General features: G+C 40.3%; 6 protein-coding genes across 13 annotated transcripts; 3 read left to right on the top strand and 3 right to left on the bottom strand.

The window, feature by feature from the left end:
* Positions 1-31,795: 31,795 nt before the first annotated feature.
* Positions 31,796-33,903, bottom strand: cenpx (centromere protein X). Its single transcript, XM_034088731.1, has 5 exons — positions 33,821-33,903; positions 32,834-32,885; positions 32,694-32,747; positions 32,530-32,618; positions 31,796-31,956 (listed from the first exon to the last, which is right to left on the bottom strand). The coding sequence occupies exons 1-5, from the start codon at positions 33,854-33,856 to the stop codon at positions 31,942-31,944; spliced, it is 246 nt and encodes an 81-aa protein (XP_033944622.1). The 5' UTR covers positions 33,857-33,903; the 3' UTR covers positions 31,796-31,941.
* A 240-nt stretch (positions 33,904-34,143) lies between these two features.
* On the bottom strand, positions 34,144-35,639 carry LOC117450772 (heterogeneous nuclear ribonucleoprotein A1). The gene is made up of 5 exons (XM_034088730.2): positions 35,560-35,639; positions 35,348-35,452; positions 35,145-35,240; positions 34,881-35,024; positions 34,144-34,715 (listed from the first exon to the last, which is right to left on the bottom strand). Exons 2-5 carry the CDS (start codon positions 35,426-35,428, stop codon positions 34,596-34,598), a joined length of 441 nt encoding a protein of 146 aa, XP_033944621.1. The 5' UTR covers positions 35,429-35,452; positions 35,560-35,639; the 3' UTR covers positions 34,144-34,595.
* Positions 35,564-44,975, bottom strand: LOC117450769 (transmembrane channel-like protein 6). Of its 7 annotated transcripts, none has more exons than XM_034088723.2 (18): positions 44,834-44,975; positions 44,031-44,293; positions 43,796-43,933; positions 43,624-43,723; positions 43,453-43,540; positions 43,122-43,379; positions 42,685-42,896; positions 42,466-42,610; positions 41,833-41,976; positions 39,682-39,836; positions 38,848-38,938; positions 38,406-38,680; positions 38,237-38,312; positions 38,009-38,142; positions 37,233-37,409; positions 37,044-37,122; positions 36,471-36,556; positions 35,564-35,624 (listed from the first exon to the last, which is right to left on the bottom strand). In XM_034088723.2, the coding sequence occupies exons 1-17, from the start codon at positions 44,887-44,889 to the stop codon at positions 36,476-36,478; spliced, it is 2,472 nt and encodes an 823-aa protein (XP_033944614.1). In that variant the 5' UTR covers positions 44,890-44,975; the 3' UTR covers positions 35,564-35,624; positions 36,471-36,475. The 7 variants fall into 7 exon arrangements, with proteins under 7 accessions (XP_033944614.1, XP_033944611.1, XP_033944613.1 ...); XM_034088720.2 differs by lacking the exon at positions 35,564-35,624 and adding an exon at positions 35,636-35,724; XM_034088722.2 differs by lacking the exon at positions 35,564-35,624 and adding an exon at positions 35,665-35,742.
* A 1,002-nt stretch (positions 44,976-45,977) lies between these two features.
* On the top strand, positions 45,978-49,801 carry syngr2a (synaptogyrin 2a). Its single transcript, XM_034089548.2, has 4 exons — positions 45,978-46,197; positions 47,432-47,669; positions 48,188-48,327; positions 48,468-49,801. Exons 1-4 carry the CDS (start codon positions 46,099-46,101, stop codon positions 48,666-48,668), a joined length of 678 nt encoding a protein of 225 aa, XP_033945439.1. The 5' UTR covers positions 45,978-46,098; the 3' UTR covers positions 48,669-49,801.
* Positions 49,802-50,970: 1,169 nt separating this feature from the next.
* Positions 50,971-59,189, top strand: cant1a (calcium activated nucleotidase 1a). Of its 2 annotated transcripts, none has more exons than XM_034088812.2 (4): positions 50,971-51,161; positions 56,664-57,332; positions 57,994-58,197; positions 58,285-59,189. In XM_034088812.2, exons 2-4 carry the CDS (start codon positions 56,687-56,689, stop codon positions 58,653-58,655), a joined length of 1,221 nt encoding a protein of 406 aa, XP_033944703.1. In that variant the 5' UTR covers positions 50,971-51,161; positions 56,664-56,686; the 3' UTR covers positions 58,656-59,189. The 2 variants fall into 2 exon arrangements, with proteins under 2 accessions (XP_033944703.1, XP_033944702.1); XM_034088811.2 differs by lacking the exon at positions 50,971-51,161 and adding an exon at positions 52,432-52,552.
* Positions 59,190-59,329: 140 nt separating this feature from the next.
* On the top strand, positions 59,330-63,321 carry LOC117450825 (galectin-3-binding protein A-like). Its single transcript, XM_034088810.2, has 6 exons — positions 59,330-59,478; positions 60,266-60,379; positions 60,592-60,798; positions 61,198-61,332; positions 61,677-61,968; positions 62,115-63,321. The coding sequence occupies exons 2-6, from the start codon at positions 60,289-60,291 to the stop codon at positions 63,148-63,150; spliced, it is 1,761 nt and encodes a 586-aa protein (XP_033944701.1). The 5' UTR covers positions 59,330-59,478; positions 60,266-60,288; the 3' UTR covers positions 63,151-63,321.
* Positions 63,322-70,002: the final 6,681 nt, after the last annotated feature.

The raw sequence follows: 70,002 nt of genomic DNA, 5'->3' as shown, positions 1-70,002 counted from the left end.
ATTCTATTTTATTTTTTAAAACATTGATGTAAATACATACACATATCGATTTGTTGTATAAATATTTCAAATCAAAACCTTTATTCACTAATAATTACCAAAAATCGTAGTTCTATCTCCTGTTATCAATGCATTCACATTGCCCGCCATGAACTTCCGGGGAACGATCCTCGTCTACATGAACCACGTGACGATAACCGTTTTTGGACTTCCGTTGTCGTAACTCTTCTATCTATATGGCGCTGGTTCAGGGGAATTGTAAACCATACAAAACAGATAATTACCTGTCCAAGAGAAAAAGAGCGACCACGGCGTCAGATTTGAACTCGGTGTGTTCCATCAGTAGTCGCCATCGTTGAAAAGCAACTCCGATATTGACTCTGGTTTGACTTCTCCTAGTTTCCACTTTCTTTTTGTTCTTAATTTGCTCTGTTACATTTTTTCTTTTGCGACCAGTAGACGATGTTGAACCTAACTCTGCCATGGTGAAAGTGGCCGCCTGTTGCTGGAGAGTCATTGAAGTACTGCTGCAATGCATGCACGCCCAATGACGGCACGAGATACATTTGTGCGTGCACAAGATGGAAGGCTGACCAATCCGTTTAGCCGCCCCGGCTAAATCGATTGGTTGTACTTTTTACAGTATTACGGGTTCCACAGATGAACTTTTTTTATGGATTTTTTTGTCAAAGCACTTAAAGTGAAATTCTGAGAAAAAAAGTCTAATTTGAGATTCATTGTGGGACATACAGTTTATGGACAACATGCTTCTGTAAATCATGTAACCGTATAATAAACATATAATATTCTTTGCAAGCTCTTGTGGGGCCACAGAAAATGAAGTCACGGGCCGGATTTGGCCCCCGGGCCTTGAGTTTGACACCCCTGACTTAAGATATTCATAGCTATCGGGATGTTAAGAGCATTCCATGGAATATAACAAAAAGTGTATCTCGAGCCGGTTTCTGAAACTTACCTATACACCACCTTTAAGTAGAATGATGCATTTGCTGACACAAATGCCCCCTCTTCAAAGTTAGCTGACCAGACCATAATTATTATATCTTTCCTCACTTTTTACAGATTGTGTCATGCATGCCTTCATACTGCTGAAGCCAGAGCTTCATTATGCTTTTAAGGCCTATTCCGGTCAAACTCGCACTGCGGTCACACACATCCAATTGTTCTCCTGACAGCTGTCTGTGCCTTTTATAATAGCTACTTGAAACAGAGGAAGTTTATTTTTCTTCTAAGCATTATTTTTACTGATTCATGTGTCTTTTTATGATGTTATTTCAGCTCCAAGCTGGTTTAGAAATAGTCTCAAAGTGCTATTCCCAAACATTTATGTACCTAGCATATAAACATTTGTATTGCTCAAGTGTAATTTTGTGGGCAGGAGTAGACAAAAAAGACATTACATATACATTTTTGGAATTGTAATAACCTCTGGGACAGACAGTTTGTTACCGTCTCATGTGGCTACAGGTCCCAGTTGCCCTCGCTCTCTGTGGTATGCGTGTCCAAGGGCTTGTTACTCTTTGAGGTCTTGGTTTGTGTAATGAATTGGTAATCTGTCTACACAGAGGATCATACACCCTCGAACCTGAAGTTCACTGTCAAGTGGCTCTGTTTATAAACTTCTTAGTGTCTCTAATAAAAATGGCTGTCACGTCCAACCCCCCCCCCCACACACACACCATGCTTGAGATCGTATGTCAGATATAATGATGTATTCTAGTGGCGTCCACCGTTCTCCTCTGTGGTGCCACCTCCAGGTTTGTATATGTTCAACCTGTCACTGACATTGAAACCTATGCTTGTGGCTCGGCTGCTGAGGGCCAAATGCAAATTGTATTCTAGTGCCAAACTGGCAGGGAAGCCAGAGAAGGTTGTTCTCTGCCTGACTCGGGTGTATTTGTGCAGTCATTATTTTAGGGGTGCTGAGGACTTTCCAGCTGTGGCAGTTTGCCTTGGGACCATCTGAAAAACAACATCAACATTTGCGTTACAAAGAGGGGACTGAAAACACGATCCACTCCGCAGTGTGTTTGAAATGTTAACTAAAGAAAACAAGCTGGCTAATGGTTTTGTATTTATATATTTTCTTTGGAGGCTTTGAAGTCTGAGCCCACATTGCATGTCAGCCCCAGGCAATGCTGGAAAGAAGCCTAACTGTGAATGTAAAGACACCCAAAGAAAAGCTTGATTTTTACACTGCGTCTGAGGACTTTTCACAGATTATACTAAATCCTGTGGTGACACGTTATTGGACATAATTCACCTCTCTTATTGTGTTGCCACACGGACCCTTTAGTGGGAACACCTGTAGCGTTATCACCCATTCCTGCTAGCTCGTCAAGCAGAGCAGTTGATGTGTTAACCTCTCTATGATTAATGGATAATAAAGATTGGAACTCTGTTCTGAATACACCGCCTCCTACTCCCTTTTCCTGGCACTACAATCCTTAATTTGTCAATCCCAAATCAAGTAAAAGATACGTTAATTTAATATGAAATAAATACAAAAGTAAAAGAAAGTTTGGGGCTCTCTGCTGGAACTGCTACCCCCGCGACCCGACCACGGATAAGCGGGAGAAGATGGATGGATGGATGGATAAATACAAAAGTGCTCATTTGTTGTACTGACCATTTTATTTACAATGATCTAGGCTTGTGGGTATATATGTTTTCAGTCCAAAGAACAAACATTTGAGGACCATTGAATGTTTAATTTAATCAACAATTTAACAAAAAAGGATACTGCTTTTGAAAAAACATTTGACTTCTCTGTTTTTCACTGTTTTGTTCCCCATAACAATATCAGTGTACCCCATATTCATGGTGTAATTACACCATAAATATTGAATAATTACAATATAGTTTGCCAACATTAATCAAAAGCATTAGTCAGTCTTATATTCCCTGATGTCTAAACTAAGTGGCCATCTTTAAACATTATTTCCAACCAGACACTTTTCTCCATCTTTTACAAGAAATGCTTCCTTTTATGCAATCAAGCCTAATTCATGACATCATCATTTACTCGTTAGTTCGTAACAACTTCCTACCAAATAAATACTTCTTGAAAACAACAAAATGGGTCAAACAGGAAACTATTTCTGAAAAAAAATGTTGTTAGCATTGTTTACAACATATGGACATCTGGAAACCTGCAGACAAAACCCATAATAGTTTGGAGCCACAATGTTCTGAAGAAGATTCGGTGCAGTCTAGTGTGTCAGTGTATGTGTTTTGTGTGCTTGGGTGTGTGGGCTGGGCTGGGGGGTTATTACTGCTTCTTGTTGGTTGCGGTGCAGTCCTGTGGGACATCTGTGGGTTGCGTGATGGGCTTTGTGGAACGGTGCTCTGTTAGCGGAGTTAAACAGGCACAGTCACGAGCTCACCCAGACGCCATGGGCACAAGCGGCCTTGTCTCTTTGAGGCTTCCTACACACGCACATATGCTGGCATACTATACACAAAATGACACTGTTACACAAACATAAAGCACATTCAGTTTTAACCACAGGCAAATATCCTGACAAGTGTTTAGGAGTAATTAATGCTTTGGAAAATCTTTAATTGGAGGACCTTTATCATTGATGTTCCCTCTATCCTTCCCAAGCTGGCCAAATATTAGTAAGCTGTGAATGAGTTATCCTGCAGTTGCCAGCATTGTTGGTCTTTATAGTCTTACCAGCACATGTTTGATACACCCTAACCACACCAGCACCCACCATTCATTTATCAGTGAAGTTTAAGGCCTGAACCGTCTATGAAAGCTTTTACAAAAACAGCCATAAGTTACAGCTAATGTGGAGCTCTCAAACTCTTAAATAGCTGCCTTTTTATGGTTGTTGATTTATTTAGTTTGAAGAGGGAGTGGGTGTCCGTGTTAGCGTTTTATCTCCTTCTTGCCCATAAACCTCTGTGGGGGTTAAGAACAGAACATCCATTACAACTACGAGACATGTTGTTCAAAGAGACACAAGATCCAGCATGAGATGTGTTATTTGGTTGGAGATTAAGTGTTATTGGCTGGTAAATGTTGTGTATCCGAGTGGTCACTGCACCGCTTTGTCTTGTTCTTTAGCTGGAACGATTTCATGTCAGACCCTGATACATGTATATTTTAAATGATTAAGTTAAGGATAAATTAAGGGAAGAGGAGGATAATGAAGACCAGAGTGTAAATGGGCCAGAGTGATGTTAAAAAGAGATTAAAATCTTGGGGAGATCAAACAGCCAGTCAATTGACTTTGATGTTGGTCTTCTTCGTTCTGAGTCATGGTTTCAGACATTTTATTAGTCTCCCAAGATGCTTAATCTCTTCTTGATACCACCTATATTCCAAATGAACAATAGGTTTATTAAAAATGACCGTAACTTCCCTTAAGTTTTGCTCAAAGCATGCGTATGAAATGATATAATTCCTTTGTCAACAACTTCACCTTAACAGAATCTGCATACCTCCAACTTATATCGTGGCTTCTTGAAAACTGTACTTTTTTAAGGACTCTGTGTGGATGGTGAGAAAGGGAAGTGACACTTATGTGGTGTGCTTTCAATGCATCCTAATCCATGCTGTTCTTTCTTGTTTTGTTTCCTTCGAGTTCTGATTTTTAGGAACAAACCAGTTTAGCCACACACACAGAGAAACCAGCATGGGAGGCCCGGCTGGCTTGGCAGGCAGGCTAAATCCATCAGAGCTTTCCGCCTTTTATGAGATTACATGAAAGCGCGCGAAATAACTACAAGCGTTTGATCATCGGAGAGCAAGCTGATTTACTACCGAACCCAACAAGGAAGGTTAGACCTGGCAGAGCATCACCCACGGACGCCTCAGAGAAAGATGAGAGTGAAACAACTCACCTCTCACTTTCGCCACAGTTTACTGCGATCGCTTCAGGTAGAGGTTTGGTGCCAGTACAACCACAGAGCTTCACCTTTACTGGGTGAACTAATGAGCTTAGGCAGAGGAAATCTTTAACCTGTATCAGACATCCATTCCTCAACAGAAAGGAATTAACAGAATATTGTCAAACTAAATGGAAACGTCTGTTTTTCATTCCTGGGCATTATGTCATGGGATCGCACTCCACATTTGAAGTTGTTTCACCTGAGCGCTGTGGGATACTTGACCACATGTTTGTGTGGTAAAGTACAAGTGTTATTTGTGTTTGCATTTGGAAACTTGGAGCGGTTTGTAAAGAAGCACCTGGCTAATTCACGGCGCCAGTTGTGAGTGCAGCGCAGCATTGTAACACTTTAGTAATAAAGGTCAACAAAGGCATTAAACCTTCATTCACATCAAATGCTGTTTCGTAAAACCATCAATGGCTTAGTAAGTCCACGAGGAAAAGCAACTAGACTGTGTTGCCATGCCGGAAAGCACTTTGAATTAATGTATTTGTTACGATGTGTGAAGCAGGAAGCAGGACCCAAATTCAGATTAATGTGACAAAAAATAGTTCCTTTATTACAAGGCTAACTATTAACAAACACAGAACAGAACACTCACCGCAGACCACGTCAATACACAAGACTAATCACACAAACAAGACACAGGTGAGGAGGGAGGAGAAAACACAGGGGCCACAGGTGAACACAATCGGGTAATCAGATACACCAGGGAAACTAACGACAGAGAACCACCGACAGATCTAAACAAGACAAAACACAACGCAGACAGATCTTAACAGTACCCCCCCCCCCTCAAAAGTCCAGCAGGGTGGGTGGAGGGGGACCAGAGGAGTTACCGGAGGAGGGACACAGAACTAATAATAATAAATAATAATTCCTTACATTTATTATAACGCTTTTTCCAGTGCTCAAAGCGCTTTACAAATACACATCACACACATATTTTACATACATGCAATGGTCACTGTGGACAATACCCACAGGAGCAAGTTCAGGTGAAGTGTCTTGCCCAAGGACACAACGGCTTTACAGACGCAGCAGCGGCGGGTTTCACCCCTTGATCTGATGATCATTGCACAGCACACTGCGCCACACCGTCCGCTTTTACAAGTACACATTAGTATCATACATGTACTGTGGACAATACCCACAGGAGCAACTCCGGGTGAAGTGTCTTGCCCAAGGACACAACGGCCTGACGCAGTGGCGGCAGGAGCGGTTTTTTTTTTTTTAATACTTTTTTTTATTGAGTCAGGCACAATGAGTTTACATTTATACAGTCAATATTTTTATTTATTTTTCCCCTTTCCCTCCCTCCCGGTCCTAGCTAGTAAAATAAATAACTAACTAAATAAATAAGATAGATACCTGTATAGGTAAAAGTAAAGTAATATAGAAGATAATATTAAAAGAAAATGTATAGATAAGGGAATAAAGAATAGTAACAGTAATACTTGTACCCATATACTCATATGTATACCCACATGTTCACATGCACATACACGTACCTACCTACATACATACATGTATACAAAGACAGAACAAAATAAAAAAAAGTAAATAAATAAAATAAAAAAAATTAATATAAAAAGAGACACAAGGAGAAAAAAAAAAAGAAAAAAAAAAAAAAAAACATACATTCGTAGTTCCCCCTCTTTCTCCTTAATGTAGTGTCTTAAGTTCAGCTATGTAGGCTATCATAGAGCCCCAGACAGATTCAAATAGTTTTGAGGAGCCCCTCAGGTTATATTTAATCTTCTCCAAGTTCAGGTACAACATTAGATCTTTAAGCCATTGAGATGCTTTAGGTGGTATAGAAGATTTCCATTCTAGGAGTATTCTTCTTCGTGCTAAAAGAGATGCAAAGGCTATACTGTCCTTAGTTTTCCTCTTCAACATTCGGTGGCCAGGTATTACTCCAAAAATGGCAGTTTCTGCACATGGTGTCAATACCACGTCCAAGGCCTCAGTAAGGTGATTGAAAATGCTTGTCCAGTATCCTTGTAGGCGAGGACAAGACCAAAACATATGAGTCATGTTTGCTGGTGACATGTGGCATCTGTTACAGGTGTCCGTAACATTTGGATATATTTTGGAGAGTTTAGAGTTGGTGTAATAGATACGGTGGACAACTTTTAGTTGTATAAGATTGAGCCTGGCACAGGACGTACTATTGTTCACTCTCGCTAATGCGCCATCCCAGACCTCATCATCTATGGCTTGGACTAGTTCCTCTTCCCAATGTTGTTTGATTTTACCAAGCGATGTTTCTGTGAGACGGGAGACGGAATTGTAAATTCTTGAAATCAGACCTTTTTCGATTGTTAAAGTGTCCAGAATTGAGTCAATTATTGAATCCGGAGGGATATTGGGGAATGAAGGGTTGTTTAGTTTAACCCAGTTTCGGACCTGGAAGTAGCGAAATAGATGAGTGCTTGGAAGGCAACATTTGTCAGAGAGTTGGCTAAAGCTACCGAAAACATTGTTAATGTAAAGGTCCCTTACTCTTATAAGACCTACTCTCTGCCACATAGAGAAGGCCCCATCAGTGTAAGGGGGGAGAAAGAGATGGTTGTTGCGAATGGGACTATGTATAGAGGAACCACAGAGTCCATGAGCCTTTCTGAATTGGGACCAAATTCTTAGGGTGGAAACAACAATCGGGTTATTCGAATATTGAGTTGGCCGGCTGGGTAATTTAGATGTAAGCAAAGCCAAGAGTGAGGTATTAGGACAGGATTTGGCTTCAAGCTCACACCAACTCAATGTTGGTTCCTTAGTCCATAGAATTATTTTGTGGATATTGGCTGCCCAATAGTAGTGTCTTATATTTGGAAGTGCTAATCCTCCTGTAGATCTATGCCTTTGTAAAAGCTCTTTCCTAATTCTAGGTGTCTTCCCTTGCCATAAAAAAGAGGAGATTAGTTTGTCTATTTTACGAAAAAGTGATTTTGGTAGGAAGACTGGCAGACATTGAAAGAGGTACAGAAAGCGAGGGAGGACGTTCATTTTGATACAGTTTACCCTCCCAGCAATAGTTAAATGTAAATTATTCCACCTTTCCAAATCATATTTGAGCTTGTCAATTAGTGGTGGGAAGTTATCTTTGTAAAGGTCTGAGAGTTTTCCACTTATATTCACGCCTAAATACTTAAAATTACTCCTAGACATCTTGAAGGTGAAGAGTCTATCGGGGATCTGAAGGGCCAGGTCATTTACGGGGAAACACTCACTCTTGGAAAAGTTTAGCTTGTACCCTGAGAAGGTTCCGAATCGGGTTAACAGATCTATTATCTGAGGAATGGTAGATATAGGGTTAGAAATGAACAATAGTAAATCGTCAGCGTATAACGAGAGTATGTGTTCAGAGCCATATCTGGTAATTCCTTGTGTAAAGCTGGACGATTTAAGCGCAATTGATAGTGGTTCGATTGCCATAGCGAATAGTAACGGGCTTAGAGGGCAACCCTGGCGAGTACCTCTACCTAGTGTAAAATATTGAGAACTTATCCCGTTAGTACTCACTGAAGCCTTGGGTGAAGAGTATAACAATGCTATCCATGAGACAAATTTGGATCCAAGGCTGAACCTCTTAAGGACCTCAAATAGAAAGCCCCACTCCACCCTGTCGAACGCTTTCTCTGCATCCAATGAGACCACCACCTCTGGTGTCTCCTTGGATGCAGGAGAGAGGAGGATGTTGAGAAGGCGACGGATGTTGGAGAAGGAGTATCGGCCTTTCATAAACCCAGTTTGGTCTAATGATATGATGTTTGGCGTGACTGATTCAAGGCGTATGGCTAGTATTTTAGCCAGGATCTTATAGTCCACATTCAGAAGGGAGATGGGGCGATAGGAGCTACATTCAGAATTATCCTTGCCTGGTTTTAATAATACAATTACTACCGCCTCAGTCAGAGTTTGTGGCAACTTTCCACGGTCCAGAGAGTCTTCAAACATTCTCAAAAGAAGGGGGGTCAATTTATCAATAAATTTTTATAAAACTCAATTGGATAACCGTCTGGGCCCGGGGACTTGCCACTCTGGATCAACCTGATCGAGTCAGCTATTTCACTAGGCTTTAGAGGTTGATCCAACTCACCCTCCTGAGCTGGTGTTATGGACGGAAATTCCAGATCATCCAAGAATTTAGTTCTGTCCGCATTTTCGACAGGGGCTTGTGAGGCGTATAGTCCGGAGTAAAAGGTTTTAAAGGTGTCGTTGATAACAGATGGGATTGTTGTGAGTTCACGAGTAGGGGTCCGTATTTGTTTAATTTGTTGAGAAACCGACTGGCTCTTAATTTGGTGTGCTAGGAGGCGACCCGCCTTCTCCCCATGTTCATACTGAAATCCACGCGATCTTAAGAGCAATTTCTCAGTCTCTTGCGTTGAAAGTAAATTGTAGTCCATCTGAAGATTTTGCCTTTCTTTATCTAGTTCAGGGGATGGACATGTTGAGAGTTGGCTATCTAGTTTAGCTATACTGCCTAAAAGTTCTAACTGTTTTTGCTTTTTCATTTTGTTTTGCCTTGCAGAGTAAGATATAATCTCTCCTCGGATCACAGCTTTTAACGTCTCCCACAAAAGAGATGGTGATATCCCATCAGACATATTGGTTATAAGGAAATCATCAATAGCTTTAGAGATTGTTTCACAGAATCGATCATCGTTTAATAGTGTACAATTCAGTCGCCAGGGGGGACGTGTCTTTTGTAACAGTGTGAATGAGAGGTCAAGTAACAATGGGGCGTGGTCGGATATCACTATGGGTGAGTATTCTATGTTTTTTACAGCGGGAAGAAAATAGTTATCGATAAAAAAATAATCGATTCTCGAGAATGTTTTGTGAACCAAGGAGTAGAAAGAAAACTGTTTCGCTTTGGGGTGGAGAGAACGCCATGGGTCCACACAACCTGTTTGACTCATAAATAGTGAGATGGCTTTAGCCATTTTAGAGGGGGAGTCCCGTTTTGGGCTAGATTTGTCTAAAAGCGGGTCCATTGTACAGTTGAGATCACCGCCCAAAATCAAATGGCGGGAGCTTAGGTCTGGTAATAATGATATCACTTTTCCCATGAATGCTTCATCATCCCAGTTGGGCGCATATAGATTGGCGAGAACAACATTGACATTATTGAGGGAACCAGAAACTATCACAAAGCGGCCTTGAGGATCCGCTATAACCTCAGTCGGGCTGAACTGTATTTTTTTATGCATCACAATAGCTGCGCCTCTTGCTCTACTACTGAAATTGGAATGAAAGGTTTGGCCAACCCATGATGCCTTTAACCTATGGTGGTCCTTAGTGGTCAGATGAGTTTCCTGTAGAAAGGCAATTTCCGTTTTAAGGTGTTTTAAGTGGGAAAAATTCTGCCTCTTTTAACCGGGGCATTCATGCCCTTAACATTCCAGGAGACAAGTCTTAGACATGCTTCACCATTTCCTGTTAAATTAACCATCATCAAAATATGAGCCTGAAGTACATGAAGAGGTAGTATGCAGCCTATTTAATGGAAAGCAGGAGAAACGAACAACAAAAATACAAAAAATAAATAAAAATAAACATATAGTAGGACCTAACACCCAAATTCTCCCCAAAAAAAGAAATGCTCTCAAAAAGGAGAGCCAAACACACATTCCCTTTCCTAAGCTTGTTCCTAAAACGAGAACGAGCAGCAGGACTCCAAAAAAATATGTCACTTCCGTATGACATTAACCTATAATCTAACTAATATTCCTGAGCGGACAGGGCTCCCAACTCTACAATTGGTCTGACATGCAGAGTAAACAGTCTAGTTTAGTTTATAGCCAATACAAAGTTAACCGCACAGGAGCGGGTTTTGAACTGGAGTTCCCCAGCACCCCCCTTGATCTGATGATCAGATGCACAGACCACTGCGCCACCCGTCCCAACTAGGGCCAACAGGGTGGGTGGAGGGGGTCTGGAGGACGGGCTTTGGCTGACAGCCGAGGGGCACAGCGGAGGACCCGGAAGGGGTCTCGGGCGGACAGCCCGGGGGCAAGGCAGAGCTTGAAAAGGGGTTTATGGAGGGGCGAAGGCAGTGGTAGGAAGAGTCAGGGGGGCGGGCCCGAGGGCGAGGACCGCGGCACTCAGGGGGCAGGGCTCGAGGGCGAAGACCGCGGCTCTCAGGGGGCCGGGCTCTCAGGGGGCCGGGCTCGAGGGCGAAGACCGCGGCTCTCAGGGGGCCGGGCTCGAGGGCGAGGACCGCGGCCGGGAAAGTCAGGGGGCCGGGCTCGAGGGCGAAGGCCGTGGCTCTCAGGGGGCCGGGATCGAGGGTGAAGACTGTGGCTCTCAGAGGGCCGGGCTCGAGGGCGAAGACCAGACAGCTCCGGAGACGGGCAGGAAGGCGCTGACGGGACAGCGCCGGAGGCCGGGCAGGACCCGGTGTCGGAGCTGATGGGACAGGCCTCGGCAGGATCCCCCACGGAAGAGGACCAGGACACGGGATTGGCAGGACCCCCGGCAGGAGAGCAGTCGGCGGGACCTCCAACGGGACAGGACATAGGGTTGGCAGGACCCCCGGCAGGAGAGTAGACGGCAGGACCTCCAACGAGACAGGACAAACACAGGGGCCACAGGTGAACACAAACGGGTAATCAGACACACCAGGGAAACTAACGACAGAAAACCACAGACAGATCTAGACAAGACAAAACACCAACACAGACAGATCTTAACAGTATTTATTCAATAGCAGGATGTTTTAACTCCTAATATCAACTGCTGTGTTTTTTTTCGATTATTTTGTGTAATATTTGTAAATCCGAAGCTGCATTGGTAATTGATTATGTTCAAATGTGGTTTAAATCAACACACTAATTGGGGTTTCAAATATTTTTGCCTTCCAATGCGTGTCCATAAGGATTGATGGCCTTTGATCAGCGGATGCCTCACAGAGATGGAGACAGACGGAAAACGACAGAGACCCACTAGAAAAACCACATTAGTCAATGGCATGCTTTACAAGAGACAAAATGTTGAACAAAAGAAAAAATAGGATAAAGGAAGTATTTGCTTCAAAGGTCTTACTGTAGTGTAATTTTCAAAAGGGCTGGGTTGCCTCCGTTCTGTAATTAAGTACTTCACATTGGGTTCGTCTGGAATTAAAAGTACTATTGCCACTTTTCAACATGGATGTTTTTATATGGCTATGTTTTTCTGTGGTGGAGGATGAAAGGGAGATGCCTTCCCTGTCTCCTGAAAAGTCTTTGCACTAGTGGAAAGTAGACAAGGAAGAGACTCTGCAGTGTTTGATCTTGTGTTTTTCCTGCCTTTCTCGTATTCAAACAGTCCACAGAGGTGGTTTCATTTTTATTGTGTGCCTGACACTGTGATGCTTTTGTTTTCTGTCTATAAACTCAGTCCAGATGACTAGATGATGCAGACAGTAAGGCAAGTGTCAGAAGTGTCTCCGCTTTTTTGAGAGAATTGCTTATTTACCTTGTTAGATACTTTTGAACCTTCTACATTCCATATCCAATTTAGTTTTTTTTAGATTTGTTCTCAACACACGTCTCCTTCATGGGTTTTGGATTGTCTGAAGTTTCAATCAGTGCAATGGCATTCTCTCTGGAGGAAACTGAAACAACAATCTTTTTCAAGTGTCCTAAGTGAAAATCTGATGACAGTAGTTGAGACTAGTGGACTGTAAAGCATTATCTGTGGTTACGTGGTTTCTTCCTCAAAGTACCGCTCCGGGGCAGCTCTCAGTTCAATCACAACCCCTGCTCTGCTTCCAAGACTATACTCTTGAAATGAGAATAATACACTGACGTCAAATGCGGGTGTTTTCTACAAAAAACTAAGCCAAAAATAATAATAAAACGCTGCTGATTATCATGGAATCTCTCATTCATTGGTGCCGACGTATTGCAGCTTCTCTGTTTTTCCTAAGTCTTTTTTTTGTGCGCCAGACTTTAAGTCGTCCTGATCAAGGATAGCATCCTTCAAAGGCACTTAAGAAGTATAATTAATAACAGAAATCAGCCATTTGAAATTACAGCAGAGGACACACAGGTCTCTTTGAAGCCATCAAATCTCTATGGATGACTTGTGGTCTTTAATTAACCAGGATTGAAGAAATTGGGTGGGGTCTGTCTACCATGAACCCACCGCCTACCACAGGCACCTCCACCCAACAAGACTAAAAGGAAAATGTATTCTTGATGCAGAACACTTTTCCTATTATCTGACTCCAAAACATAAACTTGAACTCAACCCTTGACAGTGAATCTTTCCTCTTGAAAAACACATGTCCTCATTCAGGCAGCCATGATGGATGGCATCTGATTAAAAACCAACATCAACAATGTTAACCAGCATCTGGCAGGCGACTGATGAAGCTTTCTCCTTGTCTTTTGCATAGCTATTATGTCAGTCAAAGCCCTGAGATGAACCACAAGCCTCAACCAGAATGTGTGGTGTTAGTGTCAGTGAACTTGATGTGGTGCAGTCGTTCACCTATCTCTCTCGACTCTATGGTTCATACCTCAGACGGCACAGCGCAGCTATCACATGCTTGTTTAAGCTCTGCCAGCTTTGTTTACGGCTCTCCCTTCCAGCTATGACATTCAAGAGGTCTGTCACTGAGCTAATTTTAGACCGGGCCTGTCATTATCAGGATAATTTGAGACTAAAGCTGTTCCAATTAGCCAGCATCCCAAACAATGACATACAGTATATTGAGGGAGCATGGCCTAACGTACATGTTTGAATTATCTTTTACTTGAGATGCTTCCATCAATCAACAACTACAAGACGATTCCATTCACAAGAAAGGACCACATCTGTCAAAAGTGGTGGGACAAAAACACATCTGTCCTTCCTCTCGCGCCTTCCTGTATTGGCCGTGCCATGGAAGTCTTGGTGAAAAGCATGTGGCCAGTCTCATGTTTCTCTCTACTCTCTGTGGGTGGTCCCATGGGGGGCTGTTTGATTATTCTGGGATAATCTTTTGATTACAATTCAATATGGCCCTCTTGAGAAGGAGATAGAGAGCCACTGGAATTGTGTTGGTCTGGTCTGTGAATGAAGTGATTTCATGAGCAAAAGCAGGCCTCCTCTCTGTCTTACCTTGAAGTCAAGAAGATTTTTCCATTTGTTTGATTAATTTACCAATTTTGGGTTTGACGTCTTCAGTGGACCTTTCCCAAATCAGTTGTTTTTGATAATCCCTTTCAAACGTCTTGGAGTGGAAATATGAAAATAACTCTGAAAGTGTATCCATAAAGCATATTTGGCAAGATTCTGACTTTCAGCTGTTCATTGCGCTTGACAGGTGCATCTGGGGAAAGTTTGGGCATTCAAGAAATAGGTGATTTACAAAAGAACAACGACACCAGAGCCAACCAGCTTAATGAAATACAGCCATGTACGCAAGTGTTAGCTCTTGATGACGCAATTATCTACCAAGGAAATTGGTGGAGAAAAAGAAAGTGGAGTTTAGCACATGTATCTTTTTAGTAGACTAATTCAACAAGATCAGTAGTCAATATTACTTTTACAACTTGGAGTGCTGCCCTTGGTATTACTTTAAAGCCATATCTGTCTCTGTCTGTTGCTACATACCGTCTATGTTTTCCTTGATGTTTGGTGAACAGGTGCACAAGGAATTTAGTTCTAACTGTAAAGATAAGGCTGCAGTTCCTCTAAAATCTAACATGCAAGGATGCAATTGAGAAAGTATCTGCATGCCCCCTGGGTTTTCAAACTATTTCCTTTTTTTTTTGTCCACCCGCCTCACTGTCCCTTTTGCTCTCTGTGCCCATAAAGGGACAATGGATAGCCTCCCCCATGTGACCTCATCTGTGTTTGATTTTTCTGCCTACTTGAAATTGGCCATGGGGTTAACATTGAGTCCTTTGATCAGCCCTGCCAGGAATTGGACTTGTTTATCTTGTTTATCTGATGATGGCCCCTTAATGGGGGGCATACATTTGGCAGGGACATGCCTTGATGTGGGCCTTGATAGCTGCAGGACACAGAGAGAAGAGAGGACCTGGACCCTGTAATGGTCGGAGGTGAAGGAAAGACGATTGCAGATGTGGCTCGAGGGCATCTGAACCTCGTCTCTCTCGGCCACTTATCTGACCCCGTACAGATGGCCCCTCGTCATCAAAAAGCACAGATAGCCCCCATCCCTACCCTTTTTAAACCTTGGCAGCTCCTTTCTGTAGCTTTATGAGATTGACAGTTATTAATCCACGAGCCAACTCAACAATAGCTTGCTTTTCTAGGAAGCCTCTTAAGTGCAGGAAATGGCACATAATCAACAAACTTCTCAAATGAAAAGTTACACCGTTCCCCTCTTTATTGACTTGCTGACGGATATGCAAGGAAACGGTGCGGGTAGAAGGCCCCATCCCAGCTCAACATTAGCCCCCTGAAATGAAAGCTTTCCTCTCCTGCACCACAGCTGGACTCCAGGGAGCCTGCACAGCCTGTTTATTTGTGCAACAATGTAATCAGGGGGTCTGTCGTTACGAGACCTAGCCTTTGCACCTTCTCGCTCCCCACCAGCCCAAACCTTTCTTCTGTTCCCATCAGCTACCCTCCCCTCCTTATACCATCTCTCTTTCACCACCCTCAATCTTTTTCTTTGAGCCTCATCATTATCCAAATCCTTTCCCTGACCCTTGTTGACCTTAGAATTGTTTGATGTGGTACTGGCAAGGAGAGATGAAATAAAGTTGAAAGTTTATTGTGTTAACGGGGAGATTTCCATGATTAGGGTTTTACAAATAAACTTTCCATATCTTTACCACAGAGATTGCCGAGTCCTCTGTGTTTTTGTGTGTTTCTCCATCCGTTTGTTAATCTACCATGATGCCCATTGATGTTTTTCGACACATGCACACTTTCTCCTGTTCCAATCAAACGGAAAAAGTGTGTAGTGCAGTAACATGCTAATAATTGAGTCTGTAATGTTGTGGTTTAAATCATGAGATTCCTGCAGTTAAAAGCAAAGCGTAAGTAAACAAGCTCGCACATGTGGCCACAATATTGCCGTTCTTCTGTCCAGAGAAGTTCTCTCCGTGGGAAAGGGAGGTTGTCCATACACTGAAAAAAAGTGGAGTGACATTTACTTAGAAAAACCTAGGTAACAATTTTCCACGCAGAAATTCTAAGTAAATTGAACAACCTATAAAAGTAGCATCTACTTACAGTTAGGAAGTGTTTGTTACTGAAGGGAATCAAGTAAACTACTGTCAAATTTCAGTTTTTGTAAGTACATTTTACTTATTTGATTTAAGATTACATTTGCATCTTATTACAAATCTCCAGTAAAAACTATTTAGCTTTTCAGGTTTTTTTTCTTGCTATTCTTACCTTTTATTTAATAAATATGTAGGTAATGTTTTAATATAATTTATTCTACATGTAAGATCAAATGCAATTACAAAACATAAAACAGTAGACACTTTTAAACAACACATTTATTTTTGTTCTGTTGTCTGCTACACACCATGATTAATCTGCAGTTTACAAGGATTTTAGAAGTACTGCACATACATCCGTTAAACTAAACAATCAGGCACAGAAACACATTGATATACTGTCACTCAGAGGTCGAAGGAGGATTTCTTAAGTACAAATATTCATACCACACTGTAAGAATACTCTATTACAATATTTTCCTTTGATTTGTAGTGGAGTATAAAGAGCAATGAAAAGAACATTCTCAAGTGAAGAACAAGTTCCTCAAATTCCACCACTGCTTTCAAGAGAGATCTTGAGGAAATTAAGTTCAAGAAAGATTTTTTAAAAACTACAGAAGCGGATTTCAACTTTGGTGTGTTACTTAAGTTCATTGCATGGATGATGCCCGTGAGCAGAAGGCAGGCGTTCACCAAACATTTACACTCATCAAGCACCGCCGATCCCTTGATGGAGATGGACACGTTGGGAGGTGTGACGTCTTCTTTTGCTGATAACTTTATTATCATATGCATTAGCTACAGGGTGGATATGCAATGAAAAACTTCAGTCCCAGGCTCCTCCAACAATGCAACATAAATATATATAGGACATAAAAGAAATACAAAATATATATAAAAATAGTGCAAGCTCAGGATACTATTAAGGGAATTTATATTAACTCTTATTTGTTAGGGTGAAAGTGACTACAAGTAAGGAAGCTCAGTTTATTAAATGTTTGCTTTGTTTCAAACAGGAAGTAAACTGGATTAAATCATTGGGTTCTACAGGACGAAACTAACATTTCTCCTGAAAAACCCATTTTGAATGAGAATATTAAACATTGAAATGTAGTCATTTAGAAAATATATATCAATATTATACAGTAAAATGTAATTCCAATGTACTTTATCTAATTGTTCACTTAAAAACAACTGGAGACTGAAGAGGTTTTTCACATACTGGCAAGATGTACTTACTTTTAGAGAATAGAGATATTCATGGGAATGGAAAAAATAAAGGAAAACTCCGTTTGGCGCCACACTGCTTCACTACCGAGCAGCATTTGAAAATTAGCGTGAACACCCATCTCAAGTAAAAAAAACTTTTCTGAACTACCAGTGCCCCATTGCAAAAAAATGTCATTCTAAACTGTGAATTTCGCCGCTGTTAACTAGTTTGAAGCAACTACTAAACCACTATTACATGTTGTGTGTGCCTCGTCCATGAAAGCAGGCTAAATTAGCTAGCATGCTAACTAGCTAAATTGCTAAGCTGAAAGACTGACGTTAGCTAACATTCGTTTGATATCCACGTTAAGCTGACAAGCTAACAGGGATGTACAGAGTTAATAAAGTACATAAATATACTTACATGACGATGGTCCATGTTTTCTTCTCTTCAACTGGAACCATCTGATTTTTTCAAATGTCTGTACTGTGTAGTGATGTGTCGGTCGCGAACGAGCCGGCTCAAAGAGCCGGCTCTTTTAAGGGAACGACGGGAGCCTGCTCGTGCCCGCGAACGAGCCGTTTTTTGTGACGTATCGGGCCTCCCTCATGTATTTGTCCGGTTGCCGTTGGCTCCCCTCCACATAGCAAGTCCTCGTCGTCCTCTCCATCTCCTCCAACAGATAATGTCCCTCCTGTCTGTTTTTCCTCTCCCGTTACTCCATCGCTATCAGAACCAGACGGCCTACTTGGCTCCAGCACTGCTGCCGCTCGGTACAGAACCTGGCTTCGGCATTTTTTGTAATAGCTGCTTGTCTCGAAACTCCTTTTCCCTCAACAATTTCCTTTTCCGAGCGCCACTCTCAAACTTTTTCTTCTCCGACATTTTCTCCGAAACAACCTTCATCTCTCACTCAATCACTCGCAATTTGAATAAGTCACATGTGAAACATATTCTCTTTCTGATTGGCTGTTAAGTCGTGCCCACTGACTGTTTCGGAGTCATCATTTTTGAGAAAAATCTCTGGAATCCATCGATCTGATTGATTAGCGGAGCAAATGATCAAAATAGTATGGAGGGAAGATATTTTCGTTTGGATTACTGGTCTGGGGGAAGCTCACGAGTGTGTGTGTGTGTGTATACGTGTGTGTTTGTGTATTTTTGCGTTTGTGTGTATTGTGTTTGTTTCCCGGGGAAAACATTCACGAGAAACACCGGCTGTTGTTGTGCCTGCTGTGACGTCAAGTTACTCCGTTCTCCGCTTGTAAGCTTCAAAGTTGTATTTATCATCTGAATTTGCCGAAACAAGTTTAATATAATGAAAGCCAAGACTTTGTTTATTTGAAATCAGATGAAAACAAACTGTAACGGACCCTGCCATGTTATCTATGATTACTATACGCCTTACATTCATAATTTCAGCGGGAGGGAGGGGGGGCGGCGCTGCGGAACAGCAGAGTGGCGGGGGAGAGCTGTCTTCTTCCCTTTACAAGCTTCAAAAATGTATTTATCGTGTGATTTTGGAAATAAAAGTTTCATATTCTGAAAGCCAAGACTTTGTTTATTTAAAATAAAAATAAAACACCTGAAATAAACATTTTTTTAAATTGTTTGTATTGGCCCCCGATCTCCGTAGGCCCCTGGGCTTCAGCCCAAGTCAGCCCGTGCATTAAGGCAGCCCTGCTGCTCCGTGCATGCATGCAGTGACATGTAATATCCAAGGATTAGAGACTGTTGGATGCTACTGTTTTGAACATTGCAATACATTTATTTGTATGTTATTTATTTATGATTATCCTTAGGCTCAGCAAAGATTTGATGTCAGCTGTTGCTGTCTTTTTTTCTATAGTTAATAGTTACTGAAATAGAGCCCTGCTGTTTTGTCAGGGCATTTTCTTTAAATATAATTTTAAAATGTTGATACAGCAGCCCCTTTTTTTAAATGTCTATGCTTAAGTTTTTATAGGTGTTGCTATCTGCTTTGTGTAGCGTGGTTCTACAAGCAAGTCAGTGCATTCATTGGGTGGTATCAGAGTTACAAGGGTCTGTAAATGCAATGAAAACAATCATTTATATTAAACATGTAATTTTTATACTTCAGTACAAAGGATGTATTGAATAATTTAAGTGATATATGTGTACACATATAAATCATTAGTCAAAACAGGGCTACATTTGATTTAATTATAAAAGGTGTAATATGTGGTAAACTGAAGAGCCGTTTGGGAGCAGAAAGAGCCGGCTCTTCTTGGTGAGCCGGAATTTCCATCACTAGTACTGTGCGTAAACTCCTCTGACGTCATCTGGGGCGTCGCCCACCTTTACTCACATTGCCCTGTACATTTCACATCTTTTCACAGGTTGTAGGTAAACCCATTACTTTAGTTAACATTTACTTGGTGCTATGATTTAAATGTACTTAACAACATGAAGATACAAAATGACTTGCAAATTCAAGTAACACATGAAACATAGCCCACGCGAGCCTCTGGGTTTTAGCCAAATACATAGAAATTGAAGGCCAACAAATGACAGAAAAATATGCATATTATTTAAAAGATAATGTATTTTCTAGTAGCCTTTTGTTATCAAAACATGTCCCTCTTGTAAAAGCAGCAGAAGTAGGTTACATTTATATGTTTATTTTCCATTCTGTTTTATGTGCCCATTTGATAAAAAAGTTTAAAGGTAATCAGGGACGCGGGAAGTCAGTCAAAGTTGGGGGTGCGCCGCGGGGGGATGCTAGTAGCGGCTCGCAGCGGCAAAACTGTGACGCACTTACACTGTAGGTGCGCCACGTTTGGGGGTGAGGGTGCTAGTGGAGCATCCATGAAGGTTATGGAATTAAAGAGTGTAAATTATTCAGGAACTGAGATTGTAGAGTTAATGCTTTAGATTCCATGCATGTTTACATCTTTCTAACTTGTTTGAGGTCTATAGCTCTTCCCGCTCTCTTACTCATAATGACTTCCAAGTTCCTCTGCAGTCTATGATGTCTCGAGTTTCCCTGTTTGTCTCAGAGACAGACAGGCGGGTTAGTTTTGGCTAGTCTGCCTTCTGAACAACAGCATCACCAGTCTGCGGCACTCTGCACAGAAGAAGCATCTTGTTTTTCCATTGGTGGTTTTTCCTAAGCCACAATGTTTGATGTAGGCTTCCCTTAATCACACAACATGCTCTCTAAACATGAACTACATTCATCTTCTGGACTCCCCCCCCCCTGGTTTGTCGCTGCTTTTGTTGGCTTATTGTGCAACAGAGTAGTGAGACAAGAGGAAGACAGTGGCCTTGATCTCAATGAAGTGATTTTGATCTGGCCAATCCAGCAATTAGGCTACTGAGGGAAGAGTGAACCTCTAATCCTGGATGGGACACACGTGTTCTTTGTAGTCCTAATGTCTCTCTTCCTCCTCTGTCCACATCACTATCTGATGGGATGCAGACTAGTAAGTATTAAACCAATGCCTCAGATGGAAGCCTACTATTAAGATAGAGATGCTGTGCTCTTTGAGGCTTAGGACTTTTAATTATAAGCTGTGGACCCGATGTAGTTGTGTTTCCTTCATTCTGCGGAATAGAGGCTTTGCTCTGCGCTAGCTGGAGACCTGGTGCCAGGCTCTGGAGTCAGCGTGTCACTGGCGAGTACTTTGTGGGTACGAGACAAGGCCTACTGACACTCTAAGCATGACTCTACAGGAGTCCCACATGGGGGCTGGGATAAAAGGCTTTTATCTTCCCTTCCCACTATCCTCATGGATCTGACTGACATAGCAGTAGTTGGAAGATAGAACAAAAATATCCAGACCGGTTGTTAACATATCAGCCGTTGTTAAAGCTTCAAGGGCATCCAGTGAGATCAAAGCAAAGCATTCAGTCCAAAAGTGTTACATTGTCTTGGACAACAATCCATCAAGCCTCCAATTCAGCTGTCAGTGAATGAGGAAGTGGTCATGAACGCCAACCCCTAATGGGCTTTGATGATCCAGCACAAAGAAAGTGTAATAATGGTCCCATACAATGTGTAATCTCATTTGTTTCCATTTGTTTATTATGGTCATTAAACAGAGAAAGACCAAACCCACACCTTTGTGTATTCAGTAAATGATGATGAATGTCTGACAAACGACTGCTACTAAGCACGTTGGTGTGTTTTGTTTCTTTTCTGAGCCTTTTCTTTCTCCATCCTTCCCTGTTTCTTTATTTCCTCCTGTACATAGCAGCCCTTTTTCCTTTGCCTCTCCGGGGTACTGTTGTGAATATCTCCCATCCCCTCCAGGACTTCTTTATTTTTCAGTTTTGTTTTTCAGGCACTCTGCATTTACACCCAGCAGCCCTTTGATGTTGTTGCCTGGGTGCTTGTGGACAAAAGAGCCTCCATCAGCTGGATTTAAGGATGGGGCGTTGGGGGTTAAGGAGGGGGGTAGGGGGGGGGGGGTGAATAAAGAATCAAAGTAACTGGGATGGGGTTGGAGGCGGAGGACTCCATGTGAAACTGTGAACCATGTACCCCTCTTAAATATGGGCCAGGAGTTCACAGTTGTCATTGCTTTTCTTTCTTTGGTTCTGTTCCCTTTTGTGCTACATGTCATTGTCTTCACATGTCTATTTGTGGCCATTTTGTCTTGCCTTTGTTGGCACTGTATGTTTTTCATTCTGCAAGTCGACCAATGGAGCAAAAAGGCCCATATTTTACTCTTTCAAGTCGGGTGATAAACAAAAACCACTAGTTGCTGATGCACCTACTGAAATTGTACTTTGATCATCGCTGCGTGGCCTTTAGGTATCACACTGTTCGGTGGCACCTTGCTCTGTGGCAGTGTGTTTAAAACGTCTTCCACTATGTGCTCTCTGGCCGCCTAGCCATGGGCTGCTGATGTCACTGTAGCCCCTCCCCCCCCCACCCCCACAGTGGGGGAGAGACAGTATGTGCTCCCTCAGCCCATCAAATCCCCGCAGGACCACTCTGGTCCACTGGAGGTGAATTCATGAAGCAGCCTTTGGTGGTGCCGACACAGCAGCCCTCTTTCAGCGAGGGCCTCATTAAACCTGACAACATCCCCTCAGCCCGGGCTTTATCCTTCAGCCAACTTAATGCTAAATTGCAATTAAAGGCATCACCAAGGTGCTGGTATTAATGCCTTTGTGGAGCCCAAAAGCTTTGCATGATAAAACTACAGCTGAACAGCCATTGAAAGTTTTCTTGGCTAATAGAGGAAACCCACACTTAAGCTTGGTCGCCCTGTGTAACCTTTAATCCACCATGTGAAAAGTAACAGTGTCAAAGCCTATATGTATAATATCTTTACAATAATAGAGTATCAAGAAAATGTGAAAGAAATCCATGAACAACAACAGAAACACATGTTTTCTTAGAATAAACCCAAAGATTCATCTGAATCTGCAGCTCCTTTTGCCGCCTACTTTACTGTTTTGGTTCAATCTCATCTCTCTACATCCCACCTTGTTCAGCCTGAGCTGGCAGCTGTTTTCAATGAAAAAATCTGTAAAAATACCAAACAGCAGACAGGCACATTTTGCAACTATAGTTGGTGAACAATGTAGCAGCTTAAAATTCAGATATTAGCCTCAGCAGTTAGCAGAGAGTTAGTAATGGATTGGTAGTCTGAAACATAACTCCATATGAATGACAATGCTGCTCTAAAACCGCCGGAGGTTTAAATAAACACCATTTGTGCATACAATTGTGCAATATAAACTCAATGTTAACCATGACAATATGTCAAAGTCGTGTTCACAACCTTTTCTCTTTTGGCGTGAGTTGCCAAAAAAGGTAAAGAGAATATCAAAGGATGTTTTCAGGAACTGTTGGAGATCTGTTTGTGATCTATACACACTTAAATTAAAACTCCTAGAATGGACCTCCTCATGTATGTCTTGGACAGTTTTAGTTGTTTTGCAAGGTGGAAAATGCAGGTAATGCCGACAGACTGATTGCAGCCAGGTTGTTTTCCACTATAATTAACGGATCAAATCATAATAATCTGTGTCACTTGTTTAACTCACTCCACATATACAGTGATCAGAGTCTGTTTAGATCACGTACCTGCTCTCTATGGATTACTTGTGGACATACATCTTCATTGTTATTTATTTGCTTGTGTGCAGTCACAAGCTGAGGGTACAGAGCATGGGCTCCACATGCCGGAGGGGCTCCCCTGTGTAAACCACCAGACTCAGGTTGCAAATGGATCCAATTAGGAATGGTCATAGCACAGATGAATGAAGACAGTGTAAACAGACTGTGAACGATCAATATGGATGCAACTGTAACATCTGCCGCACTAGCTTCACTAGAGAGTGATTAGGCCATATGTATACTGTAGGCAGCACGGGAAACAGAGCCACAGCTTATCTTATTGCACACAGGTTTAACACAGCTGGTTTGAGAGGACAATAAGAGATTTCAGGGAAAGACAAGGCACAGGCTGCCTTTTACAGTATTTGGTAGTCGCGTAGTGTTTTGTCAAAGCGAACTCCTCTGTGAATCCCGTCCAGCAGATTTTATCATCAGCTTTTGATTCAGAGAAAGTGCAGAAACTGAAGACAGTTTGCTAAGATTTAACTCACTCTCTCAAGACTTCAAACACACAGCGAAATAACAAAGGAAGTCTGGCAATCAAACATGGGTTTGTTTGTCTATCTCTATCATTACCACATTTTGAGGTTTGTGATTTTCATGTCTACAGCCATATAATATAGACTTAAGTAGTTTACTCAGCTGTGGATGTACAAACTCCACTTCCCCTCCCAGCGTCTGAGATACAATGAAGAAGAAAAAATGCTCTGATGACTGGTGTTTTTACATTGTTGCGGAGTATCTGACCTTCCTTTTCTCATGTGACAATATTTCTTCAAATAAGAAAGATAAAGGAAGGAGATAGGGCGCCGTCAGCATATACAAAGTGTCCTAACCTCAAAAGCAAAGTGTGTGTTACGTTCTGTCCTTCCTGTGCTTTCTCCACCTGGGTCAGCAGCTCAACACCCTGGGATACCCATTCATAAAATAGCCTGTGTGTAAACTTTTCCAATGACCTCAGTGGGATGGAAATGTATTTGATATTTGATATTAACACCTGTATTAAAAACTGAACTATTATTTTATCCGGCTGTTCCTCACAAGCAGTTTTTACAGTCAAAGTTAGCAACAAAATATTAGATAATTTATGAATTAATAGGGAGTGCTTGTATATTTAATCTATAGTATGGCAGTTTTGTTTAAAGGATTGATTTGTATACTTTTCATGTAATGTGCTATTTAGACATTATGGTGACTAAATAAGGAATTACTTAATTAAAAAACAAACAATAAATCAGTCAACAAGTAGTGGCATGGCTAGGGTTTTTGACAAACGTGCGTCACACAGCTGAGGGAATTTTGTATTTGACAACTTTGACACCACTACTCTGAACCTTGTCTCTGTTGAATGGAATTGTTCTTGGAAAGAGAGTAAAGAAAATCAGCAGCTGACTTTAGAGACATATTTCAGCCAAATTGTCAATCCTACTGCTCCTATGTATTTCTCTGCAGCTTTTTTGTGTGTGGATTATTTATGATTACTTTTCTTTTGTACATTTTAGTCTGTGTTCTGCTGTACCAATTGTAAATCAGTGTCCTCACCCCCACACAGCTCCACAGCTCAGCGATGTTGGTGTCAGTGCCAGGGGTGATAGCTCCCTGGTTAGCAGGATCAGTGGGTGGGGGGGAAATGGAAGAGGAACTAGAGGACACCTGGCCTTTTCTCTCTGGGCGCTCAGACATGTCATGGCTTTGCCTTTTGACCGAATCAGGATGCAGGATATTGCCCTCCCACTGATGAAGCTTTTCAGCCAGGATAGTGTATCAATACAACATCCAACAACACCCCCAGGATGTTGTTGTCTGGTCGCAGTAGACTGTCCTGCTTCAACCCTGTGAGTCATTCTGATGCTTTTATATTTAACGGATGATTAGCTTTAAACCCAAATTAGGATCCTTGCCCCCAGGGTAATTTAACACCCTAAAGTGATTGATTTAAACCGTGATGAGAAGCATGGAGCTCTGTTAAAACATTGCTTTTGTAAAGTAATGTCACCATATTAGGACTACCTGAAAACCTTTAGATAACGTGAGAGTTAAAGATCAATATTAGGAGATGAAATGGAGGAACGGTTTAGCCCTATAGTCAGACGTCAAAATGAGTCTCTCTTTTCTTTGCCTGCTTCATGTCTCTCATTCTCTTTGTGTTATAGGCTGAACGATTGAGTGCTTTAAGAACATAGCGGTGATTTGTTTTATGTACAGAAAAGTAAGAGCACCGGCGGCCCCTTTGAAGCCCCCTTCAAATGTATTGTTGTTTTTCCAGGAGAGGCGTTTTTTTTATTACGGCTCATGTGAGTGGATCTGCTCCTTTATTGTTTTTGGACAGGGGATTACATTTTATGTCTGGAAACAAGTATTAGAACATTTAAGGGAGAGAGTTTATAGGGATAACGTATTTGTCTTGAAAGGTCAGAGATCATCTTGTGCCGGCACCTTGTTCTTCTGTATTTGATTATTATAAATTGTCCCAAAGCCAACTGTCCCCTACAGCAGTAACCATACATCATCCAAGCTTCTCCTGTGTGATGTGAAGCTTTGTATTAACTCTATCCCTGTGTTGCTCCTCCAGGCCATTGGTTTCCAACAGCTCTGGTTTATTTCCAGTTTTATGTTAAGGCAAGCTGGTAAATCACCTCTGCTGGTCGCCCTGTTTTCATGCCAGAGAAACAAAGAACCCAAATTGGCTCTCACAGAATAAGAGACACCTTGCAGCGAGGCACCCTGCCGTGTCTCCTATTGACCCTGAGGTTTTACCCTCCCTCCAGCAGAAACAGGTGCCCTTCAAAGTCTGAGAGTGAGAAGCAGCATCGGTGCAACTCTCTTTTTTTTTTTTTTTAAATGAAACATTCATGTCAAAGATCAAATAAATTATAAAGGGCAGACCTTGAAATCTCAAAGGTTGTGGTTCAGGATTTGTTTGAAGTAAATCGCTGTCAAATAAATCGTACTAGTGGAGTTTGCTGCTAAAGATCTTGCATAATTCAAGCTGATTTCTTTAGATTAGAGGACCAAAAAAACTACATCAACTGATCAATCATGTTTGCTATCCTCCTGCATAACATTATTAAAGCCACTGGATCGAGTTAACAGCACGTAGTGTTGGAACTAGCTTCAAGGTTCAAGGTTCTTTATTTGTCATACGAACATAGCTACAGAGTAGTTATGTCGATGAAAATCTTAGGTCACAGGCTTCTCCAACAGTGCAACACAATAATACAGTGCAAGTACATATTAAAAAGTAAAACAATTTTTAAATAGTTTTAAAAACTGAAATAGTGCAATAAGAGTCTATATGCAAGCAGAATGATATATTAGATAAATACATACATAATTACTAAGTAGCAGATGAATGTTATGGATGTTGTTTCAACAGTTCAGGTGTTTAACAGTCTTATTGCCTGTGGGATGAAACTGTCTCTGAATGTGGTGGTTTTTGCATTGCACATTTGAATGATTGCTCCTGATGTTGAGCATGGTACAATGTTTACAATGTAAACATTCATTACATTAGCATGCTAACATAGTACATTTCTAACTACTGACGCTGATAGAATTGTCAATAGAAGTGCGAGAATTTAATCGATCCATTTTTGTGATTGTGATTGTGATTGGCAAGTTGAAAAAATGAAGGGACTAAAGTTTCTCCAAATATGAACGTTTGTACCAGACATCTTCGCATTCCATCCAATACTTTTAGAGACATCTCACTCAAAACTTTAAATGTGAACCTTATGGTGGCCATGGGGGAAATCAGGGGTAGGATTAACCCCTTTAGGAAACATTAATATTTATACAAAATGTACATAAGCAACCCATCTAGAATGTATCATCAATATCCAAATATGTCAATAAAATCCCAAAATATCAATCTTGTTCAAGAGGAAATGTCAAAAGATCATCTAAGTCGAAAGGATTTCTCCTCTGGTGACCATACATGTCTGTACACAATTCCATGCCAATCCATCCCTTAGTTGAAGAGATATTTTGGTCTGGATCAAAGTTGTGAGCCGACCTATAGTACAAGTGGAGTGATGAGTCCCATACCTGTAGCAGAGTGTGAGCCAATCCCTTTGCTTTGAACCTGTATCACAAGGGATTACCGTTTAGATTTGCACAACACAGCAGACAGGAAGCTGTTAAAGACGAAGACCAACACTGCATCCTGACCTCTGACCCCTACATCCTGACCTCTCCTTCAATCTGACATGAGCCCTTGTCTACATGAAAGTTGTCCTGTTGACTCACCAGGGCTAATTTAGAGTTCCGGTGCCCCCGACCACTGTGAGGGCAGACAGTCAACATGCCGGCCTTGTGGAGAACACTTGGAAGACAGACTTGTTTTCACCCAATACTCTTAACTCGTGTTTACTCTGGCACCTTGAGATTTGTGTTAATCAACAACAAACACAGAAAGAGACGATCAAATGCAAAGCTGTGCAGAAGCGAAAAACAAGCTTTTCCTCAATACTTCAAATTTGACATCAAAATGTAGTTGTAGTTTTCCCTTTTCACCAATTGTGTCCAAACAATATGTTTTGTGTTATTGCAGTTAATATTAGCCAGTGGCCAAGGGCTTCAAATCTCTGCTGATGAAGTCTTAAACCTAGTCTAACAAAAGCCAACCTCACACTGTGCCACCTGCCACAGCTAAAGAGATTTTGGTCATTACTTGCTCCTTTTTAAATATCACCAAACATCGGCCCTTTCATCGTTCTAAGTGCGTGACCTCCATGTTCACAGCTTCTCTAACCATGACTGACTGATCTTGTGAGGGTCAGTGCAGGACTAATTTTATACCACTGCTTTTAATGGGACCTAAAAATAGAGTGCTTCGCTGACCTCCTGTTCAGTCGAGTCTTGGCGGCTCATTTGAGGTCCACCTCCCCTCAGACACACACACACACACACACACACACACACACACCCCTTTTGACGTCACCTTGAACAAACGGCTTCTTTATTTTTAGACGCTCCCGAAATTAATTGAATGGTCTTGTTTCGTTAAATTTGTGCAGTGTTACGTAAGGGGATTACTCGGTTGTTATCGCCTATGCCCTGACCATGGCCACCACACGGAGGAGGGAGGTAGAGACAGACTTGGGGTGGAAGAGGAGGGTAATGTAGTTAAGGTAGTAGGACAGGGCTCCAGAAATAACCCAGCTGCAGGCCTAATTGTACATCTCTCTCGCCCCCTCTTCCCTCTTCAGCTGCATGCCAAGGTCTCTGACCTTATCATACACCTCACTGGTTCCGGAAGAATCCTTTCCGCCCCCTGCAGCTACCAAAGGCCCGGCCGATACACGGAGCACAGCAGCAGACCATCTCCAGCCTCAGACTAACAGCCAAGCGCCACAACCAGTTAGCAGTGATCCTAGCAGAGCGCCCAAGTGGCTCAAACTGCCAGGTATGTTCTAATCATCCCCGGTGTGGGCCCCGTGGCTCCTTAACAAAGCTTAGCCTTAGGACCCCAGGCCCCTCAGAGAGACCGGGGCCTCCAGGAAACCCTCATGTCACAGCAGTGTATACAGTCAACATGCTGCCTCTGTATTTGCATCCTCTCCACTCACGCAAGCTTTCTGTAAAAAAAAAACATCACGCACACCAAACGCGACCATGCTTTGTTTGTGTTTTTCTGACAGCGCCGTACATGTTTGTTACTTTTCATGTGTGCGTGAGTTGCGTGTGGAGCATCTAAGAGAAATTCACTCGCTCTGTGTCCCCTGCAGCATTCCTCCATGGTTAGAAAGCTCCAGGGGCCACAAGGGCCTCTTGTCTCTAATGCATCACAGCCCTAGATCAAGCACAACATGCATGCGAGCACATACATGCACACACACTTCTGAGAACAGATGCATGCCATCAGATATTTATTATAGAAATACTCAAAAACAAATGTAATTGAAATGTTTGGGGTAGAAATTACACAAATGGCAGATGACGCCTGATGATCGTCTTTGTCAGTTGGAGATTCCATGTCATATCCTGTCTTTCATTTAATTATTCTTGCTTGCGTGACAGAATCTTCTTTTATTTCCCTGACTTTTTTAGCATAAGCCTTCGATCCTAAATGTAGCTCATGTGCATGTTTTTACAGCCATTATGATCACTCAACATAAACAGGACTTGAGTTTGGGCCAGAAAAGATAGGAGCCTTTACATGGCAGGAAGTTAGATATTTGGGAGAAGCTGTGTCTCTAATAGAAAATAAGAACCACAGACGAATGAGTCGGGAATTAAGGAGTGAAATCTGACATAATCATCACTTAAAGGACTCTCAAGAACAGATGCAGACAAGCATCACCCTTAACCTTGATTACTGCAACTACATCCAATTGCATTTTTTTTTCATGGATTAAAAACCTACATATGACAAGTATTCCCAGAACCGGAACATGCCTTTGTTTTAGTTTATCATCAAGAACAATCCTGCCAGTCAATGATGCTTCTAATCAGTATTGATATTATTGGCTACAATAAGGCAGATGTCTTCAAGTGATATCCTCATTGTCCCATGCGCAGTGCTGTCCAAAGAAAAGCCAGAAGGGTGGAGACAGATCAGTGTGCTTCTCCTGGGAAACGCTTCTCACTCCAGAGCTTCTCCAAAGCGTCTGGACTGGCTGTCGACACTCCCTGCCTTTAATGTATGATCAAGAAAAATCTTTAACTCATTACTCTCTTCAATGCCCCGCCCCATTCTTGTCCTAACTGCTTTCGTATGTTTAATAATACTGCTTTCAGTTGTAATTTGTTCCACTAAGATGCATAAGGAGAAGAGTTGTACAGTAGTGCCCTTCATTTACCAAGACTAAGACGTTCCAACAACCTGTATTGTGGATAAGAGAGATGACGGATCCACCTGGGTAATATGGAGAAAATGCAATGTCATATTTCTGATCAAATACGTCAATTTTAATATTACAACCATATTGGAAGGTTTACTGCTGGTGCTTTCACAAAATATTTAAACAATTACATTTGTTATAGTCATTAGTTATGTGGATATAATGGCTAATTTGGTAAAAGCAAATAACAGTCTGGAAAAATCTGAAAATGACATCCATTTACTATGCTTTATGAATATATCCAAATGTAAGTGGATATTTATTCTCATATCAGGAAATCAACATGAAATAGATGTTTTTCAGAGCCGTAGATCCAACAGGATCAGTTTTTATTTAATCTACAAGGATTGATATTTATATTTAATCTCTAAAATGCTCCAGAAAGGCTTTATAGCGACACATCTTGTACACGTACTGTATTGCTTACTTTGGTTAAGTGGAAATGCAGTTGTTCCAGTAAGATCATTTGGTGTCATACTTCCTAATAAATAGTCATCTGGGTTACCGTGTTGTCAAAGCAGTGGATCTGCATTTGTATATTGTGCCAAACTGTACCTGCTGCTGTGAATGACTGTAGTTATAAACCCAACAAATTATTATATTATTATTACTGGGTTTTTTTTGCGCTCATGGCATCATTAAATTAACTTAACTCGGCCTAACACGCCTTCATGAAGGCCTGCTGTGGAAGTTTCTCCTGGGAAACACAAATCCAGTCCGGGCCCGACTAAAAAGGTGCTTGGTCAAACTCCAGGTGCAGTGTCCTTGAGCACCTATCGGAGCCTGGACTCTTGACTTGAGCCGGAGTTGCTTCCAGCTGTATGTGAGCCATGTTTGTAAGCGTAGTGACTCACTCAAGAGCCACACAAATAAATAGTGTGAGGTGTTGTACAGCTATGCTGACTCATAGTGAAGACATGTTGGTCAAATACACCACGGGTGGAAAACCATCTGAGGCCCTTGGGTTAGAAAAGCCCACATTACCCTCTCCCTTGTAGGCCTGACTCCCCCCTCTGCTGTGGTGAAAGGAGAGAAAGCACCTCCACTACTCGCCTCTTTGTTTATTTACCTTCAGAATTACACCCTGCTCCTCTTGGACCATGTTCCAATGTGTTTTGTTATGTTTCCTTTCAAACAGAATATCTATGCGTGTGGTCTCTGGCCATGTTTAGCTAGCACGCACACATTCGTGCACGCACACTCCCATTCAACTTTCCCCCTGTGCCAGAGGTCCCCTTTGCCCTTCCCCCCACCTCTAACTAAACATCGCAGGACAGCAAAAAGGAACTTCAAAGTGGCCGGAGGGGGTACTCCTTTTTTCCTGGCACTTGTCATCATCTAAGGGACTGGCTGCTCCCCTTATTACTCTAATTGCTTCCAACTGCTCCGGGAGGCTTTGATGAAGGGCACTATGGAGCATGCTGGAAGCACCTGTTGTTGCAGAGGAGCACAGGTGGGTCTTATTGGTGGTGGCATGAAAGGGTGTGCACAGTACACGCTGCTTTCTATGTAAAATCACTCGACTCAAATACATACAGAATGAAAATCTTGATGTAATCTCAGATTTGAGTAATTATGAAATTGCAGTCGTACAAAGAAAAATAAACATGTTGAATTGAAGTTGTTGGATTTAAACAGGAAGAAGCAGGCAACACTCTTGCTCCATCTTGTGGCATCACCGTGCTAGAAGTCCATCAGCTGTGTTGGAAAAGAGACGGAGATTAAACTGTGCATTGAAGCTATAATGTCCAATTTCCAAATTTTAGTAGAATTGTATATGACCATCACCTGCTACAATCAACTACTAGCAGTTTGAGCTGGTTTTGCACATTTATTTAACTTCTCTTTAAATCTGTAAAGACAGATCAATAGACAAACAAATATCACCAACAATTTTGATAATTTTAATGCATAAAGAATGTTTCATGGCAAAAATAACTAAATGTTACAAACCTCTAAAATACGGCGATTTTTTGCTTTCTGTTTCTATGTTGGATTTTGGAATGACAAATACATTTAATTAAATGATTCATCACTAATACAAATGTAGGTAGGGCCTATATTCATTCTTATAATTAGATTGAATCATACCATATAATTTGAAAGACCGAGGTTTGTCACAGTAATGATTCAGAATTCAGTACGTCCAAATAAGAAAAATAATATAAAATGCCCTGCTGGTCTAATAAACAAAAACATTACACGGCACACAGCAGCAGTTTATGATTATAATGTATAGCTCTTGAACCCCAATTTGATCGAGCTACTCACCAGCTGAGGCAGGATCTTTTCAAAGTGCTCGATGTCCACTTGGTCACAGTCCTCAGAAGCAGCTTGTTTCTGTGATCTCACAGCAGCCTCTGGAAAGAGATACCACATTCAAGGCGTCATCATAACACAACCTGTGCACAAATGTACCCAACAAAACGTCTTACCTCGGACAAATACTTTGAGCATCTCTGCCACGAGCAGCACAGCATCCCCACTCACTGTAAGAGAGTGAGAGTGTTTGAGTTGTCAAGTCAATAATAAAAGTTTTTGGATATGTTATATCAAGACATTATATCCAACTCACGTCTGGTTTTGTCCTCCTTAAAGAAGCTTGACAAGAGTTTGCTTATTGTGTCCTGTAAATGAGGAGAATAGATAACATTGTGCATGTGACAGACAAGAGAAGGAAGTAAATTGCCAAAATACTTGTCTTTCGGGAATGTTTATTCGTTTATTCCACTCATGGCAATTATTATAAAACATGTACACTTTAGGCAGTTTCTATAGCCCCTGATGTAAAGCAGGAGGGAGAAGAAATTTGTATTTTACCTGCCCCTTATTTTATCACAGCTGCTTACAAAAACTTACAGTAACGTGAAACCAAAATCACAATCAAAAGTCAACACAACGATCGACCATCAGCAAAACAGGTTACCTGACATCTTCACATTGTCTAATTATTCTTTCTTTATACCTTTTCTTTAGGTTTTCTTAAACCTAAAGATGTTCATACAGCCCTTTAAATCCCCTTGTGTGAATTTCCCCGTTGTACAGTGGGACCTTTATATACAGTCTATGTGTGGGACTTATAAAGGATTTCTGATTTCTTTAAATTATGATAATCTATGTTTACAAATAAGATTAATACTAAAGTAAAGTGCGCACTGTCATTAACACAAACCAGGCATACATTTTTTAAATGTCCTACTTGGTTTTCTGAAAAACAAACAGAGAAAATATATAATCGTGTAACTTGCTGCTGCGTTCTTCCTCATGCCAAACTACCTTTGAAAAAACGGCATTTTCAGCCCTGAATATTGACAACAGATACGATAATTGTATATAACTTTGAACCGCTTTTCCATTCGGCATACATTTAACTAACTGAATATTATTTTAGCAAGGACTACAGTTTAATCGTCTGAGAATAAGAAACAATGTATGAGCTCCGTGCACAGGGTCAGCCTGAATGCTTAATTAAATCAAACAGATGCGGCAAGTTCAAAACAATATTCGTTATTATTTAACCTCAGCAGGTGAAAACAGCCGTTGTCTAAACATATTCTTCTACCTTTTTGAATCCAATGTCTTCGTTCTTCTCCGCCATGTTTACTCCGCTGTGAGAAACTTGGCGCTCTGCGTAAGGATTGGTCATTGATCTCTGACGTCATTTGCCCCGCCCTCCGTAGACTGTAAACGAAATGTAATATTTGTATTTAATAATTTAAGCTTAGTTTGGATTGTATGATAGCTTTTCATACATGTAAATATATATATATTATAAATGGTTCTACATTATAATAAATATATAAAAGATTAGTTATTATACAAGTTATATGTTTTCAATAGTCATTAGTATTTCATATTATCTGTAATACAAGAAAGAGACAAAACTGAAACTGTAAAACACATTTATTCAAGCGCAACAATGTTAGTCAACCATTAGCGTAACTTTTAACTGTCTTTTGCAGAGAAATATAATTTATTAATTACTAATCATAATGCATTCATTGACAGTCTCTTTACACAGGGAGATAATATTCAAGCTATATTTGAACAATGCATACACCCTTGACAAACATGAAACAGAGAATTGAATACAACTATTATCACCCACGGTCTATAGTTATCATAAGACACAACATAGAATCAAAGCAGTATGTAGGCTATCAGAGCAACTCAGAACAAATAAAAAAAATATCAAATGTGCAGTATATGTGTTTGTATCTAGCTGAGTATATGCTATCCTTGTGATGATTTTCTTTTTGTATCTAACTTCAGGCACAGACGGCTACAGACAGTTAAACAATAGCAAAACGTTCGTCCTAAGTTGCATTGTATAGGTTTTACTCCATCTTGACATCTAACCACTGAGCGTCTTCCAGGATGTAGCCCAAGCCCATTGATCGCCGTGGTCGAGGGAGCGTAACAGCTAAGGCAGCCTTCTTCTCTGAATCCTCGTCCATCTGAAAGACAGATTGTTATAGTTGGCCAATGAGGACTCAGTCAGCAAATCTTCACTTTATAAATCAAACATTGCTCATCAACTCGTCTTTCTATGAGATTTCTTTATGTCCGTAATAAAATCAGGCATGAGACCAGCTCTTCTCCAACAGAGACAAAAGACTCACCTTTGGACTGACAACTCGTTTGACTTCGACATCGCCTCCAATGTAGTGAGGTCCAGCCCATTCTGCTCTGTCTGCTTCATCCTCTGTAGAAAACCTCACATAGGCCATTGAATTGTTTTCCTCCAACTTTGGGTTCTTCTTAACCTTGGATTAAATTAAACAGGTGAGGGGTCGTTGTAAAAGTAAGTGACAATGTCCTAAATCTAAAACATAGTTAAGAATATACATCAACTATGTCACAAATTGTGTTTCATATGTCCATACCTCACATGCTGTGATGGTGCCCCATTCTCTAAAGTAAGCTCGCACATATGCTTCATTTAAGTAGGAAATCAGGTCTTTTACAAACACCCAGTGGTCCTGTAAAACAATAGGAAATCATTATCTTCATGGCATATTGCAGAAAATTAAAATTAAAATGTATTAATGTTCAATATGTTCAATATGTTTTCAGAAAACATGTTTACCAGTTGATATGTTTGAGCCAAAGCCGCCATGTGTTTCTTTGGAAGGCAAATGTAAACTCTTTTTGGAGTCTTCATGTCCATTTTATCTGGAGGGAAGGTGAGATTCTGGGAAAAAAGAACACAAAGTAAATACAATTAGAAATAAAAGCATTTCAAAAAGTACAAATGTGAACATTTTAGGAAATTAGAACATGAACATATAGAACCCTTACCCACCAGAAGTAATTCCCGAGATGTTCAGCAACCTACTCCTAGTCAGACTGCTCAAAGTCCCCTGCTGTGGAGTTGGAGTCCTTTTAAGTCACAGAAAGTTCATCTCTTGCCGGTTATTTTCTTGTGAATCCCACTAGAAGTTACCAAACTTGTTCAGCAGCCAGCTGGCGGAAACATTTTAACTTCATAATATGTTACAAGATAATGACATCACCAGAATGGGTCCATAGGGTTTGCAAACTGCATTCTAACATGCTTTAAAGGGTAAACACGAGATAAATCACTTTTTGTTACCAAAGCATTAGTCGCGTAAAGTTCATAGATCACTATTCCGATTGTTTTATTCTCCGCATACATTTACGTAATATGTTGAATGTGTGTTTTGTTTTAGAAAATCTGTTAAATACTAGAATAAAAATGGTGATTTGGAATGATCAGATATTTTAAAATAAAAAGGACAATTTCTATTATGTCAAAGTTGCCAAAAAACATATCAAGATGTGTTCAAACTAATTTATTTTTCATACAACATATTCAAAATCATTGTGCATAAACTTCAACAGAATCTAACATAAAAGTATGTTTTGACATATATTATGCTAAATATCATATATAGTGCTAACAGCCGGTGTTAGTTCATGTTCTTCTATTAACCACTGCAAACATTGTGGAATATATTTGAAAATAGCACACATATTACTGGTTTGGCTTGTACTTGAGTTTGCTTAACACCAGTGAGTTCATTTATTTCAAGTGATACAGAATGGTGTGAATGTTGTTTAGAAGTAAGAAGTAAGAAAGTGGTCGCACAACTTCCTTTCCAGCTTGAACGTGAGGTCAGTAAAACAGAAAAAGCGTGCGAACCAGAACATGTTACGACCAAAAGGAGGAAATACAGTATTGTGAATACCTTCCTTATCGGTTAGGGGAAACCAGACTACTCCGTTCATAAAGGGCTTGCAAATTGGTGATGAGGAACTTTTTGTCTTTACCCTCCTGCACACAAGAAAATACAGAAGATATATTCAGAACAATATTAAAATACTCTACATGTAACTTTGATTTTAAGGCATTCAAGATAATGTCTAAACTACAGTATGATGGATTTCCATGAAGTTTAGTAGAGTCATTCATTGTGCCTGGACGCTGAATAGTACCGACTTTGCTCATTTAACTTAATTCTTAGTCTTGAATACAACATGGACCATGCAGAAAAACATTCCCAAAGGAGAACGGATGATTTATACCAGATTTAGAACCATAATCAGGTCTTTATTGAAATGTGATCTATTGACATTCACGTCAGCTTCAGTTGTAAGTTGTCTTATTAGCATTTGAATATGCTGGTAAACATCAGCATGTTAGTATTGTCATTGTTTGTGTGTTACCATGGTAACCTTAGCAGTTGATCAAAGCCTAAGTACAGCCTCACAGAGCCACTAGCACGACTGTAGCTTATTGACTTTAGTTTGATTATGCATACATTTTCAATTTGCTTTTGTAACTGACTGACGATCCTCCTTTGGCCATCGACAACTTGACTGTGAACGTATATCACTATTCTGAAAAAAATCGACATCAGAGGAGATTATCATTATTCAGACAAGTTTGCTGAAAATTATTTGAGAGGGCATGACACATGAAATATTGACATCATCTTGTCACCACTTACAGAAAGAATCCATTGACGAGGAACAAGAACAGTGGGTTCTCCACCAGAAAGTCGTAGGCCTTGCTGAGCCAGAACAGGAGCGTGTTGGAGCTCTCCAGCTGCTGGACCCACAGCTTGCCCGAGTGAAACATTGTGGTGAGATTCCTGAAAGGGCCACACTCTGTCGAGGGTTTAATCCTGTTGGCATCACACATGGATTCTTAATATACAGTGCAGTTTGCAAGTATGTGGACAATAACACATATCCATTTTGTTTAGGTTTCAAACTCAAGCACATTGGATGTAAAAGGTGTAATATTTAACATTTGCACATTAAAATGTCCTGTCGACTACAATTTACATATTTTTGTCTACTGAAATTATACCAGATGATTCCAACAATTCTCAAAACCTGGATAAACCTGTAGTTTTATATTAAGGTAACAATTAGTTTATTTATGTTTACCATAAATCCACATTTTATACAGTTTTTAAAAAAAAAAACGTTTTGTTATAGACTGTTTTAAACAGAATGAAGGATTTTAGTCACCACACATCTGGATCTATATTATCTGGCAATTTCTTTTTGGAGAGGAGCAACGGACGCCACCAAAGTCATTGTTTTGTTATTGTGTTTTGGACTAATGCTGGATAAGGATTTATTTTTACCGTCATTATGTTCAAAGCCTGTTCAAAAACATGCATCCTTGAGGTTGGGTAATTCACACATGCCTTTCAGGAAACAAACTGCTTGAGCATCACAGTCGATTAGAGTGGGGACATTGTGTTACACTCACGTCCAAATTGTATAAATGACAGACACAGCAGCTCCGAGATATGAGGGGAAGAACAAAAGAAAAACAAACAGTGTTGTCATCTGACTGGCTCTCCAGGGCTGTCTGGATGCCTGACAATTAAGCAATACACTGCTCTGGGGAAGAAACCAGAAGAAGAATGTGAAGTTTGACATCCAAATCCATATCTGTACGACATGTACTGTATGAAATTACACCTGCTTTACAAACCTTCTTCATGTAAAATAGCACAAAGAGTTTTAGGATCTGGACTGCAGGAAGCAGTGGAGCAAACAGCACCCCAAGCCTGGGAGAAATAAAGACCATACATTTTTAATAAATCTTTTTTTGGTTAAGTATATCATGGGTTTTAAAAGTGGTGTACTGTTGTGTCCATTACCAGGTAAGGGTTTGTCCATATATGAGTTCCAGCACATTACGGGCAATGTCAAACACTGGCTTCCTGTTCCTTTTCAGCACTTGCTTGAAAAAGAGCCTAGAAGATGCATTCAGTGAAAAGTTTGAAAGCAAACAACAGGATGAAGTCACGTGAATTGAAGGTGAAGTACCAACTTGCCTCCACAGGAACTCTCCCAAGAAAGTGTATAGCACAGTGAAGACAAAGTCCATGAGGAGCAAACGATACAGTTCTTGTCCCACACAGTTCTCCCAACACTGAGGACAACAGAAATATTAATGTAGGAGTCACATTATTAGAAGTAAAAAGGACAAACAGGAAATCACTTTTTGTTTCCCAATAGTTTAGGAATGAAGAACATTGCATAAGTCAGTGTCACGTCCAGAGCTAATATTATGACAAGGATGATAAGGATGCTTGTTACCTGTAAACCATGGTTTACTGGTTCCACAGCTATTCTCCCCAGCCAGCGGAAACATAGCACTCCAATAATACTGACTTTCAACATCAGGTTCCTGAGAAAACAATAAGCAGAATTTCAATTTGGCAACAACCATGCAAATAACTAGAAACTAAAGACAAAAGAGGAAATACAAGCCTTACAAGTCAAAGTGTGACTTAGATGCTGGGCCACTGCATGGATGTTGGACACTTTTAACTCGTTTTTATGCACAAACTATGTACAAATTACACACAAGTAATGTTGAAACTCCAGTGCACAAACATTGAGAAGTGGAGGGGATATTTAGTTTATACCAGTTTAATAACAGTATGATAGAAGTTTTTTTTAAATAATTGTCTATGCTGTAATGCTTTTTTGTGACGAACTACAGAGACAATTTGTGCATTTCTATGTATTTTAAACATGTCTGGTTGTGATTCATTTGCATGGTATATTAAAAGGAAATACAATACAAAACTTTAAATGAATATTCTCACAGTAAAAACCAACGGATGGAGGATTCAGCTGAATTGAAAGCTCCAGATTGAAAAAGACTAGGAAATGATGTAGTACTCTTAACTTAAAAAAAATTAAACACACATTGAAGAGAACATTTAGTAGACATACTAAAGTTTTGAGCACTGTGTAACAAATGTATTTATCAGTAAATACCATAACTGTTTCCTGCTTGTCCTATGTTTTTACAAGCATTACGTTGGTTCCAAATGCATGTGAATTATCTCTTAAAATATGTCTTGTCAATATGTAAGCCTATTGTTAATTGTGTATTTGTTTTCCCACAGTTCTTCTTCTCACCTGAAGATGGAGACATAGACGCATACACTGGGTGAGTCGTAATTTTCTACCCAGGTGCACAGGTTGAAGAGGCCGGGCAGTAAGAGGTTAATGGCCGACACCACTGCAGGCAGCACCAGCTCCGTGTCTTTGAAGGGACTCCGAGTGATACAAGCCTGTGAAAGAATGGATAAATAACAGTGAGAGCTTCGGACAAACACATGGGCAGAGACTCAGAAATCCTTTATCCGTCCTGCAACGAGGACATTTACATGATTACAACAGCAGACAGATAAAGTGAGGGGAAACAAATTAAATGGCTAAGCATGCACACGTTATTAATAACACTATAAGTACAAAAACAAAAACAAAATAGCAGATATGTACACCATGGTAAAAGAAAAAAAAGCAGCGGTGCATTTGTTTTTAAGAAAAGTGACTATGAATTAAAGAGTTAGCTGGTACTGTATGCCAATTGTAAATAAACAGAGAAAAATAAACGTGAACCTGCAGGAGGGTAGGCTATGTTGCACGTTTATGTACTGTATATTGCACACAGTTTTATATTTAAAAAAACACAGTTTTATATCTAAAAAAGACAGAACTGACGTTGAATGGACCTTTTTCACATTAGTTTGACATTATTATCGGGCAATAATTGACTAACAGGTATGTTGGGTATCGATTTTAACGATTACGGTTCTGCTTTTTCGATTACGGTTCTTTCCGGTTCTTGATTTTCAGTTCTTTGAGAGGATAAAAATAAGTACCATGCCATCTTCACTGGGACTAAAATATGTTTATGACATTTAAAAAAAAATCTCTATTCATACAGAGGAACCATAGAGAGCGTGCTGACCAGCGGCATCTCCATCTGGTCGAGAGACTGCAACGCCAAAAAGACTGGAAGTCTCTGCAGAGAGTGGTCAGGACAGCAGAGAAGATCATCAGAGTTTCTCTCCCTCCCATCAGAGACACCGCTCAGAACGCTGCCTGACAAAAGCCCAGAACATTTTGAAAGACCCCACTCATCCTCACCATGCTCTGTTCTCCCTGCTGCCCTCCAGCAAGAGGTTCCGCAGCATTAAGAGCAAAACAGCCAGATTCTGCAATAGCTTTTTCCTCCAAGCCATCAGACTGCTGAACAGCAAGTAGACCAATAACATAAAGATTACATTACGCTGTGTAAAGAGCACATCTTTTTATATAGTATGTCTATTTTATTTATATGTATAGTAAGTCTTACTAAAACGCACACTTTATCTTTAATTTTATCAGCACCACGTCACTATTATTTACTTATATGTACAATTTTAGCAAGTTTTTATATTGTCCCGTTACTGTAAGCCAGTACAACGACATTTCGTTTTAATAGTACACTCTGTGTATTGTTGAAATGACAATAAAGTATGTCTATGTCTATATACAAATCACTTCATACGGTTTGATTTGTTTGCCGTTATTGAATAATAAAAAATCATCCCTGCATTGTTTTTGAATTCACAAGATAATTCTAAGTGGTGCAATTTGAGAATGTACAATTGCCCCAGTCTCCTCTGATGGCAACCTGCCTGTGTGACACAAAGTCCAACCATACACAGTCCTGCAAGGCATATGATATAGCTCCCCAACTGCTTCACTGTTTGCAAAAGTAAATAAATAGTATTTTCATTTAAAGAATGTGTGTTCTGTGTTCGCTATATTTCCAGCCCCGACCCCCGTCTAACAGTACAGAAAGACTTTAGTGTGTTTTGTGTCTGGCTTTGAGGGCAAACGTTGCAATGCATATTATTAGCACATTAAATCATAAGAAACCATGCGTGAAAAATAAAACTGCAGTTTGTCCTTTTTGATAACATTATGTCAGTGAAATACAACTTGTAATATTTCCCTCAATATTTTACCAGTTGATCAAAGTCAGACTGTTTTTTGGGAACCACTATTTTAGACAATCTCTTTCTCATCCGTGCAGTTTTTTGGTGATGACAGAGACATTGCAGTTGTATTGAACACCAGCAGAGAAAATGTGTTAACTCTCTACCAGGAAAGCAAAAGGAGAAGTAAATAGACTGCCTGGGGAGGTGCTTTTTCATCAGAGTTATTTTTGTCATAGTCGTGAGAGAATGCTATAGACGGGCACGCACAAGCACTTATTGGAACGTGTTCTCTAACCTCTGATAGGTAGTGGACTGCCATGGCGCTCAGGACAATGCTGATAAGACATGTAACCCATGCCAGCACGTGCACCATGAGGCGGCAGAGTCGTAGCGTGTAGCTCTTTGCATCCTCTCCACTGGTCAGCTCAGACATCAGCTCCTGTTGGGAAAGCAGGAGTTTAAGGTCCGGCTAGCAACGTTTAAAAGATCTTCAGCATCTGTTAAAACCTGGAGGAGCTCTGCAGACGATTGTATTTAGAACAGGTTATTTAAAACATGCCTTCATTAGAAGTTGGCCCTCGAGGTGTCCCATTGAGTGTGACAAAGTTAACATCCAAAACTTCCTGTGTGTATGCAAAAACTGAGATGGTGTGACTGAGAATGTGAAATTGAACTCTACCATGTCAATTATAATGAAAACATATAATATGTTATTTTGAAATAGACCAATTTACATAATAAGTCATTTAACTGTTGGTACTTTAAGTATATTTAGATGCTAATATTTGCACTTTTACTTGAGTAACATTTTGAATGCAGGAGTTTTACTTGTAACAGAGTATTACACTCTGGTACTTCTACTTTTACTCAAGTACAAGATCCGAGTACTTCTCCCACCTCTGCTTATCTCATATAAATTGTTTCTTACTTTGAGCTGAGTGCTGATTTTCTCAGATTGCAGTCTGACAGACGTGTTCTTGCTGACTTTAAAATCCCAGATACAGAAAATGTTTCCTGCCAGATCCCTGTTGGACTTGAGGACTTGAAAACTTCTCCCGAAGGACTTGGACATGCTGCAAGAGAACAACACAGCCATAAAATAGACACCAGAGTAAATGAGATAAAAGTAACTCTCTTGTTGCCCAACCTGTACACAAGGATGATGCAGATAATGAAGAAGGCGATGGCGATGGTAAATAAATATGCTGCAGGTATGCTGTATGGCACCATGTGGGGCTGGTGGGGGTCACAGATTGGCAGATCAGCTGTGTTAGTTGCATTGGAGTTAGCAGCCCGGCACGTTGTGAGGGTAGTGTTGGTGTAGAAGCCGTAAAACATCACACTCTGAGAGAGGTAACCCTGCCACAAAAAAAAAAAAGTGAATTAATTCAAGACATCTTCAAGCCATCATTACAATCTCACCTGTTCACCATGGCCTTTGACCCCTACCCCATTCCACTCCTACTGCTATTTATTTCATGTTTTGTATTCGGGATTGTGCGAAACAGTATTTCGATCTCTCTGTCTGAACACACAAACTGAAAGATTGACAATAAAGTTGACTTTTACTTTGATGTATCCTACCGTGCCCGTGAGCAACTCAAGGCCAGTGAAATTGTTGGAATGAGGGTCATGAGGAGGAGGGTTGACTGCTTGTGGAAAGACCAGGAACAGGCCGTTGATAGTGAAGAGGAAGAGGTTAAAGAGCAGGAGGGTCCGGAGAAACAGGAAGTAGGATAGCACCCCGGTTCCAAAACGTCCGCTAAGTATCTTCATCGGTGAATGCCACAGCTGGAGGGAGGTGAGGACGGAGAGGCAGATGAACAGGCAGTGACTCCAAGTCTGAGGGGAGAAAAACTAAAGTGAAGGACTGATACACACAAATAAAAGTGGTTTTATATAAGTTTTCACTCACCCTTGAAATGTACACGCCTAGACGCCTGTAGCATGGAATATTCCTGCTGATGAATGAACTCTCATCTACGTCCCTGAAAGCAAGTCGCCTGATTTAAAAAAAAAAAAGGAGAAAGAGTTATCACAGTGGCTTCATTTGAAGACAGTTGACAGTTCTCAGTGCCACATGTACCTGACTCTCATCTTATCTGCCAAGCTGAGCGGCGTGGCTCGCAGCTTTCGCATGGCCTCGCTCACTGAGAGGCCTCTGAGGTTGGACACCAACTGCTTTTCTGTAACCCAAAAGTAAGAAAGTTATTGAAGTTTCAGAGTTGCTACAGCCAACGCTGACTGTTTTTGTTCACCTTCAGCACTTGTTTCCTCCATTTGTTCCTGAACAAAGTCAGCCTGGATTGGTTTGGAGTGGTGAGAAGAATCATGGGAGGAAGTCTGAGGTTGCTGAGATGAGTCTCTCGCATACTTGGGAATAACTGCATTTATCCCTGTGTGGACAAGAAGCAATCAATGGTTCACGACTTCACGTGTGTATATGAATATTGTCAACCCACAATAAGACACTGGAAGAAGATTACATCTCACCAGCAGTGCGACTGGGCATTGAGGAGAGCACCTTTAAAGTAGCAGCTGACCAGTGATGCCTCTGCAGAGACTTCCTCTGCCCTGTGTCAAGTGTCTCGTCTCTCATGTGGCCGCTTGCAGTGAATGGAAGATCTTCTCTATTTGCACCTGTGCATCCCCTAAAATCGTCCATCTGTAAGGACTCAGGACACCTCTGGGTGCTGGCAGCAGACTCTCTTATAAACCGGAAAGTGCCTTGACTGGGTTTGCTTCCTCCCATGTCCCTGAGGGAGAGGAAATAATTACCTTCATTACAGAAACATGTATACAGTATAAGACACGTTGCATCTGAAATGCATATTTTGTATCCGGAAATACCATGTAGAGATTCTTCATTGTGCTAAACAATTTTTCTACATCTTGCTGGAAAGATACTGAAAACTTTCAAGTGCCAGATTAAGAGCAAAAAGCCTAAAATATATCACTGAGTGCATGCAAAGATGCTTCAAACCTAAAGGCACTGAAAGCTGCACCAATGAGGAACTGAACATGCTGTCATCTACAACTTTAGGGCAATTCTCAACGCACTAACATTAAGGAAAATCAAACTAAATATACTTTAGAAGTAAAAACAATTTAATGAAGGACACTAAGACTTCCATTAATGTGTTAAGGTAACAGCTTTGTGTGCTTCTTAAGACAAAATAAATAAAAAACAAAGTTGATCAACCTGATATAGCAAAAAGATGCAGAGGAGATTTCAGGTACAGCCAATAATCGCAAAGTAAAACAATTCTGAAATTAAGGCTTAAAAGAGGACTTACTCAAAGTCAGACTCAGAATCAGAATCTGTTTGACTAATGTTCACACTGTATGCCATGGTCCTTGATGATCGCTGTTGCAGCTACCAGCATCGAGTCTTCATCGTCAGTTACAGAGACGACCACAGAGCAGTGTTGCACTCTATTCTTGACACACCCAACACGTCAAAACACATGACTTCCTCTCTCTCGTTCTCTCTCTCAGCACAGCTGTGCCTAATTTACATTTGGTGCAAAGTGTATCTGACTGAACCTGATGAAGTGCAATCAATCAAGCGTCTCTGACACGCCATGTACAGGGTTCATAGGGAAATAGTACATACAAAGTAAATAATTACTTTTTATTTTTTAAGTGCCTTTTCGAAACATAAGTCACAAAGAAAATGATAATTTAAACAATAGATATTGAAGAAACCCTGAGAAAACGAAATATAAAAGACATAATTGAGCAGATATCAAAAACGCTTATTAAAACGTCCCTATTTATCCAATTATAATTGGAACAATTTGGATTGGTATTGTGGGGTTGATGTTTGACCTGAGTGTGTTGGAATCATGGGTGTGCACTGCCATCCAATGGATACACTGAGAAACTGCAACGCTACATTAAATTGGTCAAACACTCCAAAGTATTGGAATAAACTCAATTACTTTTGTATTCTGAGAGCCCAACTTTATGATGTAAAAATGTATGTCAACATAGTAGGAGAATGCACCCACACCTGCTTTAATTGAAATACATTGCAGTGCATTAACACTTATTAATATTTAGATTGTATTATTATTTATTCATATGCAGTGAGTATGAATACTATTAACATAGCACTCATTTTCATAGTAAGCCTATCTGCCATTGCTGTTGCATTTTGGGGCCATTCCAGTGATGTTTACTATCAACTTTTGCGCCCTGTAAAATAAGAGGCTCTGCAACCTACTTGGCATGTTTTATCTCGAGTACCCTCATTCATCGTCCCATTTGTATATTATAAACTAATTCCCCCTCGAGTTACATAGACACTTTTAAGGTTATTTTTCACCTAATAATTCAAGTTAAAACACCACGAAAATCAAGACCGTAATTGTAACTCCACTCCGAAGCTGCTGTTTACGAGGAGCACTTGAACACATCAGAGCAGGGGCGGTGTTTGAAAAGTTTTCAGGAAGCTGTTCTCACAAAACGAAACTGCCCTAACTTTGACAGGAACACCTTCCAGCTTCCAGCTCGTCTTTTTTTTATCGCTTGAAGGATACTTTTTGTTGGATAAAAAATGCAGAGCAGCGCTTACGGGGCGTCGTTGGCTGGCGGTGCTTTTGATGTAGTACATTTTGTAAAACAGCCTCAAACCATATTGCGATGCCTGAGCTGGGTGAGTGACTCCACGGAAAAGTTAGCATCAAAGTTAGCCAGCTGTCACATCAATGTAACAGATGTGGGCTGCCAAGGTCGACACAATCAAAACAAAATGCTTCGTGTTAGCCTTGCAAGCTGCTAACAGTGGATATGAAGTGGACTTTTTGCTTACATCATAAATAATAGTTAGAGAAAGTAACACAATTGATGATTTTCTGCACCACTTGTTGACATAAGCTAATGTTAGCTAGCATGGCCAGTGCTGTGTCACCACAATAACTGTGTGTTTTCCACGTGATGATGAACGATTTGTGTGCATTTGTGTTGCTTATTCTGCTCTGAAAAGTGGACATGGTTGAGATTAAACCCACAGAGGATGTGGCTCCTTTTTTTCGGGCGTGTTTTTCAGTGTGAGATCATGGATTTAAACAACTTGTACAGTGTCATCTGTTGCCCTGCAGAGTAGTTTTTATATCCGTAAAACTTCATAGGTCGATTAAAATCTTAGCCATGTTGTAATAATACTTTTTATTAACATCACACTCTTTACTACACTTGTGCTTTACAACAAGGCAACAGACAACAAGTCACAACAATGTAAATGCATTACTAAAAATACACTTTATAGAGGTTTTTAAAGAAGATACAGAGTTTGCTGCCCTTGTCTTTTTGAGTAAATAGGCAAATTCAATTTTTCCTGACAGCAAAGGCATTGTCACCCTTGTGTTGACTCTAGATTAGTGCAGACAGAAGAAAATCAGTTAAATATCTCACAGGGGGGTAGGACAGGGGGGTCATAACAGGCAAACAAGGGTCATAAATATCATCAGTAAGATGTTTTTAATTAGTTGAAAAACTGGTACAATGTATGATCAGTACTGTTGACTTTATCAAATATCTTGTTTTGTCTGACAAATAGTCCAATTATATGAGATCTCAACCATTATTAAACATAGAATCTTGAAACAGCGATTATCTAATTTAACTATTACTTATTCACCTAAATGGTTGCTGAACAAGGATCACTCTCAAAATATATGTTACATTTTCTTATGCCATGTTTAATGTTTAAAATAGAATACGCTTCCTTATCTGAACTGGCTTAACATATGTTATATTATAACTTTTGATGGTGAATTCTTTCTTGTAATGGGCGTCATGTGATGAGAGTCACACGGCTGCTTCACTTGAACTTGCATATTTCACCCCCCCCCCCCCCAGCTTTAACCCTGTGTGTTTCTTCTTTGCAGTTATTCTCCATCGTGGTCTTTGCAACCATCACAGCAGAAGGCTACATCAACCAAACAAAGGATCAAGATGCCAAATGCATATTCAATGCGAACGAAAGCGCCTGCAGCTACGGCGTGGGCATCGGAGTCCTGGCCTTCATGGCTTGTGTTGTCTTCCTCATAGTGGACGCCTACTTCCCACAAATAAGCAACGCCAAAGAGAGAAAAGTCATTGTTTTAGGAGATCTGGTCTTCTCAGGTGAGAGTCATGTTTCTCTCTAGACAGCTTGCACACAATACAGGAACCATGCCTAAAAACAGGAAGTGCAGCCTAATTGAGGTTAATTAAGTTTCATATTTCCTCCTAATCCTGACTATTTATTTCTCTGCTTTCATCAGAATCAGAAACAGGTTTATTACCAGGTAGGTTTACACGTACGAGGAATTTGACTTGGTGTCGTCGTGCATACATAAAAGTAAAACAATAATTAAAAACACAGGTAGAGAACTAGAAAAATATTTTAAAAATAGTAAAATATGACAGTATTTACATTGGAATGGAATAAAATATGGAATAAAAATCGGCAGTAATAGACAAAACAAAACAAAAACAGATATCAACATTGATATTGTGTGCATTAATGTAATGCATAGAATCTGCATTGTGGCTGAGGTAAAGTGTCAGTGGGGGGTAGGGGCGGGGCTTGTTTATGAGGCCGGTAGCAGAGGGGAAGGAACTGTTCAGGTTGCGAAAAATCATTTTCATCCTTTTTACAGGGGTTTGGGCGTTCCTATGGTTCATCTGCTTCTGTGTCCTGGCCAACCAGTGGTCTAAAACCCCCGACTCCACTGAGGCTGTTGCTGGGGACGCCGCCAGGGCCATCGTGACCTTCTCCTTCTTCTCCATCATCACCTGGGTGAGCCTTTCATCCCCTCCGAGTGTGACCCGCTTTTGACTGACAACATCCTATAATAACACACCACTCAGCTGGAGGAAAATGTGCCAGAGAGTGTAGTGTAAAAGCTCCCTTTCCTAACTCTTAACTTCTCCCAACAGGGTCTCTTGTGCTTCTTTGCGCTTGAAAGGTATCGCCAAGGCGTCAATGAGTTTGAGCAGGAGTACAGAGACCCAGCCAATGACCAAAGTACTCCATACCCGCCGTCTCCGTACGCCAGCAGCGGCCCCACGGGCTACCAGCAGTCGCCTTTCTCCAACAACCAGGAGCAGCCGGGGGAGTACCAACCTCCAGCCTACTGAAGGACTGAGACTCAAACGCATGAATCAGAACAGGAGAGTTTGCTTTTTAAGTGTGCCACCGGTTTCATTTACAACTCAGACTGTTCTCTGCACTCCCACTTACTTCCCTGCAGAACTTGTTTGCACATGTTTGGGTGCACTGAAGTGTTTTTTTTAGTTAATCTCATTGTTGTAACATGTGTGGTGGGGTTTGTGCCACACAGAGCAGGTGGAACTATAGTACTTTTTTTGATAGGAGAATGTTTTGGCAAGAGAGAGTGATAGTGCGGTTGTTGTCTTCGTACCAAACCAACCACAGTTTTGACAGTGCCCCCTTTTGCTTAGCTTATGAGTGCAAAGTGTCAAAGCAATAATTAGCCAACAGGTTAGGATTTACTCAGTTGCCAGGACATTTGCTTTGCATTCTTTAGATGGACAATATTGTTTTTTAGTTTAATGAATATGTTACTGATTAGAACATATATTTTCTTCATTTACACAAGTTCAACAACAGTAGATTAGTGTAACACTTTTGTACATTTTGATCTTTGACCTCAAAACAAGCCCATGTTACTAAATCAATGGGTGCAATGAAAACTCTGTAACTAGTGTAGTCGTGTTTTTTTCCTTTCTTAAATACCAACCACTGTAAAATGGCTTTTATGCACTGAAAATCACTTCTGTTAGGCAGTTGATTGCTCATTTTTGATCTTAGATTGTTCATTTTATTGTTAATTCTGCCACAATTACTATTTAGTATAAGGGTGTTTTGTTTATATATGAAGGTTGCCAATACATTGAATTTCATCAGCTATCTCTGTAGAAGTGTAATGTGCCTTCCTTGAGTTCACTTACAGTTTAAAAGAAAACCCTTTCACAAATGTTTAGCCAAAATGTGGTTTCAGGAATTCAGTAATGTTTTGCTTATTTGATATATTTATTATCTAATTTAATCTTTTCAATCAGAGAACATGACAATCAGACCATTCTTTTTTTTAATCACTTTTCCTCTTGCTTTTTCTGAACTGCAGTTGTGCCTTTGCATGTGTTGCAGTTTCACTGTTGTGCTCATGGCTTTACAATACTTCCCTGTTAAAGTGCCTTTATACAGAATTCTGTATCACACGCAGAATAAAAAAAGTGTTTGCTTTGAACCTCTGCGTCAGCTCTTAATGTATGTCCTCTTCTTGAGGAAGACCCGGATTCTGTGTAGGACTCTGGTCCTTGGGCAAATATTTGAATAGTGATCGTGTTTGAGAATGTGGAGGAACTGTGGACAGTGTGCAGTGCCTATAACAATGTAAAGAGTAAAATATGTGTTTCAAAAGAAAATGTAAAAACAAAAAAGGTGTATTCTCACATTATATATAACCATATGGTTTTCAAAGTGTAAGGCGGGACTTCAAAAAAGATTCAGAGGAAGATCAGTGATTAGAAATAAAGAAAATACATTTTATTTAAATAAGTAAGCCAAGACACTGTACTGAGATAATATGTGAAGAACCTGAATCAATGTTTCTTATAACACCAAATATTGTCAAACTTTTGTTTAACGATTGGAAAAAAGACGTGTGTCTAAGTTCTTTTTTATGTATTGTGGAAACCAGATAGTTCACATGTTTTTCCGGCATAACTCGGTTAGTGATGGAACAATTTGATAATTGAAACTGTCTCAGTCAAATCCATACAGCTGTAGTATCAGAGGTGGGAAGTAACTAAGTACATTTATTCAAGTAGCATATTTAAGTACAATTTTGAGATACTTGTACTTTACTTGAGTATTTCAATGTTATGCTACTTTGTACTCCACTACAATTTAGAGGTACACTGTGTAGTCCACTACATTAATTTAATATACCTTTAGTTACTTTACAGATTTGCATACATTATGTGAAATAATCAACACTTTAATAAGACTTTAGTTACACCTGGAGTAAATTCACAATCTACCCTGCAGTATACAAAGTAATTAAAACTACCAGCTTTGATAACACTTTAATGCATCAATAATAATAATAATAATCAAAACATAGATTATATATTATTGTGAATTGGACCAATCTGCATAATGAGTGCTTTTACTTTTGGTACTTTTGATGCTCATACTTTTCTACTTTTACTTGAGTAACATTTTGAATGCAGGACTTTTAATTTAAACGGAGTACTCCTACACTCTGGTACGTCTAATTTCACTCAAGTACAAGATATGAGTACTTCTCCCACCTCTGTGTAGTATGTCCATTTGCACACATTTTATTTTCAAAGGATTAAGTTGACGACGCGTACTACTCAAATTTCCAACAGCACGTGAAGCCACCGCTTGACAAACCCTCTTCCACCCACCGCGCGCATGCAGTGCACGCTGTCGTCGTCATCAGTGCATACAGGAAGTAATGAACGGCTGTCGGATAAACGGGACACGGAGGAAAAGGCAGCAGAGGAAAAAAGATTTAGAATAATGACATCTGAGCTACAACCACCGGCGGACTGCGAGCTGAACATCTAACACCCGCGGTGAGTAGAAGACATGAGGACAGTGGGGGGTTATCTGAACGCAGCCATTTGTGATGGCATCTGTGTTAACCTCTGCGCTGCTGGCAGGACAGGGTCATGAGCTGATAACTAACAAACACACACACAGAGATAATAAGTTGCTGTGTGAGGGAGACAACCTGCTGCATCCCTTAACAACATAACTCTACTAACAAACTGTTGATCTTTTATTTAGACTACTTTGCACCTAGGCTCCCTGGTGTCTCAACCAAATAAGAAATACTTTAAATACGACTATTGTGGTTACCTGTATTATCCAGATACTTCTGAATGTATAAATGCAACATAAAATCAACTTGTTACCCTAATGCACATCTGTTAGGGGGCGCCTTGACATCCAGAAGATTGGGAATCTGCCCTACAGCAATAAGTGAACTTTTATGGGCCTCACATATTCTCTCTGTGTCCTTGATCTGTTCCCTTTGAAGCCCACCTCCCCAGATGTCATCCTTTTGGGCAGCACACAGCAGAGATACTCACATTTTTACATCAAAGAACCACCTGTACTTGTGCATACTGTGACAGCTCTTCTGTATTTTAAATTATATGTCATGCTATTGTGCAAAATGACTATGAGAACAACTTTGATAAGCTCAGACATGTTCAAAAATGTATACTTAAATAGAGCTGAAACATTATTTTATTAATCAATACATTGATCAAAATAAGATTAACTGGCATCCCTTTTGATAATCATTTACTTTAAAACATTTTAACAATAACTGCAACTAATTGTTTTCATTATCCTATAAATGTAGCCAAAATAATCTGAAAATATTGGGATGGTTTCACAATCATTGAAAAGCAACCAAGTCATCTTTCTAGCTCTATTTTCAAGCAAAAATGGCCCCAAAAACGTCCAACTGCTACTATATCCTTAGGTGTTTGCACTGTCACTGCTGATGAAGTCGCCAGGTTCTTCTCATTTATCCAGTTGGACGGCTTCCTCAGAACAAACAGTGTGGCAACATCTCTTAGTTGATTAATTTCGAATGTGTCATGTTGTGTATTTTGTCACATCTCCTAACCCCACATGTTGTATTGCGGCCTTCCTTTAACTGTGCAACATTCAGTTAAGAAAGGTTTTTCTAACCTCTGGTACCTAGCCCTTTGTCGGCTACGATGAATGATAACTTCATGTATTGTGTTGGCGCCCTGAAAGGTTTGCCCCTTTGGACTGGAGCATAATCCAGGTCTAGTTAAAGTCCACCAGCATCGTAACAATCCTTAGTCATGGTTGAACTGCAAATAATCAGTGATCAGAAAGATTACAAGACGGGAGGTCTGCTTTAAGGAGAGAGAAGTCATCCTAATGACTCAGGGTCGGCTTTCAAGCAGCAGGAGACGGAGGGGTAAGCCTTTAATTAATTTGTTTCAGTCAAGGTTATTTCTGGGAGAATTTCAGATAGGATAGTTTCTTGCCTCAGAGTGCGAGGCCTGATGTCGCTGCTATAATGGGCTGCTGTTTGGCTCGGGAGGCCCCTTATGAAAGGGTCTTTCACCTCCAGTGCTCCTTTCGAAGAAACGCAACCATTTTTAGGCCACAGGAGTGCAAAGCTCCTGAGGTCGAGTTAAGAGGACCCTGGAATTTGTTTGGGATTAATTACACACATTCTATATTTTACTATTCCTGGTGGGGACCCCCGAGACACTGGTCTGTTGGGAGTTTAAGCAAATATCAGTGTATGAAATATAGTTTGCTCTACCTCTGTAATGTCACAAAATGTATTTTATCCACGTTCAGGTGTAAACCTAAGTATCAGCACTACTTCTCAACTTAAAGTTTTATCAAATAAAGAAAGAAAACTAAGCAGCTCTACTTCAATTTACTATTATTTGAAAATGTTTATCTTTGGATTGATTCTTCTTCATTGATCAACTAATCACAGACAGCATGAAAATAGTCCCTTAGATCTTCCTGGATCATTCATCTCTACTCTCTACGCTTTGCCACTCAAAGATGTATTATATGTAATGTAAAACAAACTAGAAAAATCACATTTTCTTAATATGTATTTGTGTCTTAAGTTATTGCTTGTCAAAATGGTTAGTAAATAACGTTTTAAGTGCTTGGGAAAGTGGTATGTGTGACATCTGCTGGCTTATTGTGTAAATCCTGATTTACCTGTCCACAGCCGCTTCCCTTTTATATTCACTGAGGCTCCTCCCATTCTCCACGTTAACACATTCCCCAAGTGGCCAGTGGCCACCTGATATTAACATAAACGGTGCTGCTTCCTGCTTCTTGTGTAATGTTTAACCCGGCATACAATCATTTGTGTGAGCTGTCACCAGATATATAATTTATCTTACCAGAGTTTAAAATATAGATCTGAAGGATTTCTCTGGAACTAAGGATTTGTTTGGAAAACGAGCAAAGGATTCTTCTTATGGAAAGTATGTGAGTAGAGTCGATTAGATTGATGAATCGTGTAAATGTCTCGTTGTAGGCTCAGCCAGAGGTGAGGTATGAAAAATAATGTTTGGTCTTCAGATCTATTATTAGTATGTTTTCTTTAGTCACTGATGATTTGTTACAACTGTGGAAAATAGTTTTACAGATATCTATTTTCTTTTTGCTCATGTAGGTATCATACAATTTTATTTTATTCAACCTTTGTTTAACCAGATAAAAAGCATTGAGATAAAAATCTCATTTACAATGCTGACCTGGCCAAGAGGCAGCAAGGTTACACATAACATTGCAAGAGCAGCTGGTGGTAAGGACCTCAGACAACTTCAATTTAAAAGAGGCTATTGGGACAAAACAGAAGCCTCAAATTATAATATTATAAAATTATAATAAGGGGAAATATGAAGGGTATTTGAAGCTTGTTATACAAATGGGTTATTGGGCTTTTTTCTTATCAACTTAGATTTGTTAGAAATTATTTTAAACTTCAATTGACTGAATTTATTTTAAAAGTGGACCTATTAACACATGAATACTACCAAGTAGGGATGCCAGCCATTATTCGATTATTCGAATATTCGTTACAGTCTCCATAATCGAATATTATTTTTAAAAATCGATTTTATTTATATATTTTTTTATTATTTATGTATTTTTTTTTTTCTGGCTTAGTTTCAACCAAAATATATATAAATATATATATGCTAATAATAGTAATAGTATTAATAATTGTAAATGGTCATTGGTCACACCACCAGTTTGTTTTACTGTAGACTTGGAGGAAGCCTGCATGAAAACAAACGGAATTCCTTTTGTCTGGGTTTTTTTTTTTCTCTCTCCCGCGGGGGGGGTCGAATAATCGATTATTATTCGCCAGGGCTGCCGAATAATCGATTTTGATCATGGTCAGTTTCTGGCAACCCTACTACCAAGTAATATATGTTTAAGAAGTACAAGACAAGCACAAGTTTCATGTGTTGGTCATATTCCATTATACTTTTACAATCTGCTGAGGGCCGATTCAAAATGGCTCGCGGGCCGCATTTGGCCCCCGGGTTGTAGTTTGGACACCCCTGAATTAGATTGAGCCCTTGGGTTTGGTTTAGGTATTTCATTCAAGAGCAAGGCAGGTTTAACAAGTATTTCCTAACTACTGCAACTGTAGCTTTATATCCAGTGGTACACATACAGCTGAAGTTACTTGCTCCTGATAAAATATTATCCTGGGTAACCTGAATTGTGACCAAGGCCAAGCACCAGGCAATTCAAGGTGCTTTACAAAAATTCAGACAAAAGTATTTAAAAACAGTAAAAGATAATAAAAGAAACGTAAACAAAATTAAAGACATTAAGAAAATGGCATTTAAAATCAGTCATTAAAAACAAAAGCTAATAAAATAAACATTAAAAGATAAAAGTTACAGTGCAGTCTAAGATATGAATAGTTCAATTATTTTGGTTCTTGATTTTTAATTTATTCACAGAACCTCCCTTTGGAAATCCGAACATTTCCGTCCCGATTGTTAATTTAGACTGATTGTTTTCACCATGTTATGCTCGCATGACATCCACATTTAAGTGTTACCTGAACACCCCGTGTTACCAAAACACTATTTATTTATTTTTTCACCCGTCGGTGATGTGATACTTGTTCCTCAGTACAAATCACCCAAAAACTGATCGTAAACCCTGGCTACGATGGATATCCCAAATATCCTACTTTCGAGCAGTCCCTCATAAATGTCATGGAGAAATTAATTACGTTTAAATTTAAAACATTAAAAGAAAAGATACATGGATAAAAGTTACAGTGCAGTCTATGTCTATGCAGATATGAATAGTTCAATTAAAAGCAGTGACAAAAAGAAAAGTCTTCAGCCTGGATTTAAAAGACACCACTTTACCAGTGTTGTATAATAACCATATTAACCAATTCAATTTTCAAAGAATAAAAACATTCTTCCTTTACAAATTTAAAATGTAATTCATAAGCAACAAACACACCAATGCCCAATGTAATCCAGTCCTACACAGCCCTACTAGTGTACTATATGACCAGTAGTTTTGGTTGCACAATGTTAGCCAATGTTGGATGGATATGTCTAAGTTTACTGTCTTTATGACTATTCTCCACTGTTGCTATTGCTATTTTATGTTTCACCATTATTTGGGATATGAGTGGCCTCTGTTCAGAAAATGTAACGAGTCTCTCTTTGAGATAAAGGGGAATTGAAAGTTCAACCATATTCTTCTTCAGTGATTACAAGGAAAGCACATCATTTAAACAGAGAAACACACACACACATCTTATGTAATTGCTGTGTTTTGTGCTTTTGCTGTCGCTAAGTGGCCAAAACAATCAGTTATTGCAGGTTTGAGTATGACATTGCAAAACCATTGAGTAAAGTTGAAGAAAGGGAAGAAGATGAATCACAGCTGAGCCGATGTTGTAAAAAGTATCGTAAGGTCACAGTTACCACTACAGTGTGGCCTTAGGTTGAGGGTCAGATGGAGGTCAGTCCAAAGCAGTTCAGCCTCACAGCTACTATCTTATTTACATTAGAGGAATACAGGAATGTTAACACTTGTAACACAATTTATCAAACTGTTTCTAAAAACAGTACGATAAAAAAACATTCTCAAAACAGTATTGGTGTTTTTTATTTTGTATGTTTTAAACAAACATTTCCATTACAAAAATAGGAGATCATCATTTTTGTTGTACTCTTGGCCATAATACAACTAATTATATTTAGCAAATATGTCCAAGCATTACTTTAGATGTTGTGTCTATGTTCATGGCTTCAAGAAAAGGAATCCTGGTGACCCCTCTGACTTGGTGACACACACGCACGCACGCACGCACACACGCACACACACACACACACACACACACACACACACACACACACACACACACACACACACACACACACACACACAGTCAATCAATAAATAAGTGAACACAGATGAGGCCCTATCTTTTTATTTTTGCTGTCCTGCTTTGTGTTGTACAAGTGGACTTACATTCTCTCTGTATTTTCCTTCAGGTCGATCCAGGCCTCCGTCCCCCATGCCTGCTCCCCCAGGCTTCACACGACTGGAGCAGGATGAGCCTATGAACCCGCTGCGTATCTCTGTCGGAGGCCTCCCTATGTTGGCGTCCATGGCCAACACCACTGACCCTCGTTTCCGCCTTAAGTGGCGGCCCATCGTGGCGGTGGCGTTCTCCCTGGGCCTGCTCCTGCTGCTCTTCATGCACCTTAGCGCGGGCTTGCCATCCCGGTCCTACGACTCCCACAGTTGGAAGAGCGGTCACAGTGACACGCAGCAGTCCAATGTCGGTTACAATGACACCTACCCTCTCAGTCCGCCTGAGCACACGCCGCAGGGCACTCGCTACCGCATTGGGGTCATTGCCGACCTAGACACAAGCTCTCGTAGTGACAAGAAGCTGACTTGGTTCAGCTACATGCGGCGGGGACATCTGTTGGTGTCCCAAAGTGGCGACAAGGTAGCAGTTGAGTGGGATACGGACAAGGTGGTGCTGGAGAGCCACCTGTCGGAGAAAGGGCGCGGCATGGAGCTGTCCGAGCTGGTAGTGTTCAACGGGAAGCTCTACAGCGTCGACGACAGGACGGGGGTCGTCTACCGCATTGACGGTGACAATATCGTGCCGTGGGTCATCTTACCTGACGGCGATGGCAGCGTTGCCAAAGGTCAGCATTACCCTCCTCTGATGCTGTCAAACGATATTTTACATTACTATTTCCATTTCATGCTTTTTTATAATTCAACTCCACTTCAGCAAGACTAAGTCGCTACTTTTTACCCCACTGCATTTTTGTCAAGGCTCTTCAATTAGTAGTTGTGAATAGCCAGATATTTTCAGAGGATTTCATTTGAACAGCTCTCTGTAGCCCAAAGAGGTAAACTAATCCATTATTGCACAAAACTTAAGCAATAATTGAGTAAAATCATCTCACGATTCCTCAGATTTATGTGTTGACCCTCTGAAGGGGCGAGAGACCTAGTTTGGATACCACTTTACTAGCACCACCTCAACCAGCTACAATGGCAAAAAGGCTACAATGTCTTACTACTCCAACAATATGTATATTATTTATATTATTAACACTGAACCCTAACAGCAGCTGCTTTTTCCGGATATTAAGAGCTTTCATTTGTACTTAAAGTATATTATATTACATTACATTATATTGCATTTAGCTGACGCTTTTATCCAAAGCCACTTACAATAAGTATATATTCCACTGGTTTTTATTTTGTGCTTTACCTTAACAATGATCTTGAATGCCGGGCTTTTGTTAATCGAGTGTTTCTATGTTTAATTGCTACTTGTTTTATTTCTCCTGAAAGGGTTCAAAGCGGAGTGGCTGGCGGTGAAGGACAAGCACCTGTACGTCGGTGGTCTGGGGAAAGAGTGGACCACCACTGAAGGCGTGTTTGTCAATAACAACCCAGAGTGGGTGAAAGTAGTGGGCTTCAGAGGGGACGTACAACATGAGAACTGGGTTCCCAAGTACCAATCTCTGAAGTCTGCTGCAGGGATAGAGCCTCCAGGTGAGGATGTCAATCAGATCTCACTCTCTATTCCTTTGTGTATTTGTCTTTGTTGACACTATACTGTATATCTCTAAATCTTCACAGGGTATCTCATCCACGAGTCAGCGGCGTGGAGCGACACCCTGCAGCGCTGGTTCTTCCTCCCTCGCCGCGCCAGCAAGGAGCGCTACGAGGAGACGGCAGACGAGCGCCGCGCCTCGAACCTCGCTCTCAGCTGCTCGCCAGATTTCAAAGACATCATTGTGAGTCGGGTGGGTCCGCTCAACCCCAGTCACGGATTTTCCTCCTTCAAGTTTGTCCCGAATACCGACGACCAGATCATTGTCGCTCTCAAGTCAGAGGAAGACGCGGGAAAGGTTGCCACGTACATCATGGCCTTCACGCTTGACGGACGCATCCTTCTACCCGAAACCAAGATCGGGGATGTAAAATATGAGGGGGTGGAGTTCATATAGACTGAGATACCTGCCACTGCACTGTTCTATTTTGTTTACAATCCAGTCACTGTTGACGTTACTGTACTTGTCGGTCCTGGTTGAGGCACAACTCCAACCTTAAAGGAGCGTCTTCAGTACAAACAGACAAACTATGGGCTGAGATTGTAAAATATGGTTTTGGGTTTTGAGAAATTGCCAATCAACACAAAAAATGCCAGCATGTCTTGAGATGGATCATCTTTTTCCCAAGACAAATGTGGTTCATCAACAGTACTGTAGCCTTCTTATAATGAATGTACAAAATATCAATTTATTAGACCCTGATTTATTTTCCATGCACATAATGTACACTCTCAAAGGGTCGACGGTGTTTGCCCTTTGTTCCATGTTAAATATCATTGTGTACACACCCGTCATGTTATTTCCAATGAAATAACTAAAGGCCTGCTTTTATGCTTCATGAACCTCAACATGATTTGAAGGACGTTTTGTTGAAAAATGAATTATGTAATGTTTTTGTTGGGATGACTTGAGTAAAAACCTTGATTCTTATTTTCTGAGTCTAGTTTTAGTTACACGTGTGGGCTTGATCAAACAAATCAGTCCCACAAGAAGTTAGACATTGTTCTCAAACAAGTTGAAACTGGTCCAAAAACTGTTATGCAATGCAACAGCCCAGACTGTCTGCTTTAATGTGAAACGATACTTTGGGAACACAGCGGGAAAGGAGAAGTGAAACCTGTTTTTGGCAGGACTTAAAAAGAAGTGAAATTGGTGTAACAGACGCCAGACGAGAGAAGCACATTTTGGGACAACATCACTTCATAACGAGGGACAAAAGGTAAATAAGTCTATTATATTCAGAATCAGAATACCTTTATTCCTCGCTCGAGGTGAAATGTACAATAGTTACAGCAAAGAGCCAAAGACAACTTAATTAAAAGAGTTACCAATTTTTTCTAGTAAAGTTGGACATTTTCATTTGTGATGCACACATTTTAAGTAAGTTAAAAGTGGGGGGCGGGGTACAGGTGCTATTTTCACTCTTTGAACAGTAAATAGATTGATAGGAGAGAGTGGGGTAAGTTGAGCCACTTTTTAGTTATGCTGTCCTCTAAGCAAGGAGAAATGACACATAGTAAAAATGAAAACACACCTATAATTCAGGATGTCTCCTATCAATGGCAATGATAATAATAATATTTGATCAAGGGCAGTGAAAATATTACTTCTTTAAAAAAAAAAAAGTCTTGTGGCTCAACTTGCCCCAGTGTAGGGGTAAGTTGATCCAGGTCAGGGGGTACATTGAACCACTGTTCAAACCTGGGCATACCTGTTCAAACCTGTTTACTTACCAGACCACAAAGAGTATCTCTCTTTCACAGGCAATGAGAAATGGGTGGAACTTGCATAATTTATGTTCACTTGATTACAACTATAAGGCGTTGCCTGGTTACAGGGGGTGGTTCAATTTACCTACTGGCTCAATTTACCCCCTTCTCCCCTATACACAAAAAACGACACTACAGTTTCACTCTTGGAGCTTTGGGTTAAGGGTTATTAAGTTAAAATCTTAAATTGTGAAGTACAGTAGAGCATATTTATTTGACTGTCATCCTCTATGTCAGAGTCCCACACTGGCGGTTTGAAAATGCTCGCACATCGAAACGGGTTCAGTCTGTGGCTTCTGCTGCTTCTCTGTGTCTCTGGAAGTGCAATGAGATTGAGAATGTTCGGTGACGGTGAGTATATGAACTTAGTTTATAGCTCCTTTGTGTAAAAACTATTTAAATGCTTTTACTTTTGCCTGGAAACATACTTTATTAGTTTTAAATGCAGAACTGTAAACTGTTTAACATCATTAGAAATATATTTGGTGCCCTTCACCCTCAACACAGACTGTAGGTCATCCACATTTTTGTATAGCCTCTCTGCCTCGGTTAATATTCTACAGAAAGCAGGAGAAATCCCGCGCCACGGGAGGGTGATGTGAGGCTGTTTGGAGGCGTTGTCTCGGAGGGCCGTGTGGAAATCTACCATGATGGGAAATGGGGAACGGTGTGTGACGACGGCTGGGACATGGCTGAGGCCCAAGTGGTGTGTCGTCAGCTCCACTTCCCCGGAGCTAACGCTGTTGTCTTTGGGAAAAACTATGGAAAAGGTGACCTCTACTTCCTGTTATCCGCCACCAGAGGGCGGTGAAGTGATTGTAATGAGTGGGGAGATGTGATACCACCACACATTCAGAACATGTCACTTACAGCTCTGGAAAAAATGAAGAAACCACTGCAGCATTATCACATTTATCAGTTTATCTGGTTTTACTATTTATAGGTATGTGTTTGAGTAAAATGTTGTTGTTTTTTATTCTATAAACTACTGACAACATTTCTCTGTGTTGGAATTCAAAAGACACTGGAATGGAATGGCTACATAATGGCTTATGTAGAGATTGAGATTTCAGAAACATTTGTAGTGGTCTATTAATTTTTATCAGAGCTGTATAATTTGTTACTGTTAGACTAATTAACAATGTATTTCCTTTCATTTTACTTCATAGTGTCTGGACCTATTTGGCTTGATGACTTGTCATGTCAAGGCACAGAGAGCTATCTGTCAAAATGTGCTTTCACAAGCTGGGGAGTAACTGACTGCTCCCACAAAGAGGATGTTGGAGTTATTTGTGAAACAAGCAGTATGTATCTAAACTCTATCAAATGTGCATGCAGTAAAATGTTTTTGGATAGTCCACTTGAAAATAGTTAATAGAGTATTTTTATTTTTAAATGTAGCAGCGTTATTAGTTGAGATTAAACAATTCTGCATTGCTTTGTTTAACAGATTATCTATAGAGTATAGGTTGAGTGACTAGATCAAGTATATGTAGCAACCTTTTTTCCAAACACAGATATTCAGATAAAAATCAGGTGCTGGACAAAATAATATGTAAGAGACAGGAAAAGTATAGTCTGCAAACTTGATCAAAGTTTCTCAAGTGTTACTTTATTAAATATTCATTCCAGTTATTTGTGGTTCCAGACTCAAACCTGACGAAAAGTGATTCTCTTCACTCGCTGGACCACAGCATCAGTCTCTCTGATGAGCGCGGCGAAATCTTTGACAGCAGTAACGGCTGTGACTTCCTGATCTTAGTCCAGAGTGCTTCTGAAAACGTACAGGACGACGGGACCCAGGAGGTGGTTGAGACACCGATATGTGCACACAAACATATACTTTCACAATTCCCGCTCTTCAATGCTTCGGAGGGGATCAATAACATCACGGTGAAAGTCAGCCAGTCTTGCCAACCTCATGTCACCACCTTCATCAGGTATGCTGAAATTACTATGGCTTGTATTGATTCAAGATACAAAACTCATATTGATATCACTAATTTGTTTTGTCAGCATGTAACAAAAAGCACAATGAACGGAATACATCTTTAATAGTCTATTAACTATTCTACAATCTCTATAGGTACATTTACACCCGCAAGGCGGATATTGCCTTCTCCTCCATGCAGTGCCTCCACTGGTTAGCTTACACGTTTGGGGTAGAGGAGCTGATGGAGGACACAGGTCGGCTGTTCTCTAAAATCCTACCAGAGGATGCCTCGTTCCAAACCCAGGTGTCCCTTTACAAATATGCACTGGAGACTGGGGACTTTGTCCTGGAGGAGAACTGTCTTCAGTATCTGGCCTGGAACTATCAAAATCTGACCATGTCCCCTGCTTGGACACACATCTCCATTCAGCTCCTTGGATCCCTTCTGCTCCGCTCAGACTTGGTGGTGCCAGATGAATACGTTCTACTTCAAACTGTGGAGAGCTGGATCGAAGAGAAGGGCAACTCGACCCCTTTGGACACCCAGCATGACCTGTTGAGTCGCATTCGTTTCCCTATGATCCCCGCTGAAGCACTGTATGACCTGGAGTTCAACTCTTCTCTCTACAGTTCTCATAAGAATTTGTATCAGGAAAACCTCTTGGAAGCATACCAGTTTAATATGCTGCTCTTCAGTAATCTCAAGTCCAACCCAAAGTTCAGCACAGCAAATGATCATTACCAGACAAGGATCTACACCGCTAAGCCCTGGAGCACTGTAATAACTGCTGCAATAACTCCATTGATGACTAGGTATAACAATTATTACCAATACAATCAAATCCAAACCCAGCTTAACGTACCTATCCACAACAGCCTGATCTTCAAGAACAACCGGATCAGTTGGGGGGTTAATATCTTGAGAAACCAACAAGAATGTTCAAACCAAGGCTTGAGTTGCAGCTCATTCCCTGTGGCAAGGCTGTATCCCCAAGAACACCCCCAGAACCAACACATCCTGTTTCGTAACCGGCTGCTGCTGATATGCCAAGGCAAGTACATCTGTCAGATTCAGGACTTCAAGGACAATATGGCTTACATCAGTGTGAATGAGACCCAGGGTCTCACCTTTCCCTGTCCTGATGCCCAGTTCTCCTACCACTTTGTAGTGAGACCAGGGTATGTCTGATCCAAGGCTGATCAATTTGTCATATTTTTCTTCAATATAGAATAATGAAGCTACGAATACTGTGATTTTTCACAATTACTCTCTGTTGATTATATACACTTAGCTGTGCTTTATTTCAAGTATCCTTTCCTGATTGTTTTGTAAATGGCAAATAAATAAAGTGATCTCTCAGTTGGGTGTGTCTGCACTTTGTTTTTCAGAAAAGCAAGGGAAAATATAAATCCTAACAGGAGGAGTTTATCCAGATGTGAGACACAATAAATGACACATTTTAATATAAATGTTAAATAAAATCAGCAGCCAATTACCTACCTTAGCAGATATATGGAAAACGGGGGGAAAAAGCTCACCTGGCTTTTACCAATGATGACAAATTTGAGACTAGAAGTTTCCTGGAGTCTCAAATAGCAACTGTTCCCAACCAAAACATATATACATCTGCCCCATAACTCCCCAAATTATGAAATTGTTTATTTTACGTTGAATGTTCAACGTACCTCTTTCCTGTTTCCAGTCTTTGTAGCCTTATGTGATTAATATTTCATGATTTGATTTCTATTTGGGATTTAAAATAATTTGTTTTCATTCATAACAATCACCAATTAAAAATTCAATTAGATTTAGTAATAAATGTTGGTGCTAATTTCATGACCTACTGCACTCTCTTGATTTGTTCTATTTGGAGAATTTGTATCTACTGATTAAAAAAAGATAAACATAGACATTTTTAAAATACATATCTTTCAAATGGTTGTACCTTGCTGAAACAAGGTAAATCTGGTTATCCTCAGTAAAAAAATAAAATCATATAAAACATTTAAAGGGGACCTATCATGCAAAATGCACCTTTGTACGTCTTTTATCAACACATCCTCACTCCCAGGTCGGCCTATGTTGACGTTATGTCAAGTCCCCTGCCGGCTTTTTCCAACGCAAGGGGGGGGGCCTTAGCGTCCATTTTCAACGCAAGGGGGGGGCCCTTAGCGTCCATTTTCAGCTTTCCGGGATGTCCATGTGCTTCTATGGACGCTCATGGAAGCATGGCATTCGTTTGTGTCAACTGCCCTTAAAGGCAATGAAGACACTACACTACCCAGAATCCCCAGCTATCGTTTGGACTACACCATGTGCTCTGTTTGACAAACCCCGTGATAGTCCTCAAGCTCTGTGATTGGAGAGTGTGCTCCGAGGGTTACCGAGCCTCGAACAGCACTTGAAATGGGATGGAACCACGGCAGACTGTTCAAAACTGGATTTGAACGGGTCCACCGCGTTGCAAATATGGCAGTAGCCATCGATCAGCTTAAGATAAGATATACTTTATTGATCCCAAGTTGGAACATTTGCGTTACATCAGCATGTGTAAGAGTTAAATATGCAGTGGTGTTTATTTGTAAATCATTTAGTATAATCACACACATTCTGTGTTTTATATTTAACAATTCTGTGTTCTTTATTTATTGATTGTTCAATACCTGACAAGGCCGGAGATGAAATATCTGCATACATCTTATAAGAGTATAATACATTATGTATAATATCAGTTAAAATAAGTGCTTCAACATAGTTAACATTGCTGGAGGTATGCACACATATTGATAGATGTCTTGTAATGCACTGTTGAGGAACCTGCGACCCAAGTTTTTCATTCAGTGCAGAACTACACCATAGTTGTGTAGGCCTATATGATATGTCAATAAACCTTAGAAAATCTTGAAATCTTGAACGGGATGTGCAAAATAGTCATTATATACAGTCTTTAATTAACTATTAGTAGGGAATAACGAGTAATGAATATACTTTATAGGGATCCTATTAATATCTAATAATAAAAATAATGAAATTCAATAACATGCTTTAACCACCAGGTGTCTCTTTATATCATCTGTGCACCTTTATGGTGTAAATACAGCCTATCTACCAATTGGATCAAATATAAAAGTGAGCCGAATTAGTGTTGATACGGCAAGGAGACGTATTGTGTGAAAAGAAATGTAAGATGTTGTTTAATGGCTGATATATTTATGATCCACGTCACGTTTTCAGTTCCTCATGTTTGTCTTCTCATCAGGGCTATAAATACAGAACTACGGCAGATATGTAATATTTAATGCAGCCGAACCGTGTATTACAATGCCATTATGTGATGACTTTCAAAGAGAAAAACAAGCACACTCGGAATAAGGTATTATTTTATTTTTAAAAAATGTTTTCGGTCTGTGTTAATGACGATGTGCTCTGAGATGTGAGACTGGAATTGCACAGGGGAAAATAACGTATCTTTAGATGCGGATTGTGTTAAACTAATATGTTTGCGCTGTGGACCAACACTATACATTGACGGGGAAGGGGGTAGCAATAAAGATAACCCCATTAAACAGTTACACAACATAACAGAAATAATATCGATAGCAGCATCCCTAGCAACCACCTTGGTAACAATGAAAACATTGGACGCAATTTCCTGAAGTAATCTTCGTAATAACTAGCAAACTAAAGATCATGTACATCCACTGCACACATCATCTGAAATAACAACTCATATTTCTCGCATCAAATGACATCAAAACGCATTTTAATGGCCAAACTAACTTTAAAATAGGCATTTTACACCCAGAATAAAATGAAGTTCGGCCATGTTTTCTTTTTCTGCAGGGAGAAATGTGAAGATCACGTGACGTCAAACAGAGCTTATGGTGTAGTCCAAACGATAGCTGGGGATTCTGGGTAGTGTAGTGTCTTCTGCCATCCTTTACTCCGAAAAAAGATTTGTTTCTCCGAATCGAAGGGGAAAAATACAAAGCATTGCACACAATTTAAACCAATCAATGTTGTGTAATTAACAAGGATAATCTGGTGTTTTTTAGTCGATGAGTAGTGCAGATATCACTGTAAAATCAATCGTCAGTAAGGGGAATATTTACTTCCAGGTGTACAATTCTCCGCTATCCAATGAGAATGGACGCTCCCTTTAAGGGCAGTCGACACAAACGAATGCCGTGCTTCCATAAGCGTACATAGAAGCACATGGACATCCCGGAAAGCTGAAAATGGACGCTAAGGGCCCCCCCCTTGCGTTGAAAATGGACGCTAAGGCCCCCCCCCTTGCGTTGGAAAAAGCCGGCAGGGGACTTGACATAACGTCAACATAGGCCGACCTGGGAGTGAGGATGTGTTGCTTTTATACATGAATATGTGTCCCCGGTGTTCCAGGGAACTCACCAAGTGTCAGAAAACACAACCCTCTCTATTTTCCTCCTTCGCCAAATCTCTAAAAAAGGGGCTGCAACGGATCTGAAAAAAACGGATCCAGATTTCAATACTTTTCTACGTCACAGAGAAGTCCTCGGCTTATTGGTCAACTCTCCACCTATCAGGGGAATGAGCCACGGCCACGTGCATTGCCAAACCTCTCATTCGCATATAGGCTATCGGCAGGCTAAATCAACCCACATCTGTGTTTTTGCCTGCTCTTGCCAGGATGTCTAAGATAGTTAAACGTTGTGCTGTTGTTGGCTGCAAGACTCGGGACAGGGGACTGCATGCAATGCCATCAGTGGAAAAAGAAATGAATCTGTGGCTAGACTTCATTTACAAGGGACATGTGCCAGAAGACCACGGCAGATTTGTGTGTTCCAAACATTTTACGACGGACATGTTTATGAACTTGTCTCAAGTCCAACACGGATATGCCTCAAAAGTAATGCTAAACCCGGGATCAATACCAACCATTCGGGACCAGGCCAGTGAGGACACATCCAATTTTGAAGCTGTACGTTTTTATTTAGCGGTGTTTTTCCTGATAAAGCTATCTCTAGCTTGTAGCATGTAGCATGTAGCTTCGCCGTATCAATGTCGCCTCAAACCCAAATAGTAATCGGTTAGGTGTTTATATATTTTTGTAGCATTTTATTTTGTATGCTCCGCAGTCTTTGCTTTGTCATTTGAATTATCAGGCATTTGCTAACATGTTCAGACATACTGCCGTAATGGCGATCTGTGTGAAGGCTGTAAAGCCACGCCCTAGGCGATAACACGAGTATTTATTCTCCTATTTATTAGTATTTTGTATCCTCTACAATCATATTGAGTAAGTTATAATAACAAACGTAATCTTCTGTAGGCAAGTGCCGTTTTTTTCCAGCGTTATATGTAAACGCTTTTGTGATTGTAGTATGTAAGAACGATCAGATATCATCGATCTGTAAGCTAAGCTACGCTACGCTAATGAGACATGCCGTTTTGTCCAGCGTTATATGTAAAAGCTTTTGTGTGTTTACTTGTTTGCGCACATGAATATAAATGGGGGTGTGTTAGGATACAACACTGTGTATGTATGCGAGGGGGGACACACACCACGAGTAAAACTGAGCTAAAGCCCCGTTGGTCTGTTGTTGTTGACAAGGCCTTACCTCTAGCAACAGGCTAATTAGTGGCTAGCACTCATTACAGTCAGTCTACTGAGCTCAGCCCCTCTCCAACACATCACCTGCATTGAGTCAGAAACACAGCATGCACGTTACGGTTCAAAACTAACTCAGATTGGAAAAGGCTAAGCAAAGAGCTTTGCTAAATAGAGAGCTTTGCTAAATAGAGAGTTTTGCTAAATAGAGAGTTTTAGCCCCATCTTTTGGGATTTCAGACTATATTTATCCAAATGGTATTTTCTCATCCTGAATACTAAGTTGAGATGATTTTGTTCTAACTATGTGTTCTTCTTTACAGGCCAGAACCTCACATACTTACTAATTAGTGACAATTTGTACATCCTTTGCTATTATTTACATTTTTTTTTATCATGGCGGAAATGAAAGACTGTACCTGGCAGCCCTGCACTACAATGAAAACGCTGAGCGTGCACAAGCCACTACATCCACTGGAAACCCTCTGTATAAACTTCAGTTCCCAAAGACCAGGAAGGGAGAATGCAGAGCAAAACCAGTAAAGACTGACCCCACATTCCGTAATTGTTTAAAATATTTATTATACAACTATTTACAAATATAAAATAAAAAAATTAGAAAGAAGTTTCAGTTTTTTACATGCATATACTAATCTATACCACATTTTTTTTTGTGCTTTTTTTACCATTGCACAGCCCTACGTGGCCAACTTGATGGACCTCATCTTCGACCAAGTCTTTGTGGACCCTGCACCATTATGAGCAACCTGACAGGGAGGAGGTCATCGCCGGGTATGCTACACGGTTCAATTTGGCTGCTGTCTGAACCCAACACCGACATTTCACGGATCAGGAAACTCCCTGCGTATCCTGAGGACAACGCAGGCCGGAATCACCACTCTGATCCTGCGTCCAAGGAAGCCCCAGCACCAGCTCACAAAGCTTCTGTAAAAATATTTAGTGTCATTTATACAAAATACAAGTAGGCTACATTTAGTTTTTTTTTATGGGTTTTTTTAACCGTTGATTTTGACAATAAAGTTCCAAGTTGATATCAAAATGTGTCGTGATTATTCATGTTTGGATGGGTAAAGAATATTCTGATTTCAAAAGCATAAGGTTGTGTGTGTGTGGACCTTTTTGTCGTACACATGGGTGTGTTATGCCATTGCTGTGTAGTATATAATAGTACAATGACAGAATGAAAGATTGCATAAAGCCATATACACCAGTATTTATTTCCATGAACAATATTAGCATTCGTTTTACAATTTCAGGCAAAACAAACAAACCACTCACTGCTCTATTTGCCTCAACTGTAGTCCACCATGTTCAGCTCTGTAAATATGCAACGCATTCTGCAGGGAGAACACATTTAGGCACACAGGCTCCAATCCAGGATGGTCCACCATACAGGTTACAGAGTCCTCAAGTTACTGCATCCGTCTTGACACATTGTGATAAACATATATTGAATGACATGTAAAAAATGTATTTAAACAGACAACTTAGTAAAGCTATCAACAATGTTACCTGTGGTATCTCCATGCAGCACACATTCTCCGTTCAGAAGGCATCGTGGCGCAATTTGCACAAAGAAGTCAATAACTGAGCTTTTAAAAACACATGAAACTACACACATTGCTGACAACTGAGGTGTTGTTGGAGTTATACTTTTTATCATCCTAAGTTATTCAACTTTCCAACGGTTGTTGCACGATGTTGGAAGAAAACGACTGTAAACTATTAATAAACGCAATGAGGCCATTGTATATATGCTGAAAATATGAATGTCTCCCTTTATAAATATATATATATATATATATATATATATCGCTGTTTTTGCGTTACAAACTGTACACATTGCATTCTTGCTAATTAGCCAAAATATGAACGGAATAAGGAGCAAGCATCGTAACAGAGTAAAATAAATAGGGACAACAGCTTGTCAGCTAACCATTCAGAAACGTCCTGCTGCAACCGAGATTTTTGCACCTCCACCAAAACCTCCGCTGCTTCAGGGTCAGTTTCTGGATCAAATTGATAGTATGCTTGAACACATGCATTGCTCTGAGATGACATGTTTATTCGACACTCGTAATCACAGCAAGCATGGTAACGTGACTCTCGCCGGCTCATGCCTGCTCTTCTGCAGGGGGGCGTGGTCAGCTGCTGCTCAGAATTTTCAAAGACGGGCTTGGAATAGAGCGAAAATGAGCGAAACGAGGCATGTCTAAAAAATGATCTGTTTGGTATTTTGAAAAATAAAATGTATAAATATACCTTATATAGGTATGGTCATACACTATATCATTTAAATATAGCATGATAGGTCTCCTTTAAAGGCCATTTTTATCATCCCCCTTCTATGAAACAGAATGAAACAACACACTTTGAACCTGTTGCCTTCATCTTACACCATCAGGTAAGGCACTGGTTGTGAAAGGGGT

Source organism: Pseudochaenichthys georgianus, chromosome 8 (genome assembly GCF_902827115.2).
Source record: "Pseudochaenichthys georgianus chromosome 8, fPseGeo1.2, whole genome shotgun sequence".
NCBI classification, from domain to species: domain Eukaryota; kingdom Metazoa; phylum Chordata; class Actinopteri; order Perciformes; family Channichthyidae; genus Pseudochaenichthys; species Pseudochaenichthys georgianus.
The sequence above is the reverse complement of the archived record's forward strand: the minus strand, read 5'-3'. Positions and strand labels throughout refer to the sequence as shown.

What these genes read in the sequence shown, in the direction of transcription:
- cenpx (XM_034088731.1), bottom strand. Translation starts at nt 33,856, where the DNA reads ATGGCGGAGAAGAACGAAGACATTGGATTCAAAAAG. An exon ending in TAAGGAGGACAAAACCAGAC is followed by an intron (nt 32,748 to 32,833) that starts GTGAGTTGGATA and finishes ACTCTCTTACAG; the next exon opens with TGAGTGGGGATGCTGTGCTG. An exon ending in GCTCAAAGTATTTGTCCGAG is followed by an intron (nt 32,619 to 32,693) that starts GTAAGACGTTTT and finishes ATCTCTTTCCAG; the next exon opens with AGGCTGCTGTGAGATCACAG.
- LOC117450772 (XM_034088730.2), bottom strand. Translation starts at nt 35,428, where the DNA reads ATGGACATGAAGACTCCAAAAAGAGTTTACATTTGCCTTCCAAAGAAA. An exon ending in TGGCTCAAACATATCAACTG is followed by an intron (nt 35,241 to 35,347) that starts GTAAACATGTTT and finishes ATTGTTTTACAG; the next exon opens with GACCACTGGGTGTTTGTAAA. An exon ending in AACGAGTTGTCAGTCCAAAG is followed by an intron (nt 34,716 to 34,880) that starts GTGAGTCTTTTG and finishes TCTGTCTTTCAG; the next exon opens with ATGGACGAGGATTCAGAGAA.
- LOC117450769 (XM_034088723.2), bottom strand. Translation starts at nt 44,889, where the DNA reads ATGGCATACAGTGTGAACATTAGTCAAACAGATTCTGATTCTGAGTCT. An exon ending in TGCATCATCCTTGTGTACAG is followed by an intron (nt 42,611 to 42,684) that starts GTTGGGCAACAA and finishes GTTCTCTTGCAG; the next exon opens with CATGTCCAAGTCCTTCGGGA. An exon ending in CAGTCCACTACCTATCAGAG is followed by an intron (nt 39,837 to 41,832) that starts GTTAGAGAACAC and finishes ATTCTTTCACAG; the next exon opens with GCTTGTATCACTCGGAGTCC.
- syngr2a (XM_034089548.2), top strand. Translation starts at nt 46,099, where the DNA reads ATGCAGAGCAGCGCTTACGGGGCGTCGTTGGCTGGCGGTGCTTTTGAT. An exon ending in TATTGCGATGCCTGAGCTGG is followed by an intron (nt 46,198 to 47,431) that starts GTGAGTGACTCC and finishes TCTTCTTTGCAG; the next exon opens with TTATTCTCCATCGTGGTCTT. An exon ending in AGGAGATCTGGTCTTCTCAG is followed by an intron (nt 47,670 to 48,187) that starts GTGAGAGTCATG and finishes TCCTTTTTACAG; the next exon opens with GGGTTTGGGCGTTCCTATGG.
- cant1a (XM_034088811.2), top strand. Translation starts at nt 52,513, where the DNA reads ATGACTCAGGGTCGGCTTTCAAGCAGCAGGAGACGGAGGG. An exon ending in AAGCAGCAGGAGACGGAGGG is followed by an intron (nt 52,553 to 56,663) that starts GTAAGCCTTTAA and finishes ATTTTCCTTCAG; the next exon opens with GTCGATCCAGGCCTCCGTCC. An exon ending in CGATGGCAGCGTTGCCAAAG is followed by an intron (nt 57,333 to 57,993) that starts GTCAGCATTACC and finishes TTCTCCTGAAAG; the next exon opens with GGTTCAAAGCGGAGTGGCTG.
- LOC117450825 (XM_034088810.2), top strand. Translation starts at nt 60,289, where the DNA reads ATGCTCGCACATCGAAACGGGTTCAGTCTGTGGCTTCTGCTGCTTCTC. An exon ending in TGGGAAAAACTATGGAAAAG is followed by an intron (nt 60,799 to 61,197) that starts GTGACCTCTACT and finishes TTTACTTCATAG; the next exon opens with TGTCTGGACCTATTTGGCTT. An exon ending in AGTTATTTGTGAAACAAGCA is followed by an intron (nt 61,333 to 61,676) that starts GTATGTATCTAA and finishes TTGTGGTTCCAG; the next exon opens with ACTCAAACCTGACGAAAAGT.